Raw genomic sequence first — 72,089 nt, forward strand, 5'->3', positions numbered from 1 at the left:
AATCGACCAAATCCCATACTTGGTTTTCAGACATGGAGTCTAATTCAGATTGCATGGCTTCTTGCCATTGCTTGGAGCTAGGGCTCGTCATAGCTTGTTTGTAAGTCGCAGGTTCATCACTTTCAAGTAATAGAACGTCATAGCTCTCGTTCGTCAAAATACCTAAGTACCTTTCCGGTTGAGATCTATATCTTTGCGATCTACGCGGGGTAACATTTCTAGTTTGACCATGATTCTCACCAGATTCTTCTAAAGATCTCTGAGTTTCATCGTGAATGTCATCTTGAGCATTCTCTAGAGTTTGTTGTTCGACTCGAATTTCTTCGAGGTCTACTTTTCTCCCACTTGTCATTTTGGAAATGTGATCTTTCTCCAAAAAGACACCATCTCGAGCAACAAACACTTTGTTCTCAGATGTATTGTAGAAGTAATACCCCTTTGTTTCCTTTGGATAGCCCACAAGGATACATTTGTCAAATTTTGGATGAAGTTTGTCTGAAATTAATCGTTTGACGTATACTTCACATCCCCAAATCTTAAGAAAAGACACATTTGGAGGCTTTCCAAACCATAATTCATATGGAGTCTTTTCGACAGCTTTAGACGGAGCTCTATTTATAGTGAGTGCAGCTGTATTTAGTGCATGTCCCCAAAATTCTAATGGAAGTTTGGCCTGACCCATCATTGACCTGACCATGTCTAGCAAGGTTCTGTTCCTCCGTTCCGACACACCGTTCCATTGTGGTGTTCCTGGAGGAGTCAATTCTAATAGAATTCCACATTCTTTCAGATGGTCATCAAATTCATAGCTCAGATATTAACCGCCTCTATCAGACCGCAGTGCCTTAATCTTCTTGCCTAATTGATTCTCTACTTCACTCTGAAATTCCTTGAATTTGTCAAAGGATTCAGACTTATGCTTCATTAGGTAGACATAACCATACCTACTGAAGTCATCAGTGAAAGTGATAAAGTAGTTGAAACCACCTCTAGCATTTGTACTCATTGGTCCACATACATCTGTATGGATTAAACCCAATAGTTCATTTGCTCTTTCTCCAACTTTAGAGAAAGGTTGCTTTGTCATTTTGCCAAGTAAACATGATTCGCATTTACCATAATCCTCTAAGTCAAATGGTTCTAGAATTCCTTCCTTTTGAAGTCTTTCTAAGCGTTTCAAGTTTATATGGCCTAATCGACAATGCCACAGATAGGTGAGATCTGAATCATCCTTTTTGGCCCTTTTGGTATTTATGTTATATACTTGTTTGTCGTGATCTAAGAAATAAAGTCCATTGACTAATCTAGCAGATCCATAAAACATCTCTTTAAAATAAAACGAACAACTATTGTCTTTTATTAAAAAGGAAAATCCCTTAACATCTAAGCAAGAAACTGAAATGATGTTTTTAGTAAGACTTGGAACATGGAAACATTCTTCCAGTTCCAAAACTAGCCCGGAGGGCAACGACAAATAGTAAGTTCCTACAGCTAATGCAGCAATCCGTGCTCCATTTCCCACTCGTAGGTCGACTTCACCCTTGCTTAACTTTCTACTTCTTCTTAGTCCCTGTGGATTGGAACATAAGTGTGAGCCACAACCTGTATCTAATACCCAAGAAGTTGAATTAGCAAGTATACAGTCTATAAGGAAAATACCTGAAGATGGAACGACTGTTCCGTTCTTCTGATCTTCCTTTAGCTTCAAGCAATCTCTCTTCCAATGCCCCTTCTTCTTGCAGTAGAAGCATTCGGATTCAGAAGTGGGTTGACTGACCTTCCTCTTTACAGCTTTGGCGCCAGTTTGCTTAGTTGGGCTGGCCTTGTTGCCACCTTTCTTAGCATTCCTCTTCTTTCCAGATTTCTTGAACTTGCCCCCACGCACCATAAGCACATCCTACTTATCACTTTTGAGCGTCTTTTCAGCGGTCTTCAGCATACCGTGAAGCTCAGTGAGCGTTTTGTCCAGACTATTCATACTGTAGTTCAGTTTGAACTGATCATACCCGCTATGAAGAGAATGGAGGATGGTGTCTATAGCCATTTCCTGAGAAAATTGCTGATCCAGCCGACTCATATTCTCAATGAGTCCAATCATTTTGAGAACATGTGGACTTACGGGCTCGCCTTTCTTAAGCTTAGTCTCAAGAATTTGCCTATGAGTCTCGAATCTTTCGACTCGAGCCAGATCTTGGAACATGTTCTTCAACTCACTGATGATTGTGAAAGCATCTGAGTTGATGAACGTTTTCTGCAGATCTGCACCCATGGTTGCAAGCATTAGACATTTCACATCCTTGTTGGCATCAATCCAACGATTGAGGGCTGCCTGAGTGACCCCGTCGCCTGCGGCTTCGGGCATCGCCTCTTCTAGGACATACTCCTTTTCTTCCTGCATAAGAACTATTTGCAAGTTCCTTTGCCAGTCAAGGAAGTTTTTCCCGTTCAACTTCTCCTTTTCGAGAATTGATCGAATGTTGAATGAATTGTTGTTTGCCATATTAAAAACTACAATTGAAAAGAATAAACAAATAAATAACCATTCACAGTTTCTCTTAATAAACTTAAATTCTAGCATACATGCATAATTCAATGTTTATTAAGCATTTTATTCAAGTTATGTGTTCCGGCAAGTGTGAATAAAATGATTCCAAGATCCTAAAATCATTGAAGAACTAAGCACAGTTTGTCGACTTAATCCTAAAACATCTTAGGTATGCAAAAACCTTTTGCTAATAGTCTAGAAACTATTCTTGGTTGATAGGTACGTAAACCTATCGATTTTGCCACGACATAAAAGGACTCCTTACTTATATCGTTGAGTTTCACCAAACCTAACATGTACTCACAATTATTTGTGTACCTTGCCCCTTTAGGACCAATAAGTAACACCTCGCTGAGCGAAAACTATTACTAGATTGATGTAAAGGATATCCAAGCAAGTGTATATTTTGGCATGGCACCTTTTAACTCAATTTTTTTTTAAGTTTGGAACTTAAGGCTCTTACTATGTTGGTTAGATTTTAAGTGAACTAAAATCCTTAATCATGCAACATAATCAAGCTTTTGATCTCATGCATTTTAAGACATATTTAAAAGCAATAAATAACTTAAAACATGCATAAGATAAATGTGATCTAGTATGGCCCGACTTCATCTTGAAGCTTTTAACTTCAAAGTCCGTCTTGAAAATCTCCGTGGGAGGCACCATTTTCTTCAAATAGGATAAGCTATAATTAAAACTAATTACAACTATTTGATGGTACGCAGACCATATTTGAATTGAAAAACAACTTTGGTACTTTAGACCAATTACATTCAAATTAATGGTACGCAGACCATATTTTCTATCCTATTTGGGCCATACTAGTCACTTCATAACCTGCAAAACAGTACATATACAATATATACCATTCACCCATTCATTATCATGAATGGCCCACATAGCTGGTTAGTAAAACACATTATGCATCACGTAAACATTTGCATGCAATTAATCAAGGGCACCAATAATCTACCAATTATTCAGTCCTTATTAATTCTAATCAAGTTGTTTTAACCTTAAGGATTTGTAGACCTAATCAAGAGTTTATGACTAAAAAGGGCTCCCACTCAAACCAATAAATTCATATGCTTTACTAATTTTAAACATAAAAATGTATTTCTAGTCTAACCGGAAACATACAAATTTAATTAAAATTTAAAGCTCATATAAATTTATAATTGAATCCAAAAGTTTAATTTAATTTCAGTCGTATTTAAATTAATTCATGATTTTAATTTTAGTAAAATAATTAGAATAAATAAAATTTATTATAATTACAATATTCAAAATTAAAATCCAAGAAAATAATTTAAATTATTAATTTTAAAATTAATTAAAATTACGTAAACTGAAAATTTCAAATTAAACATTCAAAACGATCTAATCGCAACGCAAACACCCTACGCATCACACGCCCATGGGCCACACGCACACAGCCATCGCTGGCCATGTGCGCGCAGCCCATGCGCTGCGTCGCATAGCTGCTGCTTCTACCCTTCGCAAGCCATCGCGCGAGCTGGTGCTCGCTGCGCGCGCGCCAGCGCTCGATGCACGCGAGCATGTGCTCGCTGCGCGCGCGCCAACGCTCGATGCAAGCGAGCCAGCACTCGCTTCGTGCACTCGCCAGCGCATGTTGTGCGCGCTCGCTAGCGCTCGCTTGGTGCGAGCCAGCGCTCGCTGCGCGCGGCATCGACGCTGGGCGCAGCACTCGTGGCACGCGAGCTTGCGCTCGCTGCGCGCGGGGCTGCGCGCGCTTGCGCGAGGCAGTGCGCGTTGTGGCGCAGCTCGCTTGCTGCCCACACGCGACTGCCGTGCCTTGCCTTCGCCCATGCCCATTCGTCCATTGCTCATAGCCCACGACACAAGGCAGGGCTGCTGCCTTATGCTCGTGCACCATGGCCTTGCTCATTGCATTCGTGCCGCATGGGCGACGAGCTCCCTTGCTCGTCGTCGCATGCCCGCACTATACAACACCCCTTAAGGGTAACACGTAGCGTCCATTGCTTTGTGCGTGCAAGTTATATGAACGAATCGCATAAAATTTGAAAATTTATATTTAAAATTAATGACAAATTAATAAATTAATATTAATTTCATAATTTTAGGGCGAAAAATCGAAAATTTATTATTCAATTGATTTCCGATTAACATGGATTCAAGTCTAGGTCATAAAAATTTTAAATTTATCATAAATTTACAATTTTTATGGTGGTTTTTAATCATAGGTATCTAATTAAATTATAATTAATTATGAAAATCAAATTAATTCTAAATTATTCTAATTTTCAACAAATTAATCATTATTACAAATTAGATTGCATAATTAACAAGGCTAGGCATTCAAACTTGTTAAACATATACAGTAGGTGAATCAAAAATTCAAGATTTATCAACAAGAATCGCAAATATTTAATTTAACATCTTAAATTTACGAAATTTTGCATTCGAAAAACTAAAACCTTCGAAAAGTCATAGTTAGGCTTCGAATTTGAGAATTCTGGGTTCGGCAGAAAAATACTCTTTTTGTCAAAATTTTAGAATGCCTTTTACATGCGGAATTGACACAAAAATCACTCGATTTGGATGAGTAACGAAGAAACTGCCGAAAAACTGCGTACGTATAATTAAATAAACGCAATTTGCAATTAATTAACAATTACGAAAATTAATCACCCCTTTTAATTCTTGAAAATTTGTAATATTTAACCATGTTCATGCAATTTAGATTATGAAAATAATAAGAGGCTCGTGATACCACTGTTAGGTTATGATACATATGACAATTCATAAATCATGCGGAAAAACCATTTAGCCAGGAATACATATTATTTACACATAATCATATAGCATAGTTTAGATGCATACTCTTTGTTGCGTGCCTTCCCTAGCTGCGCCCGAACCGAACAAGAACAAGTCTTTAGGACTCCAAGTGTCGTCCCTCCGTAGATAGTCCACAGCACGCCCGGATCCGCCTTAAGATTTACCAACTAGAATCGCCCTTAAGGTACTAATAATTTTCGGCACTTTTAGGCAAGATATGTGACTGAATTTTTCTCTCAAAAACTCACTTTGAATACTTGAAAACTCGTTATAAATTGTGAACCCAGGCCACATATTTATAGGGGTATGGAAAGAGAATTGGAATCCTACTAGGATACGAATTAATTAAATTAGAATCCTAGTGAAACTCTTATTTAATTAATTTTCCGATTCCGGAATTCATTTCCGATACGAACAACATTCAACATTTCCGATTCCGGAATTAATTTCCGTTTCGAACAAATATTTAATATTTCCATTTCCGGAATTATTTTCCGATTCCGATAATATTTCCGATTCAGACAATATTTCCGTTTCCGGCAATATTTCCGATTCCGGCAATATTTCTATTTCCGATAATATTTTCCGATACGTACCATGTTTCCGTTTCCGGCAACATCTACGACTTGGATAATATTTATATTTCCGATACGATCCATATTTCCGTTTCCGGCAATATCATCGTTTCCGGAGTATTCTTTTCTTGCCTGTGACGATCTTAGCTCCCACTGAAACCAAGATCCGTCGATTCCGAATATCCATAGATGGAGTATTTAATGCCATTAAATACTTGATCCGTTTACGTACTATTTGTGTGACCCTACGGGTTCAGTCAAGAGTAAGCTGTGGATTAATATCATTAATTCCACTTGAACTGAAGCGGCCTCTAGCTAGGCATTCAGCTCACTTGATCTCATTGAATTATTAACTTGTTAATTAATACTGAACCGCATTTATTAGACTTAACATTGAATGCATACTTGGACCAAGGGCATTATTTCCTTCAATTTTTCCATTATAAATATTTAGCATGTGTACTCAAATAAATATAAATATCAATTTCAATGTTTGTAGAAGAGATATTATTTAACTTCCCTAAGCTTTGAAAATTCAGCTTTTTATTTTAAAATTCTACTGATTTCAATTTTGGCAATTTTACAATTTTAAAAGTTGATAATATTATAAATCTCATTAAAATATTTAAATAACTTTAACCAAATGAAAATCAAAATATTGTTTATTTTCTTAAACTACAATTAAATTACAAAAACTAAACGCTTATTAGATTTTTATCATATTGTTTGTACAGTAGAAAATCTCCTTAATTACTAGCCGAAATTTTGTATAGTGTTGGAATATCTATAGTGTTGTTAAGCCATAAAAATATGCTATTTCTTTTTCTTTATTTAAAAAAACACAAGATGTTATGAAAAAAGAATAAACAACATAGAGGAAGAATGAAGGGAATATCTTATCGAGGGAATCGTATTTGTTTCGGAAGATATGGTCTTTAGGCACTTGAACCTGCTTGGATCACGTCTAGGAAAATAGAAGTAGGGCGGTGAGCAATGACACGAAATGTGCGTCGCGGAAAACATATGGGTACATATATTTCAGGACAAACTAGTTACAGTAAGACCCGCAGAAACCCGTATGGGTTCGGGGAAAGGATCTCCCGAATATTGGGTAGCTTTTGTCAAACCAGGTCGAATACTTTATGAACTAAGCGGAGTAGCCGAAAAAATAGCCCGAAGGGCTGTCGCAATAGGGGCATTGAAAAAGCCTATACGAACTCAATTTATTATTTCAGGATAAGCATGTAGAAATAAAGGAAATGGATCTTTTGGATATAAATAAATAGAAGGTTTTTTTTTTGACAAACAATATTTCTTTTTCTTTTTCATCCTTTGCATTTATTTGCATTGAAAGAACAGATAAAAACATAATATGATTCAACCTCAGACCCATTTGAATGTAGCAGACAACAGCGGGGCTCGAGAATCGATGTGTATTCGAACCATAAGAGCTAACAACCGTCGATATGCTCGTATTGGTGACGTTATTGTTGTTGTGATCAAAGAAGCAATCCCCAATACGCCCTTAGAAAGATAATATGTGATCAGAGCTGTAATTCTACGTACTTGTAAAGAACTAAAACGCGACAACGGTATGATAATACGATATGATGACAATGTTGCAGTTATCATTGATCAAGAAGGAAATCAAAAAGGAACTCGAATTTTTGGTGCAATTTCCCGGGAATTGGGACAAAAGTTTGTGAAAATAGTTTCATTAGCTCCTGAAGTATTCTAAGATGATGAAGTAGAGTATTTGAATGAAATAGTAGATTGTGTATCACGTATATAGCTTTTATTTGTAATTTTTTATTAATTAATAATAATAAATTAATAAAAAGTCATGATGATTATATCAAAATTTTGGGGCACCACTTATTTTAGTTCATCATGGGTAAGGCCAGGTATATAAGCAGTGATTTCAAATCTAGAGTTTAATCGTACTCTGGCAACTTCACGTAAGGCAGAGTTTGGTTTTTTTGGGGTGATAGTGTTAAAGTTGACACATAAGTCACACTTACTCCCACTCTACAGAACCATACATGAGATTTTCACCTCATTCGGCTCCTCGTTCAATTCTTTCGAAGCCATTGGATCCTTTCCGTAATTCTTTAAGTCCTATAGGTTTGATCCTGTAGAATCTGACCCACTTTACGGGATACAATTGCGAAATAATATTCTAACGCTTTCGTATGTTCTCCATTACTTGTGTGAATAATTCCTATATTATTGAGTATTTAACTTCGATCGTAGGGATCGATTTCTAGTTATATGGCTTAATGATAATTCTATAAAGCTTCAGCATAACTTCCTTCAGATTGAGCTGACATCCGTTACGGTCGTTATTCGATTCAAAGAATGTCTGTTCCAGAACCGTACGTGAAATATTCACCTCATACGGCTCCTCCCTTATATATACATAATGAGAACTAAAAACACATGTAAAAATAAAAAGGGTAAAAACATTCTCATTATAAACTGAGCGGGGCTCGTGTTTTTACAAAAAATCTCTAGCCAAACTTTTATTTCTCATCAAACGAATGGCATCTTCTTCTGGAAATCCTAGCTATTCTTAGCATGATGCTGTGGAATCTCATTGCTATTACTCAAACAAGCATTAAATGATAAAATGAGTATTTTTAAGATTTATTAATTAGGTGTTTTCTTTATGAGAAGAAATATATCTGTCAAACACTTTATAAAAAAAATTGTCAAGTAATAATTTTAGATATATTCGTACGTGGACGAGGTCTAATCTAGTAATATATATATAAGAGTTCCAAAACACAGTTGGAGCTTAGTGTTTGTTATTCAACAAACTAAGGCTCAAGGATAGATATATGTTTCATTGTGATTTATTCAAATGAGACACAAGGATTTTTACCACAAATTTTGAGCAGATAATGTTTGTTTTCTCGAAATATTGCCCTTTTGGAGAAGAATTTTTAAAACACAAGTGGGAGAAAGTAGACCTCAAAAGTGTCGAAATTGGAAATAAAATCGGAAACGGAAATTTTGGTCTAATCGATAAACGAATAAGAAACACGAAGCTAAAATCATGAGCCGGAAGCACGGGCCTAAAGTCGCGTGCATCACGGCCCATGAGCATAGCATGGCTGTAGCAAACACATGGCTAGCTCCAAGGCCAGGGCCATGGGCGAGCCACATCACCCAGCTCGAGAACGAGCTACGCAAAGCAAGTTCACATGCTATGTATAGCCCGTGTGCGGGAGCCGCTCACAACTCGTGCACAGACCAAGCTTGAGCAGTGCATATGGCCGGTGCACGTGCGCAAGCGGCCCAGCCCAACAACCAAGCCTGGGCGCCAAGTTAAATGGTTGCGTAAGTTACGTGGGCCACAAGCAACCTAACCAGCTGGTTGAGTGACCTATTTGGTGTTTTAATTGTTTCAACTTCCCCTTGATCTAGGTGTAGTTTTAGGATTCTAACCCTACTAGAATTTTTCCACTCCCTTTAATATAGACCTAAGGCCATCGTATTTATATACATTGACATAATAAGCTTAAGGGTTATAAGTTTATATTTTCCTAAAGCTGGATTTAAATATATATATATATATACCTTTAAGTTAGTTTCTAAGCTAGGACTATTTGAGGTGAGTCTCAACATATTTTGGACAACTATGGAGAGGCGACGTCTGGAGTCCGATACACTCGTTCTTATATGGTTCCAGCTCAGCTTAGGGAAGGCACACATCATAATGTATGTTCCCTTAATTATGCTAATTGATTATGTGATTTACATGTTTCCTGACATCCTACGTTTATTCCGCATAATGATTAGATTTTTCATAAACTTACGTCTTGTCAATATCAGAACCGATTTGTCCATATTAGAGCCGATATTTCCATATGATGTCTATTAGAACCATTTGTACATAACAGAACTGGTCTGTCTAGATCATGTCCATATTAGAATTGTTATGTCTAGATCATATCTACATCATAACCAAAATTTTCATATCATAACCTTTCTGTCCAGATCAGAAGAAATCTATTATGATAATATCCAGACCAGAACTGATTTATCCAGATCATATACGGCAAGATTAGAACCAATATTTCAATATCATAACAGTCTACCACTACAAAAAAAGGGTACATATTTAGACGGATTAGTTGCGACGGTGTAACGAAGGGTCGCAATAGATTTCGGAGCGCGAATGTTAATTTGCAAATTGCGACCGTGTACAAAGTCACAACATATAACGACGTACTAAAACGCCGCTATTTACAACAAAAAAAAATTAATAAAAAAAAAAAGTGAAACCCACGTGTTTGTTAGCCCGCTGAAGAAAATTTCGCCCTAAATGTCCCGCCTAATTCTCTTATCCCTGCTCCAACGCCCTACTCCACGATTATCAGATCCCTTAAACAACAGACTCAACCTACACTCCCAAAAATCAACTGCTCTTCACTAGAAACGTTCCTACATAAACGCTCAAATTCTCAGAATGCTCTCAATTTCGTCTTCAATTTGTTACCTAAAGCAAATCCCCTCAAATTTGTTCAAAATATGTAACAATCCTCTCATTCCTATCAATATTTAAGGATGGAAATCCAGGTTAAGGGTTCTTCACAATTGCCCAAACAAAACCCTCTCAAGTTTCTATAAATTAGTGTTTTTTCTGGAGAAATTCGTCTGAGTTGTGGGTTGTAGAGTTACAGCTCCTTTGGTTTGTCAGATAGATTCGCCCAATTCACTCAAGAAATTCTTGAAGGTTTGTTTGTAATTTTTTTAGAACTTTTTTTGCCGGAATTTGTGTGTTTGTTCTTTCTTTTCTACATACTCATAGTAAATTTCTGGCAATTTAACAAATTTATAAAAGAATTCAGCATAACATTATTATGTTTAAATTTAGGGTTAATATCTGGCTAGTTTCGTGGTTGAATTTTAATTACTTTTGGTTTCTATGTGTTTTGTTTTTAGTCATTTTTGTTGTATATCGATCTTAGGTGTTTTATGTTGCTGCTTATTATTCTGTTTATAGAGTAACAGAGATGCTGGATGTTGTTATTTAATGGCTGTTTAGATGCTAAGTAGATAAGTAGATAAGAACTTTAAAACACGAATAACAAGTTATCTCGTTGCACATGTGATTTGTTAGTTTAAATTAACCAAGCATGTCTACTAACTTATTATGGAGTAATAAGTTAGTAGACATGCTTGGAAGTAATCAAAGAATCATAGGGCCAACTTATTGCTGCAAACAAGAAAGACGGCACCTGAGTTTAAGTTAAAAGAATACCAAATCTGTCAACATATTATAAATAAGTGTGATATCATTGAGTTGCATTACTTTTTACAATAGCTGTCCACTAATGTTTGAAAATCTTGAACACACAAGTACTATGCGTAGAAGTATCGCATTGTCTAGTATATCGTTGTTGGTCTGTTACATCAGGACATTAGGTGAAAGTTAAACTGTCAGATTACCAACATGAGCAAAATCTTTCAAATCTACAATCTTTTGTTTGTCTAATAGAAAGTAGTTATGATAATAGTTCCCCTAGCCTAAAGAACCATCTATATCCTTACTCAAAAAAAAATTCTGGAAGTTAAGCTTAGTGATAAAGGAGACATGTGAAACAAATCTTGACGAGGTGATTGAGCATACTATCCGCTGCCCGCTGATACTGCTTGTCTTTTTTGGTGTTGCGGGAAGAATGAGCTCTTGGTTAGGAAATATCCTCTGATCCAAATGCCTGAAAACAGGATAAACCTCTTTGAAAGGGATTCTTTCTTTCACTAAACAATTATGAAAGAAAGGGGATTTTCCACTGCAGGAGTGCAAGGACTTCATAGGTGTTTTCTAGTCTTATGATGGATACATTAACTCGCTTTTCATATCATAAAAGTTTTAGCTTGATCCTTATTTGTAAGTCCAGATCAATGTTAAATTATGCCTCATTAAAGCCTCATTTAGTTCTGTTAGGTTATGATACATACGACAAAACATAAATCACGCGGAAAAACTTTAATGCCAGGAAACATATTATTTACACATAATCATTTAGCATAATTTAGGAGCATACACTTTGTAGCGTGCCCTCCCTAGCTACGCCCGAACCGAACAAGAACAAGTCTTTAGGACTCCAAATGTCGTCCCTCCGTAGATAGTCCACAGTACGTCCGGATCCGCCTCAAGTTAGACCAACTAGAATCGCCCTTAAGGTTACTAGGAATTTCGGCTATTGTGTTTGCAAGTGTTTGGCTTATTTTTCTTTCAAAAACTTACCTTTTGAATACTTCAATCCCATGTCTATAAATTATTACCCTAGGCTCTTATTTATAGAGGTATGGAAAGGGAATTGGAATCCTAGTAGGATACGAATTAATTAAACTTAGAATCCTATAAGAACTCTAATTAATTAATTTATCCTTTTAGGAATAGGAATTTAATCATATACCAAATCCTAATAGCTTTAGGAATCGTGCATGAACACAAACACACACACGCACGGCAGCCACGAGGGCCGCCCATGCGCGTGCGTGCGAGCAGCAGCCCACGCCACGAGGCCCACACAGCCGTGGCCTTGGCGCGCGCTGGGCCTGCCTTGCGGTGGGCCTGGGCGCTGCCTTGGCTGGGCGTGTGGCGCGCGTTTGTCTTGCTGGGCGATGGCCCGGCTTCGTGCTGGGCCTTCGTCCGGCAGGCCTTGTCCGATGCTAATTCGTACGATACGCTTCCGATTAAATTCCCGGTTCCAGAATTCATTTCCGATAATATTTTCCGATACGTACCATGTTTCCGTTTCCGGCAACATCTACGACTTGGATAATATTTATATTTCCGATACGATCCATATTTCCGTTTCCGGCAATATCATCGTTTCTGGAGTATTCACTTGCTTGTGACGATCTCAGCTCCCACTGAAACCAAGATCCGTCGATTCCGAATATCCATAGATGTTGTATTTAATGCCATTAAATACTTGATCCGTTTACGTACTATTTGTGTGACCCTACGGGTTCAGTCAAGAGTAAGTTGTGGATTAATATCATTAATTCCACTTGAACTAAAGCGGCCTCTAGCTAGGCATTCAGCTCACTTGATCTCACTTAATTATTAACTTGTTAATTAATACTGAACCGCATTTATTAGACTTAACATTGAATTCATACTTGGACCAAGGGCATTATTTCCTTCAGTCTCCCACTTGTCCTTAGGGACAAGTGTGCATTTCCTAATTCCTTTGTCGCTCGATGCTTGCTCTTGAACATAAGGTAAGAGTTGTCATCCTTATTATGTCCAGAGGTGTTTCTCGGTTTCAGAGTTCAACTGATCAAATAAACAGATAATCATAGCCTATGATTCATCCGAGCACGGCCATGCATTTCACAGTTTCTAGCTCTCTGAGTGGCCTTGTACAACTTTTAGCATCTCATCCCGATTTATGGGAGGACAATCCCAATCTTGCGATCTTGAGATTAGACTTCGTTTGATAGGTGATTACCTGAGCGTTGCCTTTATAGTCTCCTTTTACGGTGCGACGGTTGGTCAACGTCAAAGCAACCAGTTCTCAAAAAAGTAATCTCAAATCACTCAGGTATTGAGGATTTAGTGTCTAATAATTTTAATGAAATTTACTTATGACAGATTTTCATCTCTTACAGTAAAGTTTCATAGGTCTGTCCGATACTAGTCTTCCCAAAGTAAGTATCTATGCAGATGATTATGACATTGCCATGTCCACATAGTTCAAGAAACAGAACTACTAGTCATCTTGCATTCTAGTCGTCTAACGTTTTCTATGCGTCCAATTTTATAGAAAAGTCCGACCAGGGACCTTTTTCAACTTTTGACATTCAAGTTCACTTGATGGACATTTCTTAGTCACAGGACTGGTCCTGACAGTCTATCTTGAATATATCGTCAAATTGAAGGGACTCATCATTTAATAAACCACAAATTAAATGGAAAAATGAATTCTATTCATTTATTTTGAATGATTAACCAATAATGTTTTACAAAGATTTAAACTCTAAAACTTTAAAACATTAAATTAGGACATCAAAGCCATTCTCCAATATGCTTGATTCCCATAGCTTTAGTGTGCGAGTTGTGCTTCGCCTGCGGCAGAGGTTTAGTCAATGGATCTGATATGTTGTCATCAGTTCCAATCTTTCTTATCTCGACTTCTTTTCTTTCAACGAACTCTCGTAGAAGGTGAAATCTACAAAGTACATGCTTGACTCTTTGGTGGTGTCTAGGCTCCTTTGCCTGTGCGATAGCTCCGTAATTATCACAATACAGGGCTATTGGTTCTTTAATGAAGGGGACTACACCAAGTTCACCTATGAACTTCCTTAGCCATATAGCTTCCTTTCCTGCTTCATGTGAAGCAATGTACTCCGCTTCAGTTGTAGAATCCACAATGGTGCTTTGCTTAGCACTTTTCCAGCTTACTGCACCTCCGTTGAGGCAGAAGACAAACCCAGACTGTGATCTGAAATCATCTTTGTCGGTTTGGAAACTTGCGTCCGTATAGCCTTTAACAATTAATTCATCATCTCCACCATAGACTAGGAAGTCATCTTTGTGCCTTTTCAGGTGCTTCAGAATGTTCTTGGGAGCAGTCCAATGTGCCTCTCCTGGGTCTGACTGGTATCTGCTCGTAGCACTGAGTGCGTACGCAACATCCGGGCGTGTACATATCATAGCATACATTATTGAACCAATCAATGATGCATATGGAATCCCACTCATTCGTTTACGCTCATCAAGTGTTTTTGGGCACTGAGTGTTGCTTAGAGTCATTCCATGAGACATGGGTAGGTAGCCTCGCTTGGAGTCTGCCATCTTGAACCTTTCAAGCACCTTATTGATATAAGTGCTTTGACTAATTCCAATCATCTTTTTAGATCTATCTATGTAAATCTTGATGCCCAATATGTACTGTGCTTCTCCTAGATCCTTCATCGAAAAACATTTCTCAAGTCAAATCTTGACAGAGTTCAACATAGGAATGTCATTTCCGATAAGTAATATGTCGTCGACATATAACACTAGGAAAGCAATTTTTCTCCCACTGACCTTCTTGTATACACAAGATTCGTCTGCGTTCTTGATGAAACCAAAGTCCTTGACTGCTTCATCAAAACGTATATTCCAGCTCCTTAATGCCTGCTTCAATCCGTAGATTGATTTCTTTAGCTTGCATACCTTTTTAGCATTCTTTGGATCCTCAAAACCTTCAGGCTGTGTCATAAACACAGTTTCTGTTAAAACGCCGTTTAAGAAAGCGGTTCTGACATCCATCTGCCATATTTCGTAATCGTAATATGCAGCGATTGCTAACATTATCCGAATAGAATTTAGCATTGCAACTGGTGAAAAGGTTTCATCGTAATCCACACCATGGACTTGCATGTAACCTTTTGCAACCAATCTAGCTTTGAGAACTTCAAGTTTCCCATCCTTGTCCTTTTTCAGTTTGAAAACCCATTTGCTTCCAATGGCTTGGTAGCCATCTGGCAAATCGACCAAATCCCATACTTGGTTTTCAGACATGGAGTCTAATTCAGATTGCATGGCTTCTTGCCATTGCTTGGAGCTAGGGCTCGTCATAGCTTGTTTGTAAGTCGCAGGTTCATCACTTTCAAGTAATAGAACGTCATAGCTCTCGTTCGTCAAAATACCTAAGTACCTTTCCGGTTGAGATCTATATCTTTGCGATCTACGCGGGGTAACATATCTAGATTGACCATGATCCTCTCCAGATCCTTCTAAAGATCTCTGAGTTTCATCTTGAATGTCATCTTGAGCATTCTCTAGAGTTTGTTGTTCGACTCGAATTTCTTCGACGTCTACTTTTCTCCCACTTGTCATTTTGGAAATGTGATCTTTCTCCAAAAAGACACCATCTCGAGCAACAAACACCTTGTTCTCAGATGTATTGTAGAAGTAACACCCCTTTGTTTCCTTTGGATAGCCCACAAGGATACATTTGTCAGATTTTGGATGAAGTTTGTCTGAAATTAATCGTTTGACGTATACTTCACATCCCCAAATCTTAAGAAAAGACACTTTTGGAGGCTTTCCAAACCATAACTCATATGGAGTCTTTTCGACAGCTTTAGACGGAGCTCTATTTATAGTGAGTGCAGCTGTATTTAGTGCATGTCCCCAAAATTCTATTGGAAGTTCGGCCTGACCCATCATTGACCTAACCATGTCTAGCAAGGTTCTGTTCCTCCGTTCCGACACACCGTTCCATTGTGGTGTTCCAGGAGGGGTCAATTCTGATAGAATTCCACATTCTTTCAGATGGTCATCAAATTCATAGCTCAGATATTCACCGCCTCTATCAGACCGCAGTGCCTTAATCTTCGTGCCTAATTGATTCTCTACTTCACTCTGAAATTCCTTGAATTTGTCAAAGGATTTAAACTTATGCTTCATTAGGTAGACATAACCATATCTACTGAAGTCATCAGTGAAAGTGATAAAGTAGCTGAAATCACCTCTAGCATTTGTACTCATTGGTCCACATACATCTGTATGGATTAAACCCAATAGTTCATTTGCTCTTTCTCCAACTTTAGAGAAAGGTTTCTTTGTCATTTTGCCAAGTAAACATGATTCGCATTTACCATAATCCTCTAAGTCAAATGGTTCTAGAATTCCTTCCTTTTGAAGACTTTCTAAGCGTTTCAAGTTAATATGGCCTAATCGACAATGCCACAGATATGTGAGATCTGAATCATCCTTTTTGGCCTTTTTGGTATTTATGTTATAAACTTGTTTGTAGTGATCTAGATCCATAAAACATGTCTTTAAAATAAAACGAACAACTATTGTCTTTTATTAAAAAGGAAAATCCCTTAGCATCTAAGCAAGAAACTGAAATGATGTTTTTAGTAAGACTTGGAACATGGAAACACTCTTCCAGTTCAAAAACTAGCCACAGGGCAACGACAAATAAAAAGTTCCTACAGCTAATGCAGCAATTCGTGCTCCATTTCCCACTCGTAGGTCGACTTCACCATTGCTTAACTTTTTACTTCTTCTTAGTCCCTGTGGATTGGAACATAAGTGTGAGCCACAACCTGTATCTAATACCCAAGAAGTTGAATTAGCAAGTATACAGTCTATAACGAAAATACCTGAAGATGGAACGACTGTTCTGTTTTTCTGATCTTCCTTTAGCTTCAAGCAATCTCTCTTCTAATGCCCCTTATTCATGCAGTAGAAGCATTCAGATTCAGAAGTGGGTTGACTGACCTTCCTCTTTTCAGATTTGGCGCCAGCTGGTTGCTTAGTCTGGCTGGCCTTGTTGCCACCTTTCTTAGCATTCCTTTTCTTTCCAGATTTCTTGAACTTGCCGCCACGCACCATAAGCACATCTTGCTTATCACTTTTGAGCGTCTTTTCAGCGGTTTTCAGCATACCGTGAAGCTTAGTGAGCGTTTTGTCCAGACTATTCATACTGTAGTTCAGTTTGAACTGATCATACCCGCTATGAAGAGAATGGGGGACGGTGTCTATAGCCATTTCCTGAGAAAATTGCTGATACAGCCGACTCATATTCTCAATGAGTCCAATCATTTTGAGAACATGTGGACTTACAGGCTCGCCTTTCTTAAGCTTGGTCTCAACAATTTGCCTATGAGTCTCGAATCTTTCGACTCGAGCCAGATCTTGGAACATGTTCTTTAACTCACTGATGATCGTGAAAGCATCTAAGTTGATGAACGTTTTCTGCAGATCTGCACTCATTGTGGCAAGCGTTAGACATTTCACATCCTTGTTGGCATCAATCCAACGATTGAGGGCTGCCTGAGTGACCCCGTCGCCTCTTCCAGGACATACTCTTTTTCTTCCTGCATAAGAACTATTTGCAAGTTCCTTTGCCAGTCAAGGAAGTTTTTCCTGTTTAACTTCTCCTTTTCGAGAATTGACCGAATGTTGAATGAATTGTTGTTTGCCATAATTAAAACTACAATTGAAAAGAATAAACAAATAAATAACCATTCAAAGTTTCTCTTAATAAACTTAAATTCTAGCATACATGCATAATTCAATGTTCATTAAGCATTTTATTCAAGTTATGTGTTCCGACAGGTGTGAATAAAATGATCCCAAGATCCTAAAATCCATTGAAGAATTAAGCACATTATGTATTTAGACTTAATTCTAAAATATTTTAGGTAAGCAAACGCCTTTTGCTAATAGTCTAGAAACTACTCTTGGTTGATAGGTACGTCTAAGAACATATTAGGTAAACCTATCGATTTTGCCACGACATAAAAGGACTCCTTACTTATATCGTTGAGTTTCACCAAAACTAGCTAACATGTACTCACAATTATTTGTGTACCTTGCCCCTTTAGGACCAATAAGCAACACCTCGCCGAGCGAAAACTATTACTAGATTGATGTAAAGGATATCCAAGCAAGTGTATATTTTGGCATGGCACATTTTAACTCAATTTTTAAGTTTGGAACTTAAGGCTCTTACTATGTTGGTTAGATTTTAAGTGAAGTAAAATCCTTAATCATGCAACATAATCAAGCCACAATCTCATGCATAATTAAGACATATTTAAAGCAATAAATAACTTAAAACATGCATAAGATAAATGTGATCTAGTATGGCCCGACTTCATCTTGAAGCTTCAACTTCAAAGTCCGTCTCGAAAATGGAAACTTCGTCTTGAAATTCACCGTGGGAGGCGCCATTTTCTTCAAATAGGATAAGATATAATTAAAACTAATTACAACTATTTGATGGTACGCAGATCATATTTGAATTGAAAAACAAATTTGGTGCTTTAGACCAATTACATTCAAATTAATGGTACGCAGACCATATTTTCTATCCTATTTGGGCCATACTAGGCACTTCATAACCTGCAAAACAGTACATATACAATATATACCATTCACCCATTCATTATCATGAATGGCCCACATAATTGGTTAGTTAAAACACATTGTATGCATCACATAAATATTTGCAGCAATTAATCAAGGGCACCAATAATCTATAAATGATTCAGTCCTTATTAATTCTAATCAAGTTGTTTTAACCATAAAGGATTTGTAGACCTAATCAAGAGTTTATGACTAAAAAAGGGCTCCCACTTAAACCATTAAATTCATATGCTTTACTAATTTTAAACATAAAAATGTATTTCTAGTCTAACCGGAAACATACAAATTTAATTAAAATTTTAAGCTCATATAAATTTATCATTGAATCCTCATATTTAATTTGTTTTCAGTCGAATTTAAATTAATTCAAGATTTTAATTTTAGTAAAATAATTAGAATAAATAAAATTTATCATAATTATAATATTCAAAATTAAAATTCAAGAAAACAATTTAAATTATTAATTTTAAAATTAATTAAAATTACATGAACTGAAAATTTCAAATTAAAATTTTTAAAACGATTTAAACGTAATACAATGTACGCACATCACCACGCAACGCACATCCATAGGCCACACGCACGCAACCATCGCTTGGCCACGTGCTCGCAGCCTCTGTGCTGCGTCGCATCTGCTGCTGCACACCATCGCAAGGCATCATCGAAGCACGCTAGCCACTGCTCGCTGCGCGCGCCAGCGCTTGTGCAGGCGTAGCGCTCGTAGCACGCGAGCCAGCGCTCGCTGCGCGAGGCAGTGCGCGTTGTGGCGCAGAACGCTTGCTGCCCACACGCGACTGCTCGCTGCCTTGCTCTTCGCCTCGCCCATTCGCCCATCGCACATAGCACGCGACACAAGGCAGGGCCACTGCCTTGTGCTCGCGCACCATTGCCTTGCTCGCTGCATTCGTACCGCATGGGCGACGAGCTCCCTTGATCGTCGTCGCATGCCCGCACCATACAACACCCCTTAAGGGTAACACGTAGAGTCCATTGCCTTGTGCGTGCAAGTTTTATGAGCGAATCGCATAAAAGTAAAACTTTTATTTTCAAAATTAATGACAAATTAATAAATCATATTAATTTCATAATTTTAGGGCGAAAAATCGAAAATTTATTAATTAATTAATTTCCGATTAACATTGATTCAAGTCTAGGTCATAAAAATTTAAAATTTAACACAAATTAAAAAATTTTATGGTGGTTTTTAATCATAGGTATCTAATTAAATTATTAATTAATTATGAAAATCAAATCAATTCTAAATCATTCGAATTTTCAACCAATTAATCATAATTACAAATTAGATTGCATAATTTGTTAAACATATATAGTAGGTCAATCAAAAATTCAAGATTTATCAACAAGAATCGCAAATATTTAATTTAACATCTTAAATTTACAAACTTTTGCGTTCGAAAAACTATAACCTCCGAAAAGTCATAGTTAGGCTTCGAATTTGGGAATTCTGGGTTTCGGCGAAAAATAATGTTTTTGTCAAAATTTTAGAATGCCTTTTACATGCGAAATTGACACAAAAATCACTCGATTTAGTTGAGTAACGAACATTCTGCCGAAAAACTGCGTACATATAATTAAATGAACGCAATTTGCAATTAATTAACAATTACGAAAATTAATCACCCCTTTTAATTCCTTGAAAATTTGTATAATTTAACCATGTTCATGCAATTTAGATTATGAAAATAATAAGAGGCTCGTGATACCACTGTTAGGTTATGATACATATGACAAAACATAAATCATGCGGAAAAACCTTAATGCCAGGAAACATATTATTTACACATAATCATTTAGCATAATTTAGGAGCATACACTTTGTAGCGTGCCCTCCCTAGCTGCGCCCGAACCGAACAAGAACAAGTCTTTAGGACTCCAAATGTCGTCCCTCCGTAGATAGTCCACAGTACGTCCGGATCCGCCTTAAGTTAGACCAACTAGAATCGCCCTTAAGGTTACTAGGAATTTCGGCTATTGTGTTTGCAAGTGTATGTCTGATTTTTCTTTCAAAAACTTACCATTTGAATACTTCAATCCCATGTCTATAAATTATGACCCTAGGCTCTTAATTATAGAGGTATGGAAAGGGAATTAGAATCCTAGTAGGATACGAATTAATTAAACTTAGAATCCTATAAGAACTCTAATTAATTAATTTATCCTTTTAGGAATAGGAATTTAATCATATACCAAATCCTAATAGCTTTAGGAATCTTGCATGAACACAAACACACACACGCACGGCAGCCACGAGGGCCGCCCATGCGCGTGCGTGCGAGCAGTAGCCCACGCCACGAGGCCCACACAGTCGTGGCCTTGGCGCGCGCTGGGCCTGCCTTGCGGTGGGCCTGGGCGCTGCCTTGGCAGGGGGTGTAGCGCGCGTTTGGCTTGCTGGGCGATGGACCGGCTTCGTGCTGGGCCTTCGTCCGGCAGGCCTCGTCCGATGCTAATTCGTACGATACGCTTCCGATTAAATTCCCGGTTCCGGAATTCATTTCCGATAATATTTTCCGATACGTACCATGTTTCCGTTTCCGGAAACATCTACGACTTGGATAATATTTACATTTCCGATACGATCCATATTTCCGTTTCCGGCAATATCATCGTTTCCGGAGTATTCACTTGCTTGTGACGATCTCAGCTCCCACTGAAACAAAGATCCGTCGATTCCGAATATCCATAGATGGAGTATTTAATGCCATTAAATACTTGATCCGTTTACGTACTATTTGTGTGACCCTACGGGTTCAGTCAAGAGTAAGCTGTGGATTAATATCATTAATTCCACTTGAACTGAACCGGCCTCTAGCTAGGCATTCAGCTCACTTGATCTCACTGAATTATTAACTTGTTAATTAATACTGAACCGCATTTATTAAACTTAACATTGAATGCATACTTGGACCAAGGGCATTATTTCCTTCAGTCTCCCACTTGTCCTTAGGGACAAGTGTGCATTTCCTAATTCCTTTGTCGCTCGATGCTTGCTCTTGAACATAAGGTAAGAGTTGTCATCCTTACTATGTCCAGAGGTGTTTCTCGGTTTCAGAGTTCAACTGATCAAATAAACAGATAATCATAGCCTATGATTCATCCAAGCACGGCCATGCATTTCACAGTTTCTAGCTCTCCGAGTGGCCTTGTACAACTTTTAGCATCTCATCCCGATTTATGGGAGGACAATCCCAATCTTGCGATCTTGAGATTAGACTTCGTTTGATAGGTGATTACCTGAGCGTTGCCTTTATAGTCTCCTTTTACGGTGCGACGGTTGGTCAACGTCAAAGCAACCAGTTCTCAAACAAGTAATCTCAAATCACTCAGGTATTGAGGATTTAGTGTCTAATAATTTTAATGAAATTTACTTATGACAAATTTTCATCTCTTACAGTAAAGTTTCAATGGTCTGTCCGATACTAGTCTTCCCAAAGTAAGTATCTATGCAAATGATTATGACATTGCCATGTCCACATAGTTCAAGAAACAGAACTACTAGTCATCTTGCATTCTAGTCGTCTAATGTTTTCTATGCGTCCAATTTTATAGAAAAGTCCGACCAGGGACCTTTTTCAACTTTTGACATTCAAGTTCACTTGATAGACATTTCTTAGTCACAGGACTGGCCCTGACAGTCTATCTTGAATATATCGTCAAATTGAAGGGACTCATCATTTAATAAACAACAAATTAAATGAAAAAAATGAAAAAAATGAATTCTATTCATTTATTGTGAATGATTAACCAATAATGTTTTACAAAGATTTAAACTCTAAAACTTTAAAACATTAAATTAGGACATCAAAGCCATTCTCCAATATGCTTGATTTCCATAGCTGCAGTGTGCGAGTTGTGCTTCGCCTGCGACAGAGGTTTAGTCAATGGATCTGATATGTTGTCATCAGTTCCAATCTTGCTTATCTCGACTACTTTTCTTTCAACGAACTCTCGTAGAAGGTGAAATCTACGAAGTACATGCTTGACTCTTTGGTGGTGTCTAGGCTCCTTTGCCTGTGCAATAGCTCCGTTATTATCACAATACAGGGCTATTGGTCCTTTAATGTGCAGCAATGTACTCCGCTTCAGTTGTAGAAACCGCAATGGTGCTTTGCTTAGCACTTTTCCATCTTACTGCACCTCCGTTGAGGCAGAAGACAAACCCAGACTGTGATCTGAAATCATCTTTGTCGGTTTGGAAACTTGCGTCCGTATAGCCTTTAACAATTAATTCATCATCTCCACCGTAGACCAGGAAGTCATCTTTGTGCCTTTTCAGGTACTTCAGAATGTTCTTGGCAGCAGTCCAATGTGCCTCTCCTGGGTCTGACTGGTATCTGCTCGTAGCACTGAGTGCGTACGCAACATCCGGGCGTGTACATATCATAGCATACATTATTGAACCAATCAATGATGCATATGGAATCCCACTCATTCGTCTACGCTCATCAAGTGTTTTTGGGCACTGAGTCTTGCTTACAGTCATTCCATGAGACATGGGTAGGTAGCCTCGCTTGGAGTCTGCCATCTTGAACCTTTCAAGCACCTTATTGATATAAGTGCTTTGACTAAGTCCAATCATCTTTTTAGATCTATCTCTGTAAATCTTGATGCCCAATATGTAATGTCCTTCTCCTAGATCCTTCATCGAAAAACATTTCCCAAGCCAAATCTTGACAGAGTTCAACATAGGAATGTCATTTCCGATAAGTAATATGTCGTCGACATATAACACTAGGAAATCAATTTTGCTCCCACTGACCTTCTTGTATACACAAGATTCGTCTGCGTTCTTGATGAAACCAAAGTCCTTGACTGCTTCATCAAAACGTATATTCCAGCTCCTTGATGCCTGCTTCAATCCGTAGATTGATTTCTTTAGCTTGCATACCTTTTTAGCATTCTTTGGATCCTCAAAACCTTCAGGATGTGTCATAAACACAGTTTCTGTTAAAACGTCGTTTAAGAAAGCGGTTCTGACATCCATCTGCCATATTTCGTAATCGTAATATGCAGCGATTGCTAACATTATCCGAATAGACTTTAGCATTGCAACTGGTGAAAAGGTTTCATCGTAATCCACACCATGGACTTGCCTGTAACCTTTTGCAACCAATCTAGCTTTGAAAACTTCAAGTTTCCCATCCTTGTCCTTTTTCAGTTTGAAAACCCATTTGCTTCCAATGGCTTGGTAGCCATCTGGCAAATCGACCAAATCCCATACTTGGTTTTCTGACATGGAGTCTAATTCAGATTGCATGGCTTCTTGCCATTGCTTTGAGCTAGTGCTCGTCATAGCTTGTTTGTAAGTCGCAGGTTCATCACTTTCAAGTAATAGAACGTCATAGCTCTCGTTCGTCAAAATACCTAAGTACCTTTCCGGTTTAGATCTATATCTTTGCGATCTACGCGGGATAACATTTCTAGATTGACCATGATCCTCACCAGATTCTTCTAAAGATCTCTGAGTTTCATCTTGAATGTCATCTTGAGCATTCTCTAGAGTTTGTTGTTCAACTCGAATTTCTTCGAGGTCTTCTTTTCTCCCACTTGTCATTTTGGAAATGTGATATTTCTCCAAAAAGACACCATCTCGAGCAACAAACACCTTGTTCTCAGATGTATTGTAGAAGTAATACCCCTTTGTTTCCTTTGGATAGCCCACAAGGATACATTTGTCAGATTTTGGATGAAGTTTGTCTGAAATTAATCGTTTGACGTATACTTCACATCCCCAAATCTTAAGAAAAGACACTTTTGGAGGCTTTCCAAACCATAACTCATATGGAGTCTTTTCAACAACTTTAGACGGAGCTCTATTTATAGTGAGTGCAGCTGTATTTAGTGCATGTCCCCAAAATTCTACTGGAAGTTCGGCCTGACCCATCATTGACCTAACCATGTCTAGCAAGGTTTTGTTCCTCCGTTCCGAGACACCGTTCCATTGTGGTGTTCCAGGAGGGGTCAATTCTGATAGAATTCCACATTCTTTCAGATGGTCATCAAATTCATAGCTCAGATATTCACCGCTCTATCAGACCGTAGTGCCTTAATCTTCTTGCCTAATTGATTCTCTACTTCACTCTGAAATTCCTTGAATTTGTCAAAGGATTCAGACTTATGCTTCATTAGGTAGACATAACCATATCTACTGAAGTCATCAGTGAAAGTGATAAAGTAGCTGAAACCACCTCTAGCATTTGTACTCATTGGTCCACATACATCTGTATGGATTAAACCCAATAGTTCATTTGCTCTTTCTCCAACTTTAGAGAAAGGTTGCTTTGTCATTTTGCCAAGTAAACATGATTCGCATTTACCATAATCCTCTAAGTCAAATGGTTCTAGAATTCCTTCCTTTTGAAGTCTTTCTAAGCGTTTCAAGTTAATATGGCCTAATCGACAATGCCACAGATAGGTGAGATCTGAATCATCCTTTTTGGCCTTTTTGGTATTTATGTTATAAACTTGTTTGTCGTGATCTAGTAAATAAAGTCCATTGACCAATCTAGCAGATCCATAAAACATCTCTTTAAAATAAAACGAACAACTATTGTCTTTTATTAAAAAGGAAAATCCCTTAGCATCTAAGCAAGAACCTGAAATGATGTTTTTAGTAAGACTTGGAATATGGAAACACTCTTCCAGTTCCAAAACTAGCCCAGAGGGCAACGAAAAATAAAAAGTTCCTACAGCTAATGCAGCAATCCGTGCTCCATTTCCCACTCGTAGGTCGACTTCACCCTTGCTTAACTTTCTACTTCTTCTTAGTCCCTGTGGATTGGAACATAAGTGTGAGCCACAACCTGTATCTAATACCCAAGAAGTTGAATTAGCAAGTATACAGTCTATAACGAAAATACCTGAAGATGGAACGACTGTTCCGTTCTTCTGATCTTCCTTTAGCTTCAAGCAATCTCTCTTCCAATGCCCCTTATTCTTGCAGTAGAAGCATTCAGATTCAGAAGTGGGTTGACTGACCTTCCTCTTTTCAGATTTGGCGCCAGCTGGTTGCTTAGTCTGGCTGGCCTTGTTGCCACCTTTCTTAGCATTCCTCTTCTTTCCAGATTTCTTGAACTTGCCCCCACGCACCATAAGCACATCTTGCTTATCACTTTTGAGCGTCTTTTCAGCGGTTTTCAGCATACCGTGAAGCTCAGTGAGCGTTTTGTCCAGACTATTCATACTGTAGTTCAGTTTGAACTGATCATACCCGCTATGAAGAGAATGGAGGATGGTGTCTATAGCCATTTCCTGAGAAAATTGCTGATCCAGCCGACTCATATTCTCAATGAGTCCAATCATTTTGAGAACATGTGGACTTACGGGCTCGCCTTTCTTAAGCTTGGTCTCAAGAATTTTCCTATGAGTCTCGAATCTTTCGACTCGAGCCAGATCTTGGAACATGTTCTTTAACTCACTGATGATCGTGAAAGCATATGAGTTGATGAACGTTTTCTGCAGATCTGCACTCATTGTGGCGAGCATTAGACATTTCACATCCTTGTTGGCATCAATCCAACTATTGAGGGCTTCCTGAGTGACCCCGTCGCCTGCGGCTTCGAGCATCGCCTCTTCCAGGACATACACTAGTAGAAAAAACCCCTGTTGCAGCCCCCTTGTTGCAGCGTACATGTATAAATACGCTTCAACAACCAGTCGGTTAACGCGGGTCAAACCCTTTAAAGGGTTATCGCAGCGTACATTTTAGTTGTTCGCAGCAAATGTGTTTGTTGCAGCGTACAAAATAAAAGCCCGCAGCAACAACCCGACTTTATTGCAGCGTACATGTTATTGCCCGCTGCAACAAGTCCGCGTTTCAAAATTTTTTACTTTCCTAGGTTGCAACAAACCGCGCTCAAACGAGCAGGCTCAAACGTACGTTGTTCCTTCTCTTCTAGCTCCAAGCTTTTTCCCTTAAACAAATATCCAAGAAGCCGTCGAACTCAGCCCTGCGTCGCCGTCGAACTCAGCCCTGCGTCGCCGTCGAACCCAAGCGTTGCTCAGCCCTGCGTCGCTGTCTTCGCCGGTGTGTGGTGTTCTCGCCTCATCTCCCCCATCCCGTTCAATTCTCGCGTGGCCTGTCACTGAAAGATATATTCTTGGTCGGCCGGGGGTTCAGCATCTCCCCGTCGCGTCGTGGTTCCGGTGGTTGCTCGGCGTCGTGGTTTCGGTGGTTTCGGTATGGTGTGTTCAATTTCTATTTTCGTTTTTTATTTTCGTTTTCAGATTAGGGTTCAATTTTAGTTTTTGATTTTCGTTTTCAGATTAGGGTTCAATGTGTTCAATATTCTTGGTTCATCTCTGAAGGGATTTATTGCTCCTGAATTGGGTTTACTGACCAATTTACAAGAATTGTATGTTTGTATAATTAGTGAATTTGGTTTTGGTGAGTTTAAACTGATGGGATTAACTATTTTTTTTTTTTTCAGAATTCTTCATGGGAATCATCTGATTGGGATTATTTTGAAAGAAATTGGCTTATTGAATAACATTACGGCAATGGATGTTGGGGCAAAACAGTTTTCTGGGTCGATACCTCATGAAATAGGGAACTTGAGTAGCATCAAGAAGATGTATGGAATAATTTGGTGTAATTGATTGTAGTTTTTTTGTGGTTTTTCTTTACTTAGTTTCCTAATGTAGCACTTTTTAAATTTGCAGGAACCTACAGTCCAATGTGTTGACCGGGATGCTACCTCATGAGCTTGGCAATTCGAAATCTCTTCAGGAGCTTCATCTGGACAGAAATAAGCTCCAAGTAAATGTAATTGGTCTTGCCAATGCGAATTCTGAATCCAATATGCATGGAATGTAAGTATCGTTTACAATCGACACTCTACCTAGAAGTTTGACAATAGCCTCTAAAGTGTGTTCTGAGAGGTGAAGTCGAAGAAGTATTAGTACAAGTTACTTGCACTAGCACTCTTGATAATATACAAGTACCCTGAAGATAGAATAGTTGGCATCTATAAAATCTGTCTCTTAGTTCTAAGTTCGTATGTTCTATATTTTAGGCTCGATTATCCAATGCCTGTAACTATTCTTTTTTCATTTTATGTACAGTATTCAAGTTGTGTTGCCATCTTGGTTTTGGGGTTTTCAGGTTTGCATCAAATGGGAATGTAATAGGTCTTTGTAGCTTGCCTCAGCTAATTGTTGTTGATTTGTCATACAACTTCTTTGGTGGCATAGTCCCGAAATGCTTGCTACATCTGCCAAGGTGGGTATAAAAATGATAAGCTCTTCTCTGTTCCAAGGGAATTTCATTGTAGATTTCTCTTTTATGAAAAATAGGGTTGACTTTGTTTTACATCTTCTGCAGTGCAAACTTTCATGGTAACTGTCTTGATGAAAAGAGTTCAAAACAGCGTTCTGACGCACAATGTGGTATGTAGAAGCTAAACTGGAACATTATCTGGTTTATTTGTTTCTCTTACCTTAACCAATCAAGACTATCTCCTTAGTCATCCTTGGCTCCAAGTAAGAGGGTGTAAGAATTGCATCACTGAAGTGGAAAACTGTGATGAAAAAATATGAAATACACTAAAATACTTATCATTTAATGTGCACGCACAATTGAAGTTCTTTGGGAAAACTCTTATCATTTAGTGTCTAGACCTTTCTTGTACACTCGCAATTCATGCAACAAATGCTAGAACCTCCTTTCGAGGTGGCTAAATATGGTAGTGGGATATATGTGATTTCATACTCAATTTGGAAAAATCATAATGTATTATATGCTTATCTCAGGAGCTGCAATATCTGCCAAAGGCCATCCAAATCCTAGTGCCAACACAAAGGGCAAGTCTAGAGAAAGTGAAACCAAGCACCAGAAATCAAGACCTACTTGGCTTTTAGCTTTAGAAATTGTAACTGGGACCATGGTTGGTACTCTCTTAATCACTGCCCTGATAACTACTTACAAAAGATTCAACAATAAATCATCTATGATTATCCCTTGGAAGAAATCTGGAAGTGACAAAGAACGCTTGGCAGTATATATTGGTAAATTTTCCACTCTAGCAACTACGATCTCCAGCTCTCTGAACAACATCCAGAAGCTATTTGCTGATTTTTCTGTTCTCTGATAACTAAACAGCTGATTCTGAGTTTGAAGTGGCTTGTGAAGACTTTAACAACATTGAAGGTGGATTTGAGATTGCTGTGATATCCTTTTGCATCAAAGAAGAGCAGTGGACTGGCTATCACGAGCTTTATTTCCAGAGAGAGGTACTGCTTCATTATTCTGTTTTGTCCTGATTTATTGAAAGTTAAAATATATTTGGATTCTTACTTATTTAAACTATACCCTGATTCAGGTGGCAGATTTAGCAAGACTAAATCATGAGAATGCTGGTAAGCTCTTAGGGTATTGCCGAGAGAGTCCTCCATTCACAAGAATGCTTGTTTTTGAATATGCATGTAACGGAACTTTATATGAGCACCTGCATTGTAAGTGAACTTCTCATTTTTCTAGTTATCTGTATTTGTCCTACAAATCGGCAGAAGTATTGATGATGCTATTTTGAAATGAAGTCATGGTTGCTGATGGAGAAGGCTGCCAGCTGTCTTGGACACGGCGTATGAAAATCATAATTGGTATCGCTCGTGGATTGAGAGATCTTCATACGGAACTCAACCCTCCATTTACTATATCCGAGCTGAATTCTAGTGCTGTATATCTTACTGAAGACTTTTCACCCAAGGTAAGATATTTAGTGTCTACTTTAGTTTCTTTATTTCCTATGCACTCTGTTTAGTTTATGGGGATGTTATAACATTATTAATTAGGTAGCTTCTTAAATGCTTGATATTTTGATAATTGATCCAATAACTACAAAGTCAAACTTTTCTTCTTACAGCTGGTTGATTATGAAGGCTGGAAGACTATCATTGCACATTTAAGGCTCATTGTGTCGTTATAGGTCATATTTAGGCTAAAATGACATTTTCGCTCCCAACTTTGAACTTAAGAACCTAATGACTCATTTTAAACTTATTATATGATAAATATGCTTAGTTTTAAGTTTCTAAGACTTATTCTAATCTATTTATGCACATTTAATGCTTGTTTTATCGTTATAGGTCATATTTAGGATAAAATAAGGCATTTTCGATCCCAACTTTAAAATAAAGAACCTAAGGACTTATTTTAAACTTATTACATGATTAATATGCTTAGTTTTAAGTTTCTAAGACTTAATCTAACTACTTATACACATTTAAGGCTTGTTTGGTCGTTATAGGACATATTTAGGCTAAAATGACATTTTCGCTGCCAACTGTGAACCAAAGACCTAAGGACTCATTTTAAACTTACTAAATGTTTTATATGCTTATTTTTAACTTTCTAGGACTCATTCCAATCCATTTATGCACATTTAAGGCTCATTGTGTCGTTATAGGTCATATTTAGGCTAAAATGACATTTTCGCTCCCAACTTTGAACTTAAGAACCTAATGACTCATTTTATACTTATTATATGATAAATATGCTTAGTTTTAAGTTTCTAAGACTTATTCTAATCTACTTATACCTATTTAATGCTTGTTTGATAGTTATAGGTCATATTTAGGCTAAAATGAGGCATTTTCGCTCCTAACTTTGAAATAAAGAACCTAAGCACTCATTTTAAACTTAATACATGTTTAATATGCATAATTTTAACTTTATAAGACTCGTTCCAATCTATTTATGCACCTTTAAGGCTCGTTAGGTCGTTGTAGGTCATATTTAGGCTAAAATGACATTTTCGCTCCCATCTATGAACTAAAGAACCTAAGGACTCATTTTAAACCTACTAAATGTTTTATATTCTAGTTTTAACTTTCTAGGACTTATTCCAATCCATTTATGCACATTTAAGGCTCATTGTGTCGTTATAGGTCATATTTAGGCTAAAATGACATTTTCGCTCCCAACTTTGAACTTAAGAACCTAATGACTCATTTTAAACTTAATACATGTTTAATATGCATAATTTTAACTTTATAAGACTCGTTCCAATCCATTTATGCATATTTAAGGCTCATTGTGTCGTTTTAGGTCATATTTAGGCTAAAATGACATTTTCGCTCCCAACTTTGAACTTAAGAACCTAAGGACTCATTTTTAAATTATTATATGATTAATAAGCTTAGTTTTGAGTTTCTAGGACTTATTCTAATCTACTTATACCCATTTAATGCTTGTTTGATCGTTATAGGTCATATCTAGGCTAAAATAAGGCATTTTCGCTCCCAACTTTAAAATAAAGAACCTAAGGACTCATTTAAAACTTATTACATGTTTAATATGCATAATTTTAACGATCTAAGACTCGTTCCAATCTATTTATGCACCTATAGGCTCATTGGGTCGTTATAGGTCATATTTAGGCTAAAATGACATTTTCGCTCCCAACTTTGAACTAAAGAACCTAAGGACTCATTTTAGACTATTAGGACATTGTCATTAGTTTCTTGAATGTTAAAATGTGATATTTAATTTGTATTTAATCTAATGTTTAATTTAAATTTCTGTTTTTGTAAAGGTCTACACTCCGAGGATTGCGCCTTATGCGAGGAATTTGATGTGGTTCGTGAGCAATGGGCTAAGTTTTTTACCAACAAGTATTTATTATTGGCTTTAGCGCGCTTGATCGAGTTGGTTTAGTTGTTATAGAATAAATTTTATATTAAAATGTATGTTTATGTTGAAATTGGAACATATATTTAAATGTAATATGTGCACTTTGGTTTTGGGATATATAGTATACAAAACTCCAGTTGTTGTTTTTATAATTGTTATACAGGTTGCGTTATTCTATTATTGTTTTGACAGGTTTCTATATTTGGTGCAAGACACTCTAGGTATCCCTAAACAAAATTAGAATTTTCCCGCCAAAAGTGTTTTTTTGCAGCGTACATATATGTTGTACGCTGCAACAAGGGAAAAAAATTTCGCAAAAATTCAGACTTGTTGCAGCGTACAAATAAATGTACGCTGCAAAAAATTGAGTAATTCAGACTTGTTGCAGCGTACAAATAAATGTACGCTGCAAAAAGTTGAGTCGTTTGCAGCGTACATATATATGTACGCTGCAACAAGTCCAAAATTTTGCCAATTTTTTGGCACTTGTTGCAGCGTACATCTAAAAGCCCGCTGCAACAAATCACTTTTTGCAGCGAACATTGTACGCGGCAACAAGTTCAGACTTGTTGCAGGCCCCCCAGTTGCAGCATACGATGTACGCTGCAACAGGGGTCTAAAAGCCCGCTGCAATAAGGGTTTTTTCTACTAGTGATACTCTTTTTCTTCCTGCATAAGAACTATTTGCAAGTTCCTTTGCCAGTCAAGGAAGTTTTCCCGTTTAACTTCTCCTTTTCGAGAATTGACCGAATGTTGAATGAATTGTTGTTTGCCATAATTAAAACTACAATTGAAAAGAATAAACAAATAAATAACCATTCACAGTTTCTCTTAATAAACTTAAATTCTAGCATACATGCATAATTCAATGTTCATTAAGCATTTTATTCAAGTTATGTGTTCCGGCAGGTGTGAATAAAATGATCCCAAGATCCTAAAATCCATTGAAGAATTAAGCACATTATGTATTTAGACTTAATTCTAAAATCTTTTAGGTAAGCAAACGCCTTTTGCTAATAGTCTAGAAACTACTCTTGGTTGATAGGTACGTCTAAGAACATATTAGGTAAACCTATCGATTTTTCCACGACATAAAAGGACTCCTTACTTATATCGTTGAGTTTCACCAAAACTAACATGTACTCACAATTATTTGTGTACCTTGCCCCTTTAGGACCAATAAGCAACACCTCGCCGAGCGAAAACTATTACTAGATTGATGTAAAGGATATCCAAGCAAGTGTATATTTTGGCATGGCACATTTTAACTCAATTTATAAGTTTGGAACTTAAGGCTCTTACTATGTTGGTTAGATTTTAAGTGAACTAAAATCCTTAATCATGCAACATAATCAAGCCACAATCTCATGCATAATTAAGACATATTTAAAGCAATAAATAACTTAAAACATGCATAAGATAAATGTGATCTAGTATGGCCCGACTTCATCTTGAAGCTTCAACTTCAAAGTCCGTCTCGAAAATGGAAACTTCGTCTTGAAATTCACCGTGGGAGGCGCCATTTTCTTCAAATAGGATAAGCTATAATTAAAACTAATTACAACTATTTGATGGTACGCAGACCATATTTGAAATTGAAAAACAAATTTGGTGCTTTAGACCAATTACATTCAAATTAATGGTACGCAGACCATATTTTCTATCCTATTTGGGCCATACTAGTCACTTCATAACCTGAAAAACAGTACATATACAATATATACCATTCACCCATTCATTATCATGAATGGCCCACATAATTGGTTAGTTAAAACACATTGTATGCATCACATAAATATTTGCAGCAATTAATCAAGGGCACCAATAATCTATAAATTATTCAGTCCTTATTAATTCTAATCAAGTTGTTTTAACCTTAAAGGATTTGTAGACCTAATCAAGAGTTTATGACTAAAAAAGGGCTCCCACTTAAGCCAATAAATTCATATGCTTTACTAATTTTAAACATAAAAATGTATTTCTAGTCTAACCGGAAACATACAAATTTAATTAAAATTTAAAGCTCATATAAATTTATCATTGAATCCTCATATTTAATTCATTTTCAGTCGAATTTAAATTAATTCAAGATTTTAATATTAGTAAAATAATTAGAATAAATAAAATTTATCATATTTATAATATTCAAAATTAAAATTCAAGAAAACAATTTAAATTATTAATTTTAAAATTAATTAAAATTACATGAACTGAAAATTTCAAATTAAAATTGTTAAAACGATTTAATCGTAATACAAGGTACGCACATCACCACGCAACGCACAGCCATAGGCCACACGCACGCAGCCATCGCTTGGCCACGTGCGCGCAGCCTCTGTGCTGCGTCGCATCTGCTGCTGCACACCATCGCAAGGCATCATCGAAGCACGGTAGCCACTGCTCGCTGCGCGCGCCAGCGCTTGTGCAGGCGTAGCGCTCGTCGCACGCGAGCCAGCGCTCGCTGCGCGCGAGGCAGTGCGCGTTGTGGCGCAGCACGCTTGCTGCCCACACGCGACTGCTCGCTGCCTTGCTCCTCGCCCTCGCCCATTCGCCCATCGCACATAGCACGCGACACAAGGCAGGGCCACTGCCTTGTGCTCGCGCACCATTGCCTTGCTCGCTGCATTCGTACCGCATGGGCGACAAGCTCCCTTGCTCGTTGTCGCATGCCCGCACTATAAAACACCCCTTAAGGGTAACACGTAGCGTCCATTGCTTTGTGCGTGCAAGTTTTATGAGCGAATCGCATAAAATTAAAAAATTTATTTTTAAAATTAATGACAAATTAATAAATCATATTAATTTCATAATTTTAGGGCGATAAATCGAAAATTTATTAATTAATTAATTTCCGATTAACATGGATTCAAGTCTAGGTCATAAAAATTTAAAATTTAACACAAATTAACAATTTTTATGGTGGTTTTTAATCATAGGTATCTAATTAAATTATTAATTAGTTATGAAAATCAAATCAATTCTAAATTATTCAAATTTTCAACCAATTAATCATAATTACAAATTAGATTGCATAATTTACAAGGCTAGGCATTCAAACTTGTTAAACATATACAATAGGTTAATCAAAAATTCAAGATTTATCAACAAGAATCGCAAATATTTAATTTAACATCTTAAATTTACAAACTTTTGCGTTTGAAAAACTAAAACCTCCGAAAAGTCATAGTTAGGCTTCGAATTTGGGAATTCTGGGTTTCGGCGAAAAATGTTATTTTTATCAAAATTTTAGAATGCCTTTTACATGCGGAATTGACACAAAAATCACTCGATTGGGTTGAGTAATGAACATTCTGCCGAAAAACTGCGTACATATAATTAAATGAACGCAATTTGCAATTAATTAACAATTACGAAAATTAATCACCCCTTTTAATTCCTTGCAAATTTGTATAATTGAACCATGTTCATGCAATTTAGATTATGAAAATAATACGAGGCTCGTGATACCACTGTTAGGTTATGATACATATTCAAAACATAAATCATGCGGAAAAACCTTAATGTTAGGAAACATATTATTTACACATAATCTTTTAGCATAATTTAGGAGCATACACTTTGTAGCGTGCCCTCCCTAGCTGCGCCCGAACCGAACAAGAACAAGTCTTTAGGACTCCAAATGTCGTCCCTCGGTAGATAGTCCACAGTACGTCCGGATCCGCCTCAAGTTAGACCAACTAGAATCGCCCTTAAGGTTACTAGGAATTTCGGCTATTGTGTTTGCAAGTGTATGGCTGATGTTTCTTTCAAAAACTTACCTTTTGAATACTTCAATCCCATGTCTATAAATTATGACCCTAGGCTCTTATTTATAGAGGTATGGAAAGGGAATTGGAATCCTAGTAGGATACGAATTAATTAAACTTAGAATCCTATAAGAACTCTAATTAATTAATTTATCCTTTTAGGAATAGGATTTTAATCATATACCAAATCCTAATAGCTTTAGGAATCGTGCATGAACACAAACACAAACACGCACGGCAGCCACGAGGGTCGCCCATGCGCGTGCGTGCGAGCAGCAGTCCACGGCACGAGGCCCACACAGCCGTGGCCTTGGCGCGCGCTGGGCCTGCCTTGCGGTGGGCCTGGGCGCTGCCTTGGCTGGGCGTGTGTTGCGCGTTTGGCTTGCTGGGCGATGGCCCGGCTTCGTGCTGGTCCTTCGTCCGGCAGGCCTCGTCCGATGCTAATTCGTACGATACGTTTCCGATTAAATTCCCGGTTCCGGAATTCATTTCCGATAATATTTTCCGATACGTACCATGTTTCCGTTTCCAGCAACATCTACGACTTGGATAATATTTATATTTCCGATACGATCCATATTCCGTTTCCGGCAATGTCATCGTTTCCGGAGTATTCACTTGCTTGTGATGATCTCAGCTCCCACTGAAACCAAGATCCGTCGATTCCGAATATCCATAGATGGAGTATTTAATGCCATTAAATACTTGATCCGTTTACGTACTATTTGTGTGACCCTACGGGTTCAGTCAAGGGTAAGCTGTGGATTAATATCATTAATTCCACTTGAACTGAAGCGGCCTCTAGCTAGGCATTCTGCTCACTTGATCTCACTGAATTATTAACTTGTTAATTAATACTGAACCGCATTTATTAGACTTAACATTGATTGCATACTTGGACCAAGGGCATTATTTCCTTCAAGTTCATGTTATCTTATTGAGTTGACGTACAATAAAATGATCTTCGACCTCCCTCCAATTGGGTCCAAAGTTTTTCAGTGGAAGTCAAAGCATATGGCTTAGGCTTGACTCATTGAGGGAAAATTTCATCTCATCGATCTTGTAATCTCCTTCTTTCCCTTCACCATTCTCCGTATTTTTCTTTAACCCCGCAACTGATGTTGGCCACTTTTGACACATATCTGCTTCTGTTACATAGCATTGGTAAGTTCTTGAGCCCTGTGTAAATTCTTCTCAGGTCATATTTACTACTAGATGTCATTTTTGTGAGCGCCCTCGTCATTTTTGTTACACGTGTAGCTCTTGGATACAAACAGACGTGGAACATATATGAGGTAAGAATCCTAAGTTGATGTTTGTTGAGTTCAGATAAAGGGAAAATAGTGTGTCTACTCAAGCTCTCCTTTTCTGATTGTATCATGTAACTCCTTATTTTTAAACAGCTACTCGTCAACAGGGCCCTATATGAAAAAACTTTGGCTAGTGGGCTTGGCTCTGTTTATTTTCTCCTAGATGCTTCAGAACAACAGCAAGTGAGCAGTTAAATGTTTTCCATAATATTTTTTTATTATTTTGTTTCCTGTTTAGTACACTGAAAATTGGTAACCAGTTTGATGGAATGCATGTCCACTCAACTCGTTTCTTATTAATTACTATGTGTAGTACAAGGAATTCATTTTGGCCGGTGGGACCCTCCTCAAAGTAGAAAAAATCTGGTTTTCCTTTCATTATTTCCACTTGTGCATCTTATATATTGTCTCTTTTCCGTGCACATTATTGAATTATGTTGCTATTAATAAGACTATGTTCTTCTTGATTTTACAATAGCATAACCAATATATTTTTGTTGTCCTAAACTCCTAATATTCTTTCACATTTTTATTGTGGAGTTCTTGTAAAATTAAACCAGTCAATGTTATTTAGCCCTGAAATGTGGCATATCTAATTTACATATTAAACTTCTTTTTGTAGATTACTGATGATTCTTGTGGCAATGGTGAAAAGCAGGCCTAGACATGAGACTTTGACACTATTTCCAAAGGCAAGGTAATTTCATATGGAGTTAACTGTGTTTCATGCTTTATAGATAAACTGACAAGCTTTATAGTTTTCGATTATTTATGGATGATGGTGAAATTAGAAGGTAGAAGCTTAGATTTAGTATTATCATAATAAGGTATGTAATGGTACAGAAAAAGGAGGCTACATCAGCTTATATGGGTTGTGAGGGTTGCAGTGGGGGTAGTTGTTTAAAATAAGAGTAATATGAACATCTTGTGTTTTATAAGTGATGTAGATATTGCTATGTTTTGGTGTCTGATCTATAACAATAAGACTCAACTGCCAAAACCGGAGGTTCTAGTTCAAATTCAAAGGATTTACTCCCCCAAGGTACAAATTAGAAAGGGTAGATGGACTGACTTACTCCCCCAAGGTTCTAACTTCTAAGCACAAATCCTGTAAGAGCTACAGAGAAGGCGGGTAGAAGTGGTGAGACTAACACACATTGGTCTAGATTTTATGAGATCCACACTAAAATTCTGTTTAGAATGAAAGTAGATAGCATACCCTGTTATTATGTTAAACACAGATTAGACTGCACACATTAGCCTGAGCATCGGCATAGCATTCAACTTCATGTACCCTGTCAACGCAGTTAGTTTAGCCTAAGAATAACTATATCAAGATTCCATTTACCCCGATTTACCAACAGAGGACAACATGTGATTATTAAGAGACGTTCTTTTGGTCCATGTTGTTACACATTTTACATCTACATAGAAGTCATCATGATTCGTAAATGTGGACAGCATAGGGGAAAAAATTATACGGTTTTAATTAGCACCAGTAAATCAGAAATCATATCAGTATTTTCCTTAAAGGAATCAGCAAAAAGGAGTATAATTTTGCTGAATCTTTCATAACAGATACTCTACAGTCCAGAATAAATTCCAGGGTGACGAAATAAGTGTGTTCAATTGGCAAATTATAGTCGAGTGTTTAAAAAATTTAGAAGAAAAACCCTCCAAGGCCACAACTTTTTCATAGGTACAACTCTTGTCTGATTTAGAAAACTCTTGTCTAGTTGTCTGATTTAAAAAACTCTTGTTCAGATGGCTGAGGTCCTTAAGGGAGTCACATTTATATCTATCCCTACAGCTACATTGTAGAAACTTAGTACATCTGATAAGGCTTTAAGCACTATGAGACGAACCATTTATTTTTGGTATTTTATAGGCATTTTTTGTGATGAAATGACTGGTGCTATGGAGTGGAAAGGTCACGATTCCTTACGGATGCAACCATGTAATTGTCCTAATTTTTTAAATTCTTTTTATTCCTCAGATTCAATCGCGATTGGAAGAAAATTAAAGCATTTATTAGCTCTAAGATTGTTATTCAGGTACCGATTTGAGATCTTATATTTTTAGATATTCTAATGATGAGTTTGGAACTTCTCCGAAATTATTGCCATGTGCTGTTTGACATCCATTATTAACCTTCTGGACTTAAGTTTCTATTCACAATAAGGTGTTTTAACTTCAATATATCTGTGTGTACACAGATTGTGGGCTAGTATAGTTTTAGTTTAACAATCGACCTGCATGGTGGTGGTTATAGGCTGTTTTGTTCTAGAATCTAAGATATATAACTGAGATTAAAGGAGCATCTAGAGACTTGCATTCCTTTGTATATATTCTGTTGTTTGAGAAATATGATGTAGGATTAGCGGCTAAGTGAATGGATATATCATGAACTCCTGTAGATCTGTTTACATTAGCCAATGTGAAGGTTGTATCGGCTATTACCATTTGTACTGAATGGTGTCGTTGTGGTACATCATATATTTTTTGCAATAATAACTTGACAATACGCTTTGCCTTGGATTTATATATTTAGTTGTATCTACAACCAGCTTAGTAGCCAGCTTGTGATTATCGACTTATCGTGGTCTGATGTAACATATTTGAGTATTTTATGTTTTGCTCCATTTCTTTATGGGGTGGAGAAAGGGATAATACAACAAGTTTTCAGCTTTACGAGTTCTCGATCCACTCTATAAGTTTTTGTGTTCATTTCTCAGCATGCGTGGTTCAACTTTTATTCCCTCACTCTGAGTTTGAAGATTTGGTTGTTATGGATTATAGATGGTCATCATAATGAATTTTCTTAGTGATGCAAATTATAACTGTCCTGCTCGTGGACTTTATTTTCTAAGTTGCACATAGTAATTGCGCATAGTAAAAGCTTGTTTTCTGTTTGATTGACTTCTATAGTCTGTTTTGTTTTTGTTCTGTTCACTTATCTTTAAATAGCAGCTCCATACTAGCTATATGAACAGGCTATCTGATTTCTTGTTGCTCAATACAGAAGTTTCTTGGATCTTTCTATCTGTCTTGTTTACTGTTACTTGTGTTAGGACGACGTATTAGGGGGGAAAACTAGACAGAAGTAGAAGCTAATTTCTTTAAGATTCAGCCTTTTATCTCTGTCAATATTCCAGCACAAGTCATGGTCTTTGATGGAGTGGGCCTTATTCATTTATCTTGCTTTTATCTCCTTGTCAAATCAATACCTGGAGCCTACAGCGAAGATTTGATATATAGTCCTCCTAACATTAAGAGTTGTAAACACGGGTTGGTAATTTACCTATTCTTACAATGGGAAGGAGGTCTCTATTAGTTTTGTTACTCCATTAGTCCATTAGAAATAAACGGCCTACTTCTTCACAATAAATGTAGGTCAGCTGCAATTCCATGAGACATTTGATTCATACTATTGTCAAAAAAAAGGTGAAAGATCGCCAATTTCTACGCCTTTGACTTTGTTGCAATTGGCGGGGGAGAACAAATTGTGATAGCTATAGGTAATAAGGTTGCTAATTCAGTATAGGAAAAAAAGAATTGGTCAGTAAAGGCTAGGATTCTCTAGTGAGAACATCTGTTAGATGAGGGTCTGTAGACTCATTTATGCATCAATCATGCAGTTTTGTGTGAAATTTAACAGCTTATTTTGTCTAGTGGCATCATTGTTGAAGGAGGTTGACTTGTTTGGTTTTCTGTCTCTTTAAATTCTATCCAATGCCTTTCTGCACATTCCCGTCCAATAAATTTGATATGCATACAGGATCGCATAACGCTCCTTCTCTGTGATTACCGACAACTGCAAGGTGCCCAATAATATGATCGAATTTTCACTTGGGATGACCTCAAAATTCTCTACAAAATGCAGTAGCCCTTAAATATAATATTTCTTCCTCCTTTTTTTCCTCTAACTGTTATTTTTCTTCTGTTTTTTGGTATAGTGAGATGCTAGAAATAGCTGAAAGACATGAATTAGTAGATTAGGACATGAATACATTGAGGAGTTATTTTGCTACTGTGAGTCTGTGTTGGCTACTAATGGACTTTTTGTACTCTAGGTAATCACAAGCGCTTGTTTACACAGTTTAAAGTTATGTAAATTCAGTTAATTAGTTCTATTGGATAAACTATTACTGCTCCGTGCCAAAAGATTCTTGTGAAGGTAGAAAATATTTTCAGGTTATTTTGAAACATGTCTAGCAAGACTCGCAATAGGGTATTTAAGTATGAACTTTTTACAAAGGTTTTTCAATATCTTTTTTCTAATCTGATTGTTGTAATATACAAAACTGGATAGCTGTAGGTTTCTTGAGCTCTTGACATCGATGTTAATAGAGGAAGACATAGTGGCTCCTGTCCCATTATCTAATTGTTGAAATTTTGTTATTAATGAGCAGGTACATATCAAAATATGATGCACAGGAGAACTCTGATATGTCATTTTCTGCGAGTTTGATAAAGGTCGCGGATGTGATTGGGGAAGTCAAAATGGTTTGAGCGGTTTGTTTGCACAGAAAACTAATGCAGTAATCCATACTTTTGGAAGATGATCCAGGGAATCATCCAAGTTCACAATGTAAGTGATAATGTAAGCGTTATATCTTCTCAATCTGACTCCCGTATATATGCTTGTTACATTAATTATGATGTCTAAGTTTCTGACTTCCCTTTTGTAAGTTGTAACAACTCACAAATGTTAAGACTTAAAAAGGAATAAATAAAATGCATATAAATGCAGCTATATGCGGCCTGGTTTGAACATTGATCAGTAAAATCAGTTTTAATAAATATAAATCAGTTATTATCAGTAAAGACCAATATTATTCAACATCAACTCATTTCAATTGGTGTAAAGCACATGGCCTTACGTAAAATGATATAAATTAGTAGGTGTAAACTTCAGTGTAGATTAATATTGCTTCTATCTGTTTGTTTAAGCTTGAGGTTTGATGTTCTTACTATTTTTACACTGTTGCTTTTCTGACGACTTTTAAATAATGCATTTATATTTTGCTATGCTTGATTATTGTTCTGATTTATTTACATGAATTGTTACTCTTTAATTTAAACTGGGATAAAGCATAAGGGAGAGGCAGTGTCACTTGTTTTACCAGTCTAATTATGGCCAGGGGGAGGGAAGCTGTATGCAAATAATCATTTAAGGTTGAGAAAGTCTTTCTTTATTATGCTACGGTTTAAAAATCACAAACCCTGTAAGTATTAGCAAGGCCTAAACTAACTCTCAAAGATTACAAATTGTCAAACCATAAGTGGTCATCCTCACTAATTCTCTTTTTTTTATACATGTGTTGTTCTAGTCTTTACAATTCTTCTAATTTCCATAATCAGAATCTATACAATCAACTACTCCCTTCCGAGAAAGAATCATAGCAGCCACAACAGATTGTTTCCTTAATTTCGAGCCTTTATATTTCTACTTCCAGACCATCATTTCAGGTAAAAAGAAAATCCTTCTCTTCATTCCCAACCATTTGTTATTATCGTATAATCATTTGCCATTGCCACATTCGTTGCTTGTATAATTCCACCAAAGAATACCCTGTCTGTAGTTGAAGGTTAAACTATTTCCAGGCCTATGTTCTTTAATGCCAATTACCTATTCCTATGTTCTGTTAGTTGACTTCCATTAGGCTCTGCTGTTGGCCATGTGTGCCTAAAACCTCCGTACTTAAGAAAGATCTGGTATTTTTTTTCTTGAAGACTTTATTCGAACATCATTTTTTGAATTCTTTACCCATGTGACATTCAAAGTGTTTTTTTAAAAAAAATTTGCATGCTCGGTTTTGGTGCCGAACATCGTTGTCGTAGGAGGCCTAACAACGACACAAAGAGTTATTTATTTTTTTATAAGTCGCGTTTAGAATCGGGTGCTTTTTCATACGCCCTCGTAGCAAAAAAAAAATTCGAAAAGTTTTTTTTTTGCCACGTATTTTCTTTATGCGCGGGCACCGAGGCTGCTGTGCCTGACCAAAAGGCCAAGCAACAACTTTAGCGCCCAGCGTTGAAAATGCGTCCCTGGCTGGTTCTCGTTTTCTGTTTGCGTCTACTTTTGTTTATGCGACTTCGATTTTGCGTGCTTGCCTAATAACGTCCTCTACGCGTTTTGCAGCGTTTGTGGGATTCATTACAGGCCATCCCGAGCGTCGCTTATTTTTGTGGCGATCGTTCGGGTTTGCGGAAAACGTATTTCGGTATAACTCTTTGGCAAATTGGTTTATGAATGTTTGGGCAATTTTGTAAGGTCGTTGGTTTTTCTAGGATAGTTTGTCACACACAATCATATATTTCGCTACTCATAACTAACATTCCATCATGAGGCAATAATAATATGTCATGTAGTTTATGATAGGCTTCTATGGGTAGTTATTTGCGCCTGGCTTGGTACCGCTTCTATCGCAGATCCACCACATGCCCCGGTCGGGGTAGTGCTTTCAACAGACGAATTTCGTCCCAGAAGGCCAACCCGCAAGTGCAAGCCAAGGGGGCATGCAGGCGAGAGGGACCTAGTGGGCGAGCGATTGGGTTTGGGACGGGTGTACTACTAGCGAAAGTGCCGAGTAGACAACATTCGAAGCGTATGCACCCCCCGGTTGGCGATGGGTATCCTTAGTCCCAACTCCAGAGATGAAAGATCCAAGGGAGCCAAGATTCGTTATGCGGTTCTGTCCGTTCACATTAATATGTTGATTTTCAGGTCGTCCCAACTTGATGGGGAAATAAACGCGGGGTAGGATCATTTCACCCTTCGGCTATTTTGATTACCTACAAGCACGAGTATTTCCTTCACTATCCCCAGTGGAGTCGCCACTGTGAGGGGGTCGAAAAAGCACGAGGCTAATGCGTGACCTCGTCCCTCGTGGGTGTGACGCTTCTTTTTGTCAAATCAAGTGTAATTGGATTTCCTGTGAGTTTACACCCAATTGACTAGTAATATAGGAGTCGCCATTCAGATTTTAACGACAATGAGAAAAACTGACAAAACCCGGTTATCGTGACATAAAGGGAGTGCAATTATGTTTGACCACGACGGCCTTAGGTTCCCTTGTGATCCCTGGTGGTGGGGATCGCTCAACGTACACCCGCAGGGTAGAGATTGAGGGTTTGGGGGACTGTAACTACCGAGAGGAGTACTCGCTCTTCGATAACTCCAGAGGCAGGATATCCTTACTAGCTCAGCATAAATAATTGAAGGGACATGCGTTAACTATTAAACTAATCTTAGTTGGTTTTAACAATATGCAACATATAGTACTAGATCGAGCGCGATTATCTGATTTAGATTGTTTTAAGGGACCTAGCATGATAATCCAATTTCCAAAAAATATCATATTTATTAAGCGTGATCGAACAATCAGATTTTAGTTAGTTTAACAGTTCATAAAAGGGCGAGGAAAGCAATTAAATCATAGAAAAGGGACACATTACGACGCACCCTTGAGAGGTGCGTCACGGTTCTCAGAAAACTAACCACTTTGACTTTGCTATTTCTCCTTTTATTTAACGAATCTCAAATTATGGGACAGGATACGTTTTGTTCGATTTATGGATCGATTGCGACATAACGCGTGATCAGTTTTGTAGCGTGAGGCTTAGGCTTGGGGGTTTTGAGTCAATACTCAGAAATATAATTGTGTGTTGTTGTGTCCTTTTCACGTCGAACTTAAGGCCCTATTTATAGAAAAGAGTTCGTGGAAAGATAGAATTGCAGAACTCTAATCCACGAGGAATTAGGAAAAAACACGTACCAGGTATGTTCAGCGCCCAGGCCTGGGCGCCGAAGATTTCGGCGCCCAGAACCAGGAGTTGAAAATAGGGTCTGGGCTGTTTTCTTAGTCAGATTCGGATTCCTAGAATCCGGAGTATTTGAGATTTAATTGAGTCTTTTGGTGCGTATTAACCTTGTGACGGGATGCGTCTGGGCATGTTACGAACTCTAGGCTCGTTAGGATTTTAATTAATACGTAACTCTTACTTTCGAATCATATTAGGAATAGGATTCTCTCGCAATTTCTATCTCACTTAGGATTTATGTTGGAGTGCAACACCTAATTCTGACAGGTTTCTATCTTTTATGACTTGCCACTTTTAACAACTACCCATTACGGCAGTTACTATTTTAAGTAGGTTTCCATAAATAGCAGGTTTCTATAAATAGCAGGTTTCGGGTGAAATAAAAAGGGGAATTGAGATTCGTTATTTTATAGGAGATGCGTTGTCAAGTGGAGATTTACGTTTTCATCATCGAACCTTCCCTTTCGGGAATGGGCACAAAAATAGGTGTCTACAGTTAGCCCCCACTTTGACTGAGTCTTGGAGTAAGACGATGGTCAAACTATTAGACGGAGTGCGTCGCACAAACCATGGTGGCCTGTTTTGGCGAGGGTCTCACGAGCCCCCGAGTGATAACATTTGACTTAAGGGTCATCACTTGAAGTGTCGACATATCCCTCACGTGTCATTGGGATTTGTCAACGGATAGTATACAAACTTCCTCACTTTGTCATTGGAAGGATCTAAAGGTGCGCAGAAACTCCATCACTTTGTCATTGGGAGTAGATACAGATGTTTTCGAAATCAAAGCTATAAAGTGTAATTGGGCCTGGCCAAGCCCAACCACGAGGTAAAAATGTTTTTAAAGATTCTCATTTTCAGGGCTAGCTAAACGAGAAAACACCCTTATTTTTATGGGACGTAAAACGAAGGAAAATCCAGCACATCGCTCTTTTTTGGAAAAACGGAAAACCAATCCTTTTAATTTTTTGGAAAAGGGAACACCATAAAAAGTTATCGCTGCAGCGACTAAGGACCTACGCGGCTTGTGACGTAGACCCCGCCGGCTAAAGATGGCGAGCCTGTCCGCTAAGGGTGGACGCCCCATCCGAAAAAGTGGACGAATCTTGTTTTTGAAATTTGAAAATAAGGACCTACGCGGCTTGTGACGCAGACCCCGTCGGCTAAAGATGGCGAACCTGTCCGCTAAGGGTGGACACCCCGTCCGAAAAAGTGGACGAATCTTGTTATTGAAATTTGAAAATAAGGACCTACGCGGTTTGTGACGTAGACCCCGCCGGCTAAAGATGGCGAGCCTGTCTGCTAAGGGTGGACGCCCCGTCCGAAAAAGTGGACGAATCTTGTTTCCGAAATTTGAAAATAAGGACCTACAGGGTTTGTGACGTAGACCCCGCCGGCTAAAGATGGCGAACCTGTCCGCTAAGGGTGGACACCCCGTCCGATAGAAGTGGACGAACCTATTTTGAAATTTTTTTGCTTTTTTTTTAAATAAGGACCTACGTGGTTTGTGACGTAGACCCCGCCGGCTGAAGATGGCGAGCCTATTTTGAATTTGAAGACTTTATTTTTCGAAAACTGAGGACCTGTGCGGCTAGTGACGCAGACCCTGCCCGCTGAAGGTGGGCGAGACCTGTCCGCTGAGGGTGGACGTCCCTGAGTTCGTTTTTTCTTGATTTGGAATTCGCGTGGTTCGTGGCGCGGTCTTGCCTGATCGAGGTGGGCAAGTCCCTATTTCATTTGTTCTTGTGATTTCTTTTGAGAATTTCCTTTTTTCATTCTTGTAGGAGCGAATTCTTTCGAGGGATGCTCGGATTTAGTTGTAACCTGAATGTGGGTTGACAACGTGCTTAGACAGACCATTGTCTTGGGGTCATCATCTTTCATTGTTTTGAGCAAGTCTTTATGGCGCAATCTTACCATTACCTGGGTCCTTGATTAGGGGACTATGTATAAGTGTCAACGGCGACCTTTGTCTTGAGGTTGTAAACCGGTTTTATCTTTTGAGACATCCAGACACGGGACTTTGTACAGCGTAGTCTGGGAATTTTGTTTTAATTTTGCATACTTTCTTTTAAGATATATTTTTCTTTCGAGCCCCCAAGCATTCGTGATTCACGGTCATTCCTTGCCAAAGAGGTTCCTTGGGGATACGCATTTTATAATGTCCTTGATCGTGTTTGGGATCGTGCTCGTAAGTGCGAGCGATCTTTGTAGTGGTGTGCTACTAAAGCCGTGAGGTGCGACTTTCAGTAAAGAAATCGGCAATTTTTTAGTCGAATGGATGCGGCAGGGCCCAATAGAAGTTAGGGCCTTTTTTTTTTTTTTTAGCCTGGGTTCATTTTCGGCGCCCAGGCCTGGGCGTTGAAATAATTCACGCCCAGGTGGGGCGTTGAAAGTGTTGTTTGGGCTGGTCTTTTGATGACACAGTTGGCCTTTTGTTCGTCCGTTTTCCCTCTTTTTTTTCCTTTTGAATGCGTTCGTAAATGTTCGATACTTAAAAAAAGATGATATGTGTGTGCGAACGAGCGTTCATAGAATGGCCGTGGTGTGCGGTCCATTAATCAGTTTGCTTAAATTGTTTCAATTTTTTTTTTTGAGCAACGACTGATTTTAAATAGTTTGCTTAGAAGCTTGATAGGGTTCAGGCCCATTCATGAAGTCGGCTCAAACATCGTGCCCTTTCGATTGTTCAAACATTTGCTTCGAGATTTTTTTTATTTTGCTATGGTTGTTTCGTAGCTTGGAGCCCCCAAGTATGCATGTTGGGATTCTTTCCTTTTGTCGTACGATTTTTGTAGGTTCTTTCGAGAAAGATGCCTTGGGGTTCCGCTCGTGTAGGTGCGAGCTATCCCTTCCGTGGTAGGTAATATTTTGCTACCTTTAATCCTTAATGTAGAAATCGTGTGGCTTGCATTTTGAATTTGGGCGATAAGTAGTTTTTTGCCTCTTTTACACATGCTCTTGGTCGTGCCCGCATTAGTGCAATATGCCTTACTCTTTTTTAGACTTGTACCGTGGGACAGTTGAACTTATGGTGCGACGTAGGCTTGTGTGGCCTAACGGCGTGTCTTAGAACATTCCTCCAGGTGTTGGGATATCATTATTATTGGAGTACTTCGTCATGCCTCGTTCAGGTGTTTGGACAAGTGTAACACCTTCTGCGTGGGTTTGCACGGCTTATTACTTCGTTCGATGCGAGGATTCATAGGTGTTTCTTTCTTATTTTTATGTCTGGGCAAAACTTGGCTAGCAGAAAGATTCAGCGCCCAGGCTGGGGCGTTAAAGATATCGGCGCCCAGCTCTGGGCGTTGAACATGACTTCTGGGTATATTCTGAAAGTTCTTATCCTTGATTTTTTCTTTCGCTTTTGCTTTGGAACGAGCTAGACTGTGTAACGGGCGCTTGTAGGGCGAGCGTTATGTGCAGTAGTTGGATCGGAGTTTCGGTGACTCGCGCTTTTCAGTTACCCTTGTTAGTGGGGTGACTTTATATATTCTAAGTGGTGCTTAGAATTTGGGAGGGGTTGTAGCCATTCTAAGGTTCGTTTTACACGATTGACCTTAGGATTGTGCCCTTATGACGTGTGTATAACATTAGCGTCGAGAATTTGCGATGAAATCGTCATTTCGACCATATTTAGAGTGTTTTTCTCAAGCCCCAAATTGTAGCTACGGGATTGGCTTGGTGTTATAATGCCTCGCATACGTTTTTATGCATTCGTGGTGACATGGATCATGAATAGTTTGAACCAGACTCGTTTAGTGCGAGGTACGTTCGAGTAGTGATTTTGCTACTTCTCTTGTAAATGTCGTATTGTGCGACATTGCCATGGTCAAGGTAGTCACATGTTGTAGTATGCCTTGACCAAAAGCTAGGTGTCTTTCTTTACCCATAACCATATTTAGAAATCTTTTGACTCACTTGCAACATCGAGATAAATGCATACTTAGACTAAACCAACGACACTTTATTATGTTCGAAGAAGTCTTTGAAAATTATTTGAAAATTATTTAAAATCCGAGTCCTACTGTGTACAATCCGAGGTGTCCTAAGTAAGTTTGACTTATAGAAGGGTTCGTACAGGATTACATGAGTGAATCAAAATACTGTTACGATTTTTGGAATGCTGTCTAAGGATTTGCTGGAAGCCAGGGTGCAGGCGTCAAGATATACTTGTGCCCGTTTGGCATATGCTTTAGGCTTTTAGGGCCACCTTTTCCAGAATTGCGGGAATATAAACCGTTTTCAAATCGACTTAGATTTACTTGGTGTATGTCTGCACAAAAGGTCAAGGTATACCTAGTTCTTTCCCTAGCTCTTTCATTTCAATTTTTAGCCCCTAGTTGTTGTTATGTCTTCCCATGATGCTTTCAGATTTCGTTTTTAAATTCCCGTGTCATATGTCTGAGTAGAGTGAGCCTTGGTTAAGTGCCAAGTCCTATTGACAATGTGTGGTTTTTTTTTTCAAAGGGGATTCGCAAGCATTTGAGTTACCATGAACGGGTGCCCTGAGTTCGAAGGAACGATGGGGCGATGCCGTAGAACAATCCTCTTTATTGCAAGCTTACTGCCTTTACTACTTGTTGGCAATTATGACTGTGTCTAGTGGTGAAAGAAAGTCTTTAAGTGAGTTAGTTCGCTTTAGGGAGGGTCAAGTTGAGTACTTTAGAGGTCATGGACGCTTGCGCTAGCCCCCATTCAATTGAGGCAAAGCGATCTTTTGAGTCTTGGCTAGGTGCCTAGGAGTGTGAGTGCTCCTTCTGGCAAGGGTACGTGCCCTTATTATTTTTCGATGTGTGCTCATTAATTTTGGCATCTTGGTGACTTGGATTCTTCCTTTGACTTAAATTTTTCTTTCGACTTGGATTGCAAGTAATTAAATTTCAATAAGGGACTTCTATTCTTTATTCTTGTTTTTCTATAGGCTTTAATATTTTTGCAAATTGGTTGGACCGAATCATGGATTGCCTACGTATCCGCCTTAAATAGATTCAATTTGGAATCAGGTCTTGCGTAGTTCTTAGCCTAGAAAATGGTTTCATAAAATGCTGATTTTAAACAAGTACGTTCGAGTGGAATCGTAATGTTTGAAATAGGGTGAAATAAGTGAATTTTATTATTATTTTAATCTGCTGCTTTGCCGTAAGCCAAAAATTTGTTTTACTTTTTAAGTACATGTATTTGCACAAAAATCTTTTCATGTGTTTTTTGGTATGTATATCTGAATACGTGTTGTACCCCTCCAAGTGTTTGTTATTTTTCCGTGCATGTGCGGATAAAATGACGAGCACTTCTGGAAAAAAATTTAGCAAGCAGAGAGATTCAGCGCCCAGGCTGGGGCGCTAAAGATTCGGCGCCCAGCTATGGGCGCTGAAAATGACTTCTGGGCGGATCTTTTTTGGTCGCTAAATGCTTCCTTTTCTTTTTAGACGAACTTTTAAACGCGCTTTGCAAAGTTTGCTTTTTTATTATTCATTATTGTTTTGTACTTTTCATTTGTCTTCTTTTTTTACTCGTGACTCAAGACGGTTTGAAAGATGGGTTGAATGAGATAGGATAATTTGTATAGGTTTTGGTCAAGCATGAGGATTATATCTACTAGGACTCACAATTTGCAGCCTCAAGCTAGTGTCACGAGTTTACATCAATCAAGGCCAATGAGTAGCATGGGGACGGCTCAAGGGTATATCAACAGGATATATTCAAACAAGTTATATGGTCATTATGCTAATGGTGGTGTAAGAGCGGGTTTGGGCTTTGGAAATGATGGGCATGACGCACGTGTCAATGACCGTACGTGGTTTGCAGTTGATAACAAGTTCAAGAACAAGGGTCGAGGTAATGGTTTCTTGGGTTATGGCAATGAGAACATGGATTGGTTAAATGAGCTGAACAAGGGCCCCAGAGCGAAGGCGTCTAAGAACATAAGGACTGGAAAGGGTAGACATCGTAGAACTTTATGTAGCTTTTGTGGCATGATTTGGATTTGTTGACTCAATTCTTTTCCTTCATCTGTTTGGGTGAATTCCGCACTTTGGGAGGTACGGGCTAAGTACTTCATGGCTCGCTCTTTTCGCTTTCCCTTTTCTCTTTCTATTTTTTTCTTTTTGCTTGGGATTTCTCCTCAACATAATTTTTTTATTTGGGCTAAAAAGGTAGATGGTTGTGGTTTTTTGAGTCACGAGGCGAGACTGAGTGAGCCTCGTTTGGTAGGCCTATAGTGGACCTTTAACTTTTAGTAGGCCTAGGGTGGACCTTTAATTTTAGTTGGCCTAGGGTTGACCTTTAAATTGTCTTACTTTGCAAGCATATTTAGTCGTTTAAAATGTGCAAATAGCGTAGATTCAAAATGTTGTTTTTACCTTATTGAAATTTAACGAAAGAATTACATCGAAAATAATTTTATTTTTTGCTTCTTTTCAGATTCTAATTTTCGGGATTTAATTGGAAGTTGTGATTTAGGCTCGAACTTTCATTAATCTTTCTGATTATAACCCGTGTATGAATATAAGGAGGTGGCCTAGACTCAAAATAATGACGTGGCGTAAGCCTATAATACTTGACCAAGCAACTCTCAGACTTAGGCTAATTGGACCATAACTTTCGTTGGTTGACACTTTAGATTTTAACCCTTGGGTGTTCATTTGTCATGCGCCATTTTGCTTAATGTTGGCAAGGTAGTTAATTGGGGAGATCGAATTTCCATTTTTACAAGGCTAGAATCATTAGTGTGGCTTCTCTCTTAGTGTGTATTGCTTTACCCCAATGGTAGCCTTATGGTATGCCGATTTGGGTATTTTCATGGTTGGTCATGTTGCATTCATGGAAAATCTTTTAGTCCGTACTTAGGAGTATTTCAAGGAGCGAGTGGCTCGAGAGGACTATGATGGTCGTGACCCAATGTGATCATAAGCCTTGAGGCCATTAATTTTTCTTGCCAATGGTATTGACACCTTAGGTTCACTTTGGGGGTTGTGCGACTATGGGGGAATGATTTTCAGAATGTGACTGTTTCCATTTTGCAAATACTATAATATATTATTTTTATTGGTTAGAGAGAGTATTGAGACCGTAGATTCTTAGCAAGGGATGACAATTACATATGGGTGCTTATTGATTTAAATGTTAGGAAGGGAGACTCAATATGTTTTAACCTTTTTACTTGCAGAACGACACCAAGCATTAGGACCGATTCTATGGATAAGACAACTAAGAGTTAGGATTTAGATTGTACTTTGGCATAGCCTAGTCTAGACTCGGATTTATTTATTTTATTTGAACATTATTTTTTTTCTTGAAGACTTTATTCGAACATCATTTTTTGAATTCTTTACCCATGTGACATTCAAAGTGTTTTTTTAAAAAAAATTAGCATGCTCGGTTTTGGTGCCAAACATCGTCGTCGTAGGAGGCCTAACAACGACACAAAGAGTTATTTATTTTTTTATAAGTCGCGTTTAGAATCGAGTGCTTTTTCATATGCCCTCGTAGCAAAAAAAAAAATTTCGAAAAGTTTTTTTTTTGCTACGTATTTTCTTTATGCGCGGGCACCGAGGCTGCTGTGCCTGACCAAAAGGCCAAGCAGCAACTTCAGCGCCCAGCGTTGAAAATACGTCCCTGGCTGGTTCTCGTTTTCTGTTTGCGTCTACTTTTGTTTATGCGACTTCGATTTTGCGTGCTTGCCTAATAACGTCCTCTACGCGTTGTGCAGCGTTTGTGGGATTCATTACAGGCCATCCCGAGCGTCGCTTATTTTTGTGGCGATCGTTCGGGTTTGCGGAAAACGTATTTCGGTATAACTCTTTGGCAAATTGGTTTATGAATGTTTGGGCAATTTTTTAAGGTCGTTGGTTTTTCTAGGATAGTTTGTCACACACAGTCATATATTTCGCTACTCATAACTGACATTCCATCATGAGGCAATAATAATATGTCATGTAGTTTATGATAGGCTTCTATGGGTAGTTATTTGCGCTTGGCTTGGTACCGCTTCTATCGCAGATCCACCACATGCCCCGGTCGGGGTAGTGCTTTCAACAGACGAATTTCGTCCCAGAAGGCCAACCCGCAAGTGCAAGCCAAGGGGGCATGCAGGCGAGAGGGACCTAGTGGGCGAGCGATTGGGTTTGGGACGGGTGTACTACTAGCGAAAGTGCCGAGTAGACAACATTCGAAGCGTATGCACCCCCCGGTTGGCGATGGGTATCCTTAGTCCCAACTCCCGAGATGAAAGATCCAAGGGAGCCAAGATTCGTTATGCGGTTCTGTCCGTTCACATTAATATGTTGATTTTCAAGTCGTCCCAACCTTCGGCTATTTTGATTACCTACAAGCACGAGTATTTCCTTCACTATCCCCAGTGGAGTCGCCACTGTGAGGGGGTCGAAAAAGCACGAGGCTAATGCGTGACCTCGTCCCTCGTGGGTGTGACGCTTATTTTTGTCAAATCAAGTGTAATTGGATTTCCTGTGAGTTTACACCCAATTGACTAGTAATATAGGAGTCGCCATTCAGTTTTTAACGACAATGAGAAAAACTGACAAAACCCGGTTATCGTGACATAAAGGGAGTGCAATTATGTTTGACCACGACGGCCGTAGGTTCCCTTGTGATCCCTGGTGGTGGGGATCGCTCAACGTACACCCGCAGGGTAGAGATTGAGGGTTCGGGGGACTGTAACTACCGAGAGGAGTACTCGCTCTTCGATAACTCCAGAGGCAGGATATCCTTACTAGCTCAGCATAAATAATTGAAGGGACATGCGTTAACTATTAAACTAATCTGAGTTGGTTTTAACAATATGCAACATATAGTATTAGATCGAGCGCGATTATCTGATTTAATTTGTTTTAAGGGACCTAGCATGATAATCCAATTTCCCAAAAATATCATATTTATTAAGCGTGATCTAACAATCAGATTTTAGTTAGTTTAACAGTTCATAAAAGGGCGAGGAAAGCAATTAAATCATAGAAAAGGGACACATTACGACGCACCCTTGAGAGGTGCGTCACGGTTCTCATAAAACTAACCACTTTGACTTTGCTATTTCTCCTTTTATTTAACGAATCTCAAATTATGGGACAGGATACGTTCTGTTCGGTTTATGGATCGATTGCGACAGAACGCGTGATCAGTTTTGCAGCGTGGGGCTTAGGCTTGGGGGTTTAGAGTCAATACTCAGAAATATAATTGTGTGTTGTTGTGTCCTTTTCACGTCGAACTTAAGGCCCTATTTATAGAAAAGAGTTCGTGGAAAGATAGAATTGCAGAACTCTAATCCACGAGGAAGTAGGAAAAAACACGTACCAGGTATTTTCAGCGCCCAGGACCAAGAGTTGAAAATAGGGTATGGGCTGTTTTCTTAGTCAGATTCAGATTCCTAGAATCCGGTGTATTTGAGATTTAATTGAGTCTTTTGGTGCGTATTAACCTTGTGACGGGATGCGTCTGGGCCCGTTACGAACTCTAGGCTCGTTAGGATTTTAATTAATACGTAACTCTTACTTTCGAATCATATTACGAATAGGATTCTCTCGCAATTTCTATCTCACTTAGGATTTATGTTGGAGTGCAACACCTAATTCTGACAGGTTTCTATCTTTTATGACTTGCCACTTTTCACAACTACCCATTACGGCAGTTACTATTTTAAGCAGGTTTCCATAAATAGCAGGTTTCTATAAATAGCAGGTTTCGGGTGAAATGAAAAGGGGAATTGAGATTCGTTATTTTATAGGAGATGCGTTGTCAAGTGGAGATTTACGTTTTCATCATCGAACCTTCCCTTTCGGGAATGGGGACAAAAGTAGGTGTCTACACAATCCTAATACACATGGACTTGAACAAAACAACAATTACTGAAATCCCAAACAGATTTTAATAAAAACTTAAAACATAAACTATGGAAAAATAAAGAAATGACACAGACGCAAAATGATTGCACACAGTAAGAGAAGTAACACAGGGATCTTAAATACAAGCATTGCCCGTAATTATCCTAAACATATCCGTGCATATTGACTGAGGAGCAGTGAACCTGGAGAGATGAGAGAGTGACAGGACCTAAATAAGCTTTAAATGAGCTTAAGTTCTCCTTGCACATTTCATTCCATTATTCAGATATTTTCTATGACTAAATAATGTTATATATCAGCCAATTCTAACAAAAAAAGACAGGATGATGCACGAAACCTTAGCTAAGACTTGACAATCCAGAACTGCATTCCCAAACCCAAACCCATGTATTCAAAAGCAAAAAGCATATTATATAAACCCCTTTGAAAGACTTTTATACCCAAGTACATAAACACAGTGACACAAGCAGAATGCAAAGTTAAAGTATGCTATAGATTTATCCCCTCCAACACACTAATCGGTCCTTGATTCTAGCTTAAGGGTGCGACCAGATTCAGAATTGAGAAGATCCCTGGCATTCTTGTTGTAGATTTCTAGTCCAGAATCCTGCTAGTGAATTTTCTTTCCGGGGTCTGTAATCATGGGACAAGCGATTAGTTTGACATATCAACTATAGGACGAAACATACTTAGTTTAAACTGAGCTTTTACTTTCTATGATCAGAACCTTACATTCATTATGTGGTTGTAAATATATGTTACAGCTTTTTCTATAATTCCTCGCACTGTATATTTCTTCCCACTTCTTCTCTGTCCATAAGCAAATATAGTTGCTGCAAACAAAATCAATGTTCAAAGTTTAAAGTATCAAACCACCACAGCACATAAACAATCTGAAATAAACTGATGTTCATGCCTTAGTAATACCAATATGGAGAGTTAGAAGTGATGCAATTTGGAATTTTGAAGTTACACATACTGGTTCTTTTGTAAAAGTTGTAAAGGATACCATAAAGAGCAGGATAGGAAGAATCATAGGAAACTAAGTGTAAATATCACGGATCTCTAGCTGCGATACATAGACTTTTTTTTTCTTTGTTTCATTTTCCGCGGAGATACCTGTACCTTTTTTTAATAATGTTCATGTATGATTGAATTTGCTGAACTATAATTTATCTCATTATTCAAAGATCGTAGATTGAATAAGTGTTTGCTTGATCTACCTTGAACAATATAATTTGAGTGATTCAAATGATATTGTTAATTTTCCTTTGATTTTAAAATGTGTTCATCATATTTTCTTTGCAGATTATTGATGATTCAAGTGGTATTGGTATATGTAGATCAAGATCAACAAGTTATCTTGAAGCTAAGCTAGCATAGCAATAGGTTTACTTGGTAATTAGTTTCTACGTAGTCGGGAAGTGGTTTTTATTTAGTTTTGGACTATCTTGTAGAAAATATGATGTTAGGAAGTTGTTTTTGTTTTAACATATTCCTATTATTTCAGTTAACTAGACTCTGGAAATTAATTTAATGTATGGATGATTTATATTGTTATATATTACTTTTCCTAAATTAATCAAAGCATGACGTTACGGTGTTTTATCATAATGTAGTAGAGTATTTGATTACTATCATTTATGATCAATATATATTTTATAAATAATTTGTGATTTTATATATATATATATATATATATATATATATATATATATATAATGCAAATTGTGACGCTCCAAAGGGTCTAAATTATTTTGGAGGGAAGGAGGAGAACCCGCACGAAAGTAAACATATAGGGACGCTAATAAGAGTCTATATATTTCGGGTGTCTAAAGCGTCTCTATATGGTTTATAGTGGCGGGGAAATTTGTCTATAAGCGTGCAAATAGTGACGCTTTTTGCAATCTAAATATTGCGACTATCTATAGAGTCCCTATATCGCAAATAGCGGCAACGAAATACATCAATATTTTGCAAATTGTGACGCTCTAAAGCGTCGGTAAATAGCGGCAATGAAAATAGCGACCCTCTCCCAAAGCGTCGCTATGTGAAATAGCGACACTCTATACCGTCGCAATTTGTCCCCAAAAAGCGTCACAATGTGCCGCGTTTTTTTGTAGTGTACCCGGATCATGTTAGAATTGAACCAATATTTGCATATCAAAGCCAATATGTCTAGATCGGAAATGATATGTCCAGATCAAGATGAAAAGATTAGAACCAATTTGTCCATATCACAATTGATCTGCTCAAATCATGTCTAGATCAGGAATCGATTGTCCAGATCATGTAGAGATTAGAACCGAACTGCTCATATCATGTCCACATTAGAATATTAACACCATATTTCATGTCAATAGTTAATGTTAATTAAATATTAATATAGTAATACAATAGGTAATTTTTTTGTCCTATTTTATTTTGTTCATTAATATTAATATTCATATTAATACAATATTTCATGTTAATATGTTTCATTTTTTGAGTGTACGTATTTATAGTAAAAAAAATATTTAGATGAAGAACTAATGGTCTATCTAAATAAGTAGTTAAATTATCAGCAAAGCAAAATCAATAAATTTATAATAAGAATATTATAAATTTTTATAAAACCTATTTTACGAGTAATGTTGAGTATGACTATAGTAATTTAACTTATTCAATTAATAACAAATGTTTGTCTCTTAAAAATCTTAATTCATAAAAACCAGATTAGATGAGATAAAATCAAATCAGACAAGGTCTGAAAAAATAAGCCCAGATCATATCAAATAAGATTTAAGAAAAAAATTAGTTTGGATCAGATTAGAAGACATAAGATGAAGTAAACAGGACCTTACTTGTTAAATTTGTTGTCGTGGTAATTTCGCAACGTTCAATATTTCTGGAAACATTTAGATATTGCAAAAATCTAAAAGAATAAAACTATTCACCCGCACACATAAAAAGAGATAAATGTGAGGCAATAAAAAGCTTCAAAAAAATTACTCCCTCCGTTTCTTTTTCTTTGTTACGCATTCCTTTTAGGGTGTTTCACAATGTATGTTACGGGGGAGAATCTTTCCTTTAATAAACTTATTGTACTATCATTTTTTGTGCCAACTTTTAATTTTAATTGGTCCAATTTTTTCAACTCATTAAATTTCTTTACAATTTCTCAAGTATGTTAAGTTAGCAATCTTTGTGCTTTTTCATTATTGGTTCATTTTTATAAATAAAACAATCTTATTGGTTGTTGTAATAATTAGTGGATTGAGGTTTTACTTGGGTTTATGTTTTTAATAAAAAAGAAAAAGAATATTTATTATACGTTAATAAACGTGCAAAAGTCCAAACGTAACAAACAAAAAAAAACGGAGGGAGTACTCTTTGGGGGAAAAAAAAGGAGCATTTCTCTCTAATTAACTTTAAATGCTTTTCGGTTTTCCAAACCGAATTTAAACCATTTCTTAGGTTTTTCCTGTAGGGGAATAAAGTTAAACATAATAAAATGTGCGGAAATAATCCCCAAAGCCAGGAAGCATGTATAAAGCACAGATTAAGCAGACTTACGTTTGAAGCGTGTTTTCCACGAATTGTCAACGAACACGAACTTAGAACTCCAGTTGTCGTTCCACTACTTGGTTCACCGACACGATCAGATCCGTCTTGATTATCGTAGCTTAGACAATCGATCAAGAGTTTTTACTTTTGGGATGAACACACTTTGGAGGCACAGAGAGAATTAGGGTTCTCTGTTTTCTCCTAGGGTTGTGTGTAAACTGAATTGTGTTATGTTGGAAAGTGGTTACAAGTTTATTTACATAACCTTAATAACCGACCAAGCCATAAGGCAAGGCCGGCTAGCAAGCCAGCGCAACACCACACGGACACGCACAGCCAGCTGGGTCGTGGGCCGCGCTGCTGCTGCTGTGTCGTGGCCTTTGACCGCGCGCACACAGCTCCTCGGCCATGGGCCAGCGCTGCTGCATTCGTTGCCTTGCTTACTTGCCTAGCGCGCGCGCCCATGGGCCTTGAGTGCTTCGTGCACTCGGCTCGTGGGCCGCTCTTCGTATTCGCGATTTAATCGATATTATTATTTATCGTTTCGTATACGACGAATCACCGTCGTGATAAGATTTATTCGTCTTGCCTAGGTTACGAATATTCGCGATACGATATACGATTCGATGCAAGGTCGTATTGTATAATACCTTTTCCAACTAATTCCCGAAAAGCTATTAAATGAATTTCCGATTCATTTAATCCGGTGATCTGTTATGTGTCATTGGTGTGACCTTGTAGGTTCAGTCAAGAGTAAGCTGTGAGCTTAATATTCATTAGAACTCACTGATCGGAAGCATTGCTGCAGCTAGCTGTTCCGATCACTTGATCTAACTGAATTAATTGTTCGCAATTAATCTGAACCTTGGTATTAGACTTAATGCACCTTGGGTGAAGGACATATTTCCTTCAGTCTCCCACTTGTCATTCAGACAAGTGTGCATTCACATTCCTTTGTCGCTTAGTGTTACTTACTGAACATAAGGTAAGATCCAATCCATCCTTATTAGGTCCATAAGTGTTTCTCGGATTATAGAGTTCAACTCTCAAACTTTTGCAGAAGGTTAAGCCTTAACCATTCTGAGCACGGCCATGCATTTTATAGTATCTAACTCTCCGAGAGGCCTTGTTACACAACAACACCATATCCTATCAAAGATAGGAGGACAATCCATTCTTGCAATCTATAAACACTCACTTTGATTCATAGTACACCTGATAACTGCTTTTATAGCCTCCTTTTACGGTGCGACGTTTAGCTAGCATCAAAGCGAACTAATTCTCAAACGAGCAGACATAATCGCTCATGTTCTGAGGAACGGTTTCTAATCACCATTAATGAGAACTACCTATGACATGACTTTAATCTCTTAAAGTGTTCTCATGGTCAATCCGATACAAGATCCAATAAGTATCTATGCAAAAGATTCTGACATCCAGTCACTCTAGTTCAAGAAACAGAACTAAGTAATCTACTTGCGATCTAATCTTCATTAGTCATTTGTCGTCCACCTTTCAATGACCTGGATTAGGGATCCTTTGTGACTTCAATATTCAAGTTCACTTATGGGTGTTTCTTTGTCGAAGAATCCATCTTGACATCCCATTTGAATGATTTGAATCACATGGACTTATCATTTAATTCTAAACCACAATTAAATGAATATGAAATAATAAATTTCATAAATATGAAATGGTTAAACCAATTGTTTTAAACATAGATCTAACAGATGTTCTAAAACAATACTTAGAAAATCAAAGCCATTCTCCAACATGCTTGATTCCCATGGTTGCTACATGTGCGTTGTGTTTCACTTGTAGCAACGGTTTAGTCAATGGATCCGCGACGTTGTCGTCAGTTCCAACCTTGCAAATCTCGATTTCCTTTCTTTCAACGATCTCTCGAAGTATATGAAATCGCCGCAGTACGTGCTTGGACTTCTGGTGGATCCTAGGCTCCTTTTCCTAGGCAATGGCTCCGCTATTGTCACAATACAAAGCCACTGGTCCTTTAATGGAGGGGACAACACCAAGTTCTTTGATGAACTTCCGAATCCAAACAGCTTCCTTTGCTGCTTCTGAGGCAACAATGTACTCGGCTTTAGTTGTAGAATCCGCAATAGTGCTTTGCTTAGCACTTTTCCAGCTTACTGCTCCGCCGTTGAGGCAGAACACAAACCCAGACTATGATCTGAAATCATCTCTGTCGGTTTAAAAGCTTGCGTCCGTATAGCCCTTAACAACCAACTCATCTGTACCACCATAAACCAAAAACTGATCCTTAGTCCTTTTCAAGTAATTTAGGATGTTCTTGGCAGCAATCCAATGCGCCTCACCTGGTTCTGACTGGTACCTGTGTTAGGTTATGATTCATATGATAGTTCATAAATCATGCGGAAAAACCATAAAGCCAGGAAACATATTATTTACACATAATCATTTAGCATAGTTTAGATGCATACTCTTTGTTGCGTGCCTTCCCTAGCTGCGCCCGAACCGAACAAGAACAAGTCTTTAGGACTCCAAGTGTCGTCCCTCCGTAGATAGTCCACAGCACGTCCGGATCCGCCTTAAGATTGACCAACTAGAATCGCCCTTAAGGTTCTAATATTTTCGGTTAGGTAGGCAAGAATATTGGCTGATTTTTCTGCTTAAAAATCTTAGTTTTGAATACTTAAAACTTGTTATATAAATAATGACCCCTAGGCCTTTATTTATAGAGTTATGGAAAAGGAATCGTAATCCTAGTAGGATACGAATTAATTGAAATTAGAATCCTACATGAATTCTATTTAATTAATTTATCCAATTAGGAATAGAAATTTAATCATACACTGACTCTTGTAGATTTAGGAATCACGCATGAGCACAAACTCACACACACACGGCAGCCACAAGGGCTGCCCATGCGCGTGCGAGCAGCAGCCCACGCAGCGCGGCCCACGCATCTGTGGCCTTGGCGCGCGCTGGGCCTGCCTTGCGGTAGGCCTGGGCGCTGCCTTGGCTGGGCTTGTGGCGTGCGTGCTTGCTGGGCGATGGCCCGGCTTCGTGCTGGGCCTTCGTCCGGCAGGCCTCGTCCGATGCTAATTCGTACGATACGCTTCCGATTAAATTTCCAGTTCCGGAATTTATTTCCGATACGAACAATATTTAATATTTCCGATTCCGGAATTAATTTCCGTTTCGAACAAATATTTAATATTTCCGTTTCCGGAATTATTTTCCGATTCCGGTAATATTTCCGATTCTGACAATATTTCCGTTTCCGGCAATATTTCCGATTCTGGTAATGTTTCCATTTCCAATAATATTTTCCGATACGTACCATGTTTCCGTTTCCGGCAACATCTACGACTTGGATAATATTCATATTTCCGATACGATCCATATTTCCGTTTCCGGCAATATCATCGTTTCCGGAGTATTCATTTCTTGCCTGTGACGATCTTAGCTCCCACTGAAACCAAGATCCGTCGGTTCCGAATATTCATAGATGGAGTATTTAATGCCATTAAATACTTGATCCGTTTACGTACTATTTGTGTGACCCTACGGGTTCAGTCAAGAGTAAGCTGTGGATTAATATCATTAATTCCACTTGAACTGAAGCGGCCTCTAGCTAGGCATTCAGCTCACTTGATCTCACTGAATTATTAACTTGTTAATTAATACTGAACCGCATTTATTAGACTTAACATAGAATGCATACTTGGACCAAGGGCATTATTTCCTTCAGTCTCCCACTTGTCCTTAGGGACAAGTGTGCATTTCCTAATTCCTTTGTCGCTCGATGCTTGCTCTTGAACATAAGGTAAGAGTTGTCATCCTTATTATGTCCAGAGGTGTTCCTCGGTTTCAGAGTTCAACTGATCAAATAAACAGATAATCATAGCCTATGATTCATCCGAGCACGGCCATGCATTTCACAGTTTCTAGCTCTCCGAGTGGCCTTGTACAACTTTTAAGCATCTCATCCCGATTTATGGGAGGACAATCCCAATCTTGCGATCTTGAGATTAGACTTCGTTTGATAGGTGATTACCTGAGCGTTGCCTTTATAGCCTCCTTTTACGGTGCGACGGTTGGTCAACGTCAAAGCAACCAGTTCTCAAACAAGTAATCTCAAATCACTCAGGTATTGAGGATTTAGTGTCTAATAATTTAATGAAATTTACTTATGACAGACTTTCATCTCTTACAGTAAAGTTTCATAGGTCTTGTCCGATACTAGTCTTCCCAAAGTAAGTATCTATGCAAATGATTATGACATTGCCATGTCCACATAGTTCAAGAAACAGAACTACTAGTCATCTTGCATTCTAATCGTCTAACGTTTTCTATGCGTCCAATTTTATAGAAAACTCCGATTAGGGACCATTTTCAACCTTTGACATTCAAGTTCACTTGATAGACATTTCTTAGTCACAGGACTGGTCCTGACAGTCTATCTTGAAAATATCGTCAAGTTGAAGGGACTCATCATTTAATAAACCACAAATTAAATGGAAAAATGAATTCCTTTCATTTATTGTGAATGATTAACCAATAATGTTTTACAAAGATTTAAACTCTAAAACTTTAAAACATTAAACAGAGACATCAAAGCCATTCTCCAATATGCTTGATTCCCATAGCTGCAGTGTGCGAGTTGTGCTTCGCTTGCGGCAGAGGTTTAGTTAATGGATCTGATATGTTGTCATCAGTTCCAATTTTGCTTATCTCGACTTCTTTTCTTTCAACGAACTCTCGTAGAAGGTGAAATCTACGAAGTACATGCTTGACTCTCTGGTGGTGTCTAGGCTCTTTTGCCTGTGCAATAGCTCTGTTATTATCACAATACAGGGCTATTGGTCCTTTAATGGAGGGGACTACACCAAGTTCTCCTATGAACTTCCTTAGCCATATAGCTTCCTTTGCTGCTTCATGTGCAGCAATGTACTCCGCTTCAGTTGTAGAATCCGCAATGGTGCTTTGCTTAGCACTTTTCCAGCTTACTGCTCCTCCGTTGAGGCAGAAGACAAACCCAGACTGTGATCTGAAATCATCTTTGTCGGTTTGGAAACTTGCGTCCGTATAGCCTTTAACAATTAATTCATCATCTCCACCATAGACCAGGAAGTCATCTTTGTGCCTTTTCAGGTACTTCAGAATGTTCTTGGCAGCAGTCCAATGCGCCTCTCCTGGGTCTGACTGGTATCTGCTCGTAGCACTGAGTGCGTACGCAACATCCGGGCGTGTACATATCATAGCATACATTATTGAACCAATCAATGATGCATATGGAATCCCATTCATTCGTCTACGCTCATCAAGTGTTTTTGGGCACTGAGTCTTGCTTAGAGTCATTCCATGAGACATGGGTAGGTAGCCTCGCTTGGAGTCCGCCATCTTGAACCTATCAAGCACCTTATTGATATAAGTGCTTTGACTAAGTCCAATCATCTTTTTAGATCTATCTTTGTAAATCTTGATGCCCAATATGTACTGTGCTTCTCCTAGATCCTTCATCGAAAAACATTTCCCAAGCCAAATCTTGACAGAGTTCAACATAGGAATGTCATTTCCGATAAGCAATATGTCGTCGACATATAATACTAGGAAAGCAATTTTGCTCCCACTGACCTTCTTGTATACACAAGATTCGTCCGCGTTCTTGATGAAACCAAAGTCACTGACTGCTTCATCAAAACGTATATTCCAGCTCCTGGATGCCTGCTTCAATCCGTAGATTGACTTCTTTAGCTTGCATACCTTTTTAGCATTCTCTGGATCCTCAAAACCTTCAGGCTGTGTCATAAACACAGTTTCTGTTAAAACGCCGTTTAAGAAAGCAGTTTTGACATCCATCTGCCATATTTCGTAATCGTAATATGCAGCGATTGCTAACATTATTCGAATAGACTTTAGCATTGCAACTGGTGAAAAGGTTTCATCGTAATCCACACCGTGGACTTGCCTGTAACCTTTTGCAACCAATCTAGCTTTGAAAACTTCAAGTTTCCCATCCTTGTCCTTTTTCAGTTTGAAAACCCATTTGCTTCCAATGGCTTGGTAGCCATCTGGCAAATCGACCAAATCCCATACTTGGTTTTCAGACATGGAGTCTAATTCAGATTGCATGGCTTCTTGCCATTGCTTGGAGCTAGGGCTCGTCATAGCTTGCTTGTAAGTCGCAGGTTCATCACTTTCAAGTAATAGAACGTCATAGCTCTCGTTCGTCAAAATACCTAAGTACCTTTCCGGTTGAGATCTATATCTTTGCGATCTACGCGGGGTAACATTTCTAGATTGACCATGATTCTCACCAGATTCTTCTAAAGATCTCTGAGTTTCATCCTGAATGTCATCTTGAGCATTCTCTAGAGTTTGTTGTTCGACTCGAATTTCTTCGAGATCTACTTTTCTCCCACTTGTCATTTTGGAAATGTGATCCTTCTCCAAAAAGACACCATCTCGAGCAACAAACACTTTGTTCTCAGATGTATTGTAGAAGTAATACCCCTTTGTTTCCTTTGGATAGCCCACAAGGATACATTTGTCAGATTTTGGATGAAGTTTGTCTGAAATTAATCGTTTGACGTATACTTCACATCCCCAAATCTTAAGAAAAGACACATTTGGAGGCTTTCCAAACCATAATTCGTATGGAGTCTTTTCGACAGCTTTAGACGGAGCTCTATTTATAGTGAGTGCAGCTGTATTTAGTGCATGTCCCCAAAATTCTAATGGAAGTTCGGCCTGACCCATCATTGACCTGACCATGTCTAGCAAGGTTCTGTTCCTCCGTTCTGACACACCGTTCCATTGTGGTGTTCCAGGAGGAGTCAATTCTGATAGAATTCCACATTCTTTCAGATGGTCATCAAATTCATAGCTCAGATATTCACCGCCTCTATCAGACCGCAGTGCCTTGATCTTCTTGCCTAATTGATTCTCTACTTCACTCTGAAATTCCTTGAATTTGTCAAAGGATTCAGACTTATGCTTCATTAGGTAGACATAACCATACCTACTGAAGTCATCAGTGAAAGTGATAAAGTAGCTGAAACCACCTCTAGCATTTGTACTCATTGGTCCACATACATCTGTATGGATTAAACCCAATAGTTCATTTGCTCTTTCTCCAACTTTAGAGAAAGGTTGCTTTGTCATTTTGCCAAGTAAACATGATTCGCATTTACCATAATCCTCTAAGTCAAATGGTTCTAGAATTCCTTCCCTTTGAAGTCTTTCTAAGCGTTTCAAGTTTATATGACCTAATCGACAATGCCACAGATAGGTGAGATCTGAATCATCCTTTTTGGCCTTTTTGGTATTTATGTTATATACTTGTTTGTCGTGATCTAATAAATAAAGTCCATTGACTAATCTAGCAGATCCATAAAACATCTCTTTAAAATAAAACGAACAACTATTGTCTTTTATTATAAAGGAAAATCCCTTAGCATCTAAGCAAGAAACTGAAATGATGTTTTTAGTAAGACTTGGAACATGGAAACATTCTTCCAGTTCCAAAACTAGCCCGGAGGGCAACGACAAATAGTAAGTTCCTACAGCTAATGCAGCAATCCGTGCTCCATTTCCCACTCGTAGGTCGACTTCACCCTTGCTTAACTTTCTACTTCTTCTTAGTCCCTGTGGATTGGAACATAAGTGTGAGCCACAACCTGTATCTAATACCCAAGAAGTTGAATTAGCAAGTATACAGTCTATAACGAAAATACCTGAAGATGGAACGACTGTTCCGTTCTTCTGATCTTCCTTTAGCTTCAAGCAATCTCTCTTCCAATGCCCCTTCTTCTTGCAGTAGAAGCATTCGGATTCAGAAGTGGGTTGACTGACCTTCCTCTTTGCAGATTTGGCGCCAGTTTGCTTAGTTGGGCTGGCTTTGTTGCCACCTTTCTTAGCATTCCTCTTCTTTCCAGATTTCTTGAACTTGCCCCCACGCACCATAAGCACATCCTGCTTATCACTTTTGAGCGTCTTTTCAACGGTCTTCAGCATACCGTGAAGCTCAGTGAGCGTTTTGTCCAGACTATTCATACTGTAGTTCAGTTTGAACTGATCATACCCGCTATGAAGAGAATGGAGGATGGTGTCTATAGCCATTTCCTGAGAAAATTGCTGATCCAGCCGACTCATATTCTCAATGAGTCCAATCATTTTGAGAACATGTGGACTTACGGGCTCGCCTTTCTTAAGCTTGGTCTCAAGAATTTGCCTATGAGTCTCGAATCTTTCGACTCGAGCCAGATCTTGGAACATGTTCTTCAACTCACTGATGATTGTGAAAGCATCTGAGTTGATGAACGTTTTCTGCAGATCTGCACTCATGGTGGCGAGCATTAGACATTTCACATCCTTGTTGGCATTAATCCAACGATTGAGGGCTGCCTGAGTGATCCCGTCGCCTGGAGCTTCGGGCATCGCCTCATCTAGGACATACTCCTTTTCTTCCTGCATAAGAACTATTTGCAAGTTCCTTTGCCAGTCAAGGAAGTTTTTCCCGTTCAACTTCTCCTTTTCGAGAATTGATCGAATGTTGAATGAATTGTTGTTTGCCATATTAAAAACTACAATTGAAAAGAATAAACAAATAAATAACCATTCACAGTTTCTCTTAATAAACTTAAATTCTAGCATACATGCATAATTCAATGTTTATTAAGCATTTTATTCAAATTATGTGTTCCGGCAGGTGTGAATAAAATGATTCCAAGATCCTAAAATCATTGAAGAACTAAGCACAGTTTGTCGACTTAATCCTAGAACATCTTAGGTAAGCAAAAGCCTTTTGCTAATAGTCTAGAAACTATTCTTGGTTGATAGGTACGTCTAAGAACTTATTAGGTAAACCTATCGAATTTGCCACGACATAAAAGGACTCCTTACTTATATCGTTGAGTTTCACCAAAACTAACATGTACTCACAATTATTTGTGTACCTTGCCCCTTTAGGACCAATAAGTAACACCTCGCTGAGCGAAAACTATTACTAGATTGATGTAAAGGATATCCAAGCAAGTGTATATTTTGGCATGGCACCTTTTAACTCAATTTTTAAGTTTGGAACTTAAGGCTCTTACTATGTTGGTTAGATTTTAAGTGAACTAAAATCCTTAATCATGCAACATAATCAAGCTTTTGATCTCATGCATTTTAAGACATATTTAAAGCAATAAATAACTTAAAACATGCATAAGATATTTGTGATCTAGTATGGCCCGACTTCATCTTGAAGCTTTGACTTCAAAGTCCGTCTTGAAAATCTCCGTGGGAGGCACCATTTTCTTCAAATAGGATAAGCTATAACTAATTACAACTATTTGATGGTTCGCAGACCATATTTGAATTGAAAAATAACTTTGGTACTTTAGACCAATTACATTCAAATTAATGGTACGCAGACCATATTTTCTATCCTATTTGGGCCATACTAGTCACTTTATAACCTGCAAAACAGTACATATACAATATATACCATTCACCCATTCATTATCATGAATGGCCCACATAGCTGGTTTAGTAAAACACATTATGCATCACGTAAACATTTGCAGCAATTAATCAAGGGCACCAATAATCTACCAATTATTCAGTCCTTATTAATTCTAATCAAGTTGTTTTAACCTTAAGGATTTGTAGACCTAATCAAGAGTTTATGACTAAAAAGCGCTCCCACTTAAACCAATAAATTCATATGCTTTACCAATTTTAAACATAAAAATGTATTTCTAGTCTAACCGGAAACATACAAATTTAATTAAAATTTAAAGCTCATATCAATTTTATAATTGAATCCAAAAATTTAATTTAATTTCAGTCGTATTTAAATTAATTCATGATTTTAATTTTAGTAAAATAATTAGAATAAATAACATTTATTATAATTATAATATTCAAAATTAAAATCCAAGAAAATAATTCAAATTATTAATTTTAAAATTAATTAAAATTACGTGAACTGAAATTTTCAAATTAAACATTCAAAACGATCTAATCGTAACGCAAACATCCTACGCGTTGCACGCCCATGGACCGTACGCACACAGCCATTGCTGGCCATGTGCGCGCAGCCCATGCGCTCGTCGCATAGCTGCTGCTTCCCTATCGCAAGCCTCCGCACGCACTGATGCTCGCTGCGCGCGCGCGACATCGCTCGCTGGGCGCGCGACATCGCTCGCTGGGCGCGCGAGCCATCGCTCGCTGGGCGCGCGAGCCATCGCTCGCTGGGCGCGCGAGCCATCGCTCGCTGGGCGCGCGACATCGCTCGCTGGGCGCGCGACATCGCTCGCTGTGCGCGCGAGCCATCGCTCGCTGGGGCGCGACATCGCTCGCTGGGCGGGCGACTTCGCGCGCTGTGCGCGCGAATAATGCTGGGCGCAGCGCTCGTGGCACGCGAGCTTGCGCTCGCTGCGCGCGAGGCTGCGCGCTCTTGTGCGAGGCAGCGCGCGTTGTGGCGCAGCTCGCTTGCTGCCCACACGCGACTGCCTTGGCTCGCCCTTCGCCCATGCCCATTCGTTCATTGCTCGTGGCACACGACACAAGGCAGGGCTGCTGCCTTGTGCTCGTGCACTACGCCCTTGCTCATTGCATTCGTGCCGCACGGGCGACGAGCTCCCTTACTCGTCGTCGCATGCCCGCATTATACAACACCCCTTAAGGGTAACACGAAGCGTCCATTGCTTCGTGCGTGCAAGTTTTATGAACGAATCGCATAAAAATTTAAAATTTATATTTAAAATTAATGACAAATTAATAAATAATATTAATTTCATAATTTTAGGGCGAAAAATCGAAAATTTATTATCCAATTGATTTCCGATTGTTATGGATTCAAGTCTAGGTCATAAAAATTTAAAATTTATCGTAAATTTACAATTTTTATGGTGGTTTTTAATCATAGGTTTCTAATTAAATTACAATTAATTATGAAAATCAAATTAATTCTAAATTATTCTAATTTTCAACAAATTAATCATAATTACATAATTAGATTGCATAATTAACAAGACTAGGCATTCAAACTTGTTAAACATATGCAGTAGGTCAATCAAAAATTCAAGATTTATCAACAAGAATCGCAAATATTTAATTTAACATCTTAAATTTACGAAATTTTGCATTCGAAAAACTAAAACCTTCGAAAAGTCATAGTTAGGCTTCGAATTTGAGAATTCTGGGTTCGGCAGAAAAATAGTTTTTTTGTCAAAATTTTAGAATGCCTTTTACATGCGGAATTGACACAAAAATCACTCAATTTGGATGAGTAACGAAGAAACTGCCGAAAAACTGCGTACGTATAATTAAATAAACGCAATTTGCAATTAATTAACAATTACGAAAATTAATCACCCCTTTTAATTCTTGCAAATTTGTAATATTTAACCATGTTCATGCAATTTAGATTATGAAAATAATAAGGGGCTCGTGATACCACTGTTAGGTTATGATTCATATGATAGTTCATAAATCATGCGGAAAAACCATAAAGCCAGGAAACATATTATTTACACATAATCATTTAGCATAGTTTAGATGCATACTCTTTGTTGCGTGCCTTCCCTAGCTGCGCCCGAACCGAACAAGAACAAGTCTTTAGGACTCCAAGTGTCGTCCCTCCGTAGATAGTCCACAGCACGTCCGGATCCGCCTTAAGATTGACCAACTAGAATCGCCCTTAAGGTTCTAATATTTTCGGTTAGGTAGGCAAGAATATTGGCTGATTTTTCTGCTTAAAAATCTTAGTTTTGAATACTTAAAACTTGTTATATAAATAATGACCCCTAGGCCTTTATTTATAGAGTTATGGAAAAGGAATCGTAATCCTAGTAGGATACGAATTAATTGAAATTAGAATCCTACATGAATTCTATTTAATTAATTTATCCAATTAGGAATAGAAATTTAATCATACACTGACTCTTGTAGATTTAGGAATCACGCATGAGCACAAACTCACACACACACGGCAGCCACAAGGGCTGCCCATGCGCGTGCGAGCAGCAGCCCACGCAGCGCGGCCCACGCATCCGTGGCCTTGGCGCGCGCTGGGCCTGCCTTGCGGTAGGCCTGGGCGCTGCCTTGGCTGGGCTTGTGGCGTGCGTGCTTGCTGGGCGATGGCCCGGCTTCGTGCTGGGCCTTCGTCCGGCAGGCCTCGTCCGATGCTAATTCGTACGATACGCTTCCGATTAAATTTCCAGTTCCGGAATTTATTTCCGATACGAACAATATTTAATATTTCCGATTCCGGAATTAATTTCCGTTTCGAACAAATATTTAATATTTCCGTTTCCGGAATTATTTTCCGATTCCGGTAATATTTCCGATTCTGACAATATTTCCGTTTCCGGCAATATTTCCGATTCTGGTAATGTTTCCATTTCCAATAATATTTTCCGATACGTACCATGTTTCCGTTTCCGGCAACATCTACGACTTGGATAATATTCATATTTCCGATACGATCCATATTTCCGTTTCCGGCAATATCATCGTTTCCGGAGTATTCATTTCTTGCCTGTGACGATCTTAGCTCCCACTGAAACCAAGATCCGTCGGTTCCGAATATTCATAGATGGAGTATTTAATGCCATTAAATACTTGATCCGTTTACGTACTATTTGTGTGACCCTACGGGTTCAGTCAAGAGTAAGCTGTGGATTAATATCATTAATTCCACTTGAACTGAAGCGGCCTCTAGCTAGGCATTCAGCTCACTTGATCTCACTGAATTATTAACTTGTTAATTAATACTGAACCGCATTTATTAGACTTAACATAGAATGCATACTTGGACCAAGGGCATTATTTCCTTCAACCTGCTCGTTGCACTGAGTGTGAACGAAACATCCGGCCTTGTACAATAATAGGATACATGATGGATCCAATAGCCGAAGCGTATGGAGTTTCACTCATCTTTCTACGCTCATCAGATGTTTTGGGACACTGATTCTTGCTTAGATATGTGCCATATGACATGGGTAGATAGCCTCTCTTGGCTTCCATCATATTGAACCTAGCTAGCACTTTGTCAATGTAAGTGCTTTGGCTTAGTCCAATCATCCTCTTAGATCTATCCCTATAGATCTTGATGCCCAATATGTACTGTGCCTCTCCTAAGTCCTTCATTGAGAAACACTTCCCTAGCCAAGTCTTTACAGAATCCAACATAGGAATGTCGTTTCCAATAAGCAGTATGTCGTCAACATACAAGACTAGGAATGAAATTTTACTCCCACTGACCTTCTTGTATACACAACATTCGTCCTGATTCTTGATGAAGTCAAACTTATTGACTGCTTCAGCAAATCGTTTATTCCAACTCCTTGATGCCTGCTTTAGTCCGTAGATGGACTTTTTAAGCTTGAATACCTTTCCTTGGTTCTTTTGATCGACAAAACCCTCCAGCTGCGTCATAAACACATTCTCTTCAAGAACACCATTCAAGAAGGCAGTTTTGACATCCATTTGCCATATTTCATAGTCATGAAAAGGGGTAATCGCAAGGACTATCCGAATAGACTTAAGCATCGCGATTGGAGAAAAGGTTTCATCGTAGTCAACGCCGTGAACTTGCCTGTAACCTTTTGCTACCATTCTAGCCTTGTATATGTATACAATTCCATCTTTTTCTTTCTTCAACTTGAAGACCCATTTGCATCCGATAGGTGTGAACCCATCCGGCAAATCAACCAAATCCCAGACTTGATTTTCAGAAATGGAGTCTATTTCAGATTGCATGGCCTCTAACCATTTAGTGGAGCTTGGGCTCGTCATAGCTTGCTTGTAAGTCATAGGTTCATCACTATCCAATATGAGAACGTCTAAGTTTTCAGTCAAGAGGACGCCTGTCCATCTGTCCGGCTCTTCTAAAGACCTTAGAGGTTCATCAACCTGAACTTCTTCTAAAGAGTTCTGAGTTCGTTGTTCGTCTCGAATCTCTTCGAGGTCTATTATTTTCCCACTTGTCAATTTGAAAATATGATTTCTTTCCAAAAAGACACCTGTCACGAATAACGAAAACCTTGTTGTCTGACTTGTTGTAGAAATAATACCCCTTTGTTTCTTTTGGATACCCAACGAAGAAACATTTGTCAAATTTAGGTTGTAGCTTGTCCGAAATTAATCACTTGACATATGCTTCGCAACCCCAAATTTTCAGAAAAGACAACTTTGGAAGTTTCCCAGTCCATAATTCGTATGGAGTCTTTTCAACAGCTTTTGACGGAGCACGATTCAGTGTGAGTGCTGCAGTTTGCAACGCATGTCGCCAGAACTGTAAAGGAAGTTCGG

The 72,089-nt window shown here is 38.4% G+C and overlaps 1 protein-coding gene across 1 annotated transcript; it reads left to right on the forward strand.

Moving 5' to 3' along the window:
- Positions 1-7,534: 7,534 nt before the first annotated feature.
- Positions 7,535-37,228, forward strand: LOC110798408 (probable LRR receptor-like serine/threonine-protein kinase At1g63430). Its single transcript, XM_056841808.1, has 14 exons — positions 7,535-7,638; positions 27,121-27,210; positions 27,286-27,429; positions 27,518-27,667; positions 27,960-28,076; positions 28,179-28,243; positions 28,607-28,861; positions 28,956-29,086; positions 29,176-29,308; positions 29,393-29,562; positions 29,719-29,771; positions 36,453-36,549; positions 36,658-36,747; positions 37,187-37,228. Exons 1-14 carry the CDS (start codon positions 7,535-7,537, stop codon positions 37,226-37,228), a joined length of 1,641 nt encoding a protein of 546 aa, XP_056697786.1.
- Positions 37,229-72,089: the final 34,861 nt, after the last annotated feature.

Source organism: Spinacia oleracea, chromosome 4 (genome assembly GCF_020520425.1).
Source record: "Spinacia oleracea cultivar Varoflay chromosome 4, BTI_SOV_V1, whole genome shotgun sequence".
NCBI lineage: Eukaryota > Viridiplantae > Streptophyta > Magnoliopsida > Caryophyllales > Amaranthaceae > Spinacia > Spinacia oleracea.

What these genes read in the sequence shown, in the direction of transcription:
- LOC110798408 (XM_056841808.1), top strand. Translation starts at nt 7,535, where the DNA reads ATGATAATACGATATGATGACAATGTTGCAGTTATCATTGATCAAGAA. An exon ending in GCGTTCTGACGCACAATGTG is followed by an intron (nt 28,244 to 28,606) that starts GTATGTAGAAGC and finishes TGCTTATCTCAG; the next exon opens with GAGCTGCAATATCTGCCAAA. An exon ending in ACGCTTGGCAGTATATATTG is followed by an intron (nt 28,862 to 28,955) that starts GTAAATTTTCCA and finishes ATAACTAAACAG; the next exon opens with CTGATTCTGAGTTTGAAGTG.